General features: G+C 40.9%; 1 protein-coding gene and 1 long non-coding RNA gene across 2 annotated transcripts; both read right to left on the reverse strand.

The window, feature by feature from the left end:
• Positions 1-5,380: 5,380 nt before the first annotated feature.
• On the reverse strand, positions 5,381-6,173 carry LOC129763144 (uncharacterized). Its single transcript, XR_008740807.1, has 2 exons — positions 5,840-6,173; positions 5,381-5,783 (listed from the first exon to the last, which is right to left on the reverse strand). It is a non-coding gene; the product is annotated as an uncharacterized LOC129763144 (long non-coding RNA).
• Positions 6,174-36,886: 30,713 nt separating this feature from the next.
• LOC129761489 (uncharacterized) lies at positions 36,887-37,969 on the reverse strand. Its single transcript, XM_055759211.1, has one exon. The coding sequence runs from the start codon at positions 37,967-37,969 to the stop codon at positions 36,887-36,889; it is 1,083 nt and encodes a 360-aa protein (XP_055615186.1).
• Between the last annotated feature and the right edge of the window lie 34,120 nt (positions 37,970-72,089).

Below are 72,089 nucleotides of genomic sequence, written 5' to 3' on the forward strand. Positions count from 1 at the left end.
TACTCCATTCCGCGTGACTAGCTTTCTCCATCTAAAACACAAGTGACAAATATACCCGTTTTTCTCCGTGACGTGACAGTATCGTGGTATTCATAATAACACCGAGTTTATCAAAGTTGTCAAAGAGGCCTGACGTTTGTGATCAGGCCTCTTATATCAGTTTCGCTCTGTAGTATCCATTTACTCAATTGCCGCCATTCTATTGTGGAACTAATGACTGACTGAATGTGCTCAGTAATCCCTTCCATGACACCAACCGCCACACATTCGATCCTGACGCTTCCAATTCGAACATCACCATTGTTGCATGAAAGGAAACCCTTCAAATTAGTAGGATTTCATCTTAGGCTGATATCAGGCATTGCTTGATTCAATTTATGCCTCCGAGTTAGCAATACAAAGAGTCCATAGTGAGTCACGGAGACAAATCGCACTCGATACATCTTTAATGCGGCAATCAGGGGAAAGCGTGACGTTTGTGTGAATGAAAGAAAGTCAATTATCGATTAGAACACCACCCCCTTCAAAAAAGGAGGACGAAAATTGGTATGAATACTACACTGCCATAAATTACGCGAAGAGCACGAATTGACTGGGCGAGCAAAAATAGAAACGGGAATGTTCCGAACCGAGAGCAGAATGAATTTATGCTAAATGGGGCGCACAGATCATGACGATTGTCTCTTCAAGCGACAGCCCAATCAAATCAAGGACAATTGAATTGTTCAATTTCAGTATTCTATTCTGTCCAAATTCCGGTACCCTCGTTCATGATGGTATTGCTCGAACTCCAACCAAGGATTTTTTGTTGTTGTTCAAAGCCGTGATTTCCAACGCGTAGTTGTGCCGGCACGAACGTGTAAATTACCAGCGGACTCGTCCAGGCTGGTAAACAGCAATGATCCATGTTTACCTTATATTTCATGTCTCCATTGCAACCAGACACTTAACCTGTTTGTTTACAAGCCAAGCGCAAGGACAAAAAATACTCACCACAATCATCGAACACATGTTCCGAACGGCTTCATCGTGTAGCAGATCCGGGGCCAATAATGATAACAACGTATGTAACCATTTTTTGCGCAACCGTTGATGCCGCCGCCGCCACCGCTTCACTCATTGCTCGATCCGAATAATTAATGGGTGGTTTGTGTGCGGGGGCGAGCAGCAATGCTTATTGTTCACCGCTGCTGCGTATACGTGTCATAATACATCATCAAAAGCGTTTCCAATCTGTTCTCGTCATCGGAAGGAGGATATCCTGCGCGCTTCAGCGTTCCGACAGCAAACTAAGCTGAACAGATGGACGAACGGACAGAGACAGGACTGCTGCTTTTCCACGGATTGGCATACAGCGGGAAATATAGCTTAATACCGCGCTCATGAAAATTCATCAGTTATTTCGCTCGATGTTGATTGCCCAAGGCATTCATTCAATCATCATAACTCGCACTCGTTGTGCGATCGGACGAGAAAGACAGAGGAAATAAAAAGATAGTACATGTAGCCCCCGGAGGGCCAGGGCTTCATTTACACCAGACCCCGACGCGGATTATGTATCCACGCAGAAAGATTGGGTATTATTTTTACCCAACGTTGTTCAAGATTTTCCTACGGTCCGGAAAGGCTACGGCGCTGACGATAACTGTCAAGATTGTTTACTCCGACGGCTGGTGAACGGAAGTTATTATCCTGTTTCTGTGTTATTTATAGTTATGGGGGGCCACGTGCGTCATTTGTTTATCCAGCTGGACAGAGATTGTTTCCGTGCAGTTAACAGCAGCCGTTACTAGGGCATATCAAAGTATATTTTCCTACTTTCCACTTGCCAACCTTGAATTACTTAAAGTGACTGTATCTTACACGACGCGTGTTCGGAGCTCTAAACCCTCTTGAACATTCGCCCCTCCACGTGCCCCATATGTTCGCTCGTTGAGTACTTGAGTTTCGTAATTCACTCCCAATCAGCAAAACTCATAACTTTCATCGACTTCGAGCAGACGCCCGATGGGGAATGAATCGCAATGAGATGCCATGTCACACCGCCGGGAGAGTCACTGGCAAAGGAGAAAATCAATCCATCACCCGGCATTACTTGCAGAGTGCCTGGCTGGCAGGAACATTCTGTAACAGACAACAGCAATAAATGGAGGCCAAATGCTGATCCCAGCGGGTCTGGCAGGCGGTGTTGCCAGTTTTTAGAATGGCAGTAACACTTAAAATATATAAAATGGTTCTAAATGCAATGTAACACAGTCATTTTGAGTAAACCTTTATCATATTCTAATAAGACTAGTTGAAAAATTTACGACCGTATAGTTGACGTAGGATTACATTAGGCTATTTGTTGCAGGTTGATTTCGGATACTTTTGGAAAAGATACATCGCAGCCGACCACATGCAGTAGCGGCCCTGCTGTCTAATAATATTGTCGTCCCTATTCTGCACAATTTTCAACTGAAAAAAAAATGATAAGGGAATGTTGGCCTCCGGTTCCGACCGGTGAACCTGAAACTACCGCCCCTTGGATATCGGGAATGACACTACCAACCCAACATTTAGTAGTGTCAAATGAAAGGTATTACAATGCTGACAAATTGGTTGTATGGCGACCTTTTTCCTGCTCCCTTTATTTCAGTGTTTTTGCGTTGTTTTTTTGTTTTCAACGCTTAAAAAAGGAAAAGATAGATTTTTTATCTGAACAGAAAATGAGTTAAATGTTCTTGTAGATGTCGAAAAATTAAATAATAGAAAAAAGTCAGGGTGGTCCTAAACCGACCCTTTGTTTTTGCTCCGTATGTGGGCGTTTGTGTGTTGACCGTTGATCGTTGAGCGTTGAGCGTTGACGTTGCATTTGTTCTCGTTTCCGTTTGTGCATGGGTCCTTTTTCTACCACCATTTTGCTCTAACGCGTTCTTTTCTCTTTCTTTGTTTCATTTTAACTCTTTTTTTTTGTGCCAAAAAACGAGAATTCTATGTGATCAATGGCCGTTGCAATTTAGGAGTCGGATCAGGGCCACCTTCCCCTATCCTCTGGACTGACAACGGCGATTATTCTGCATCAACGTCAATTTAGTCCCCCTTACACACCGGAACAACCACTCAAAGTTACACAATACTTGTAGTTAAACATTTCAGGTGGGCGATGGTGCCTCTTTTCGATTATCCTGGTACATAATACCAGGGTGTAAGCGTTCATGTTCGATTACAATATCAAATGTACTGAATCAGGTTAGCCTCTTTGAGGAAATCCAGAGTGTCTCTTTCGTTCCGTGTGTCGTTTTGCAAAACGAAATCTAGGCCACCTGTTGAGCCGTATCTCCTACGAAGGTCCGCAGTTCGCATGCATTCTGTTAGAATATGCCCCACTGTCAGGCGGATGCTGTAAATGTTTGGGGTTCTTTTTTTTGCTAGGAAGTTATGAGTCAACCATGTATGCCCGATACGAAGACGTGAAAATCCTCGTTCCCCGGTGTGACCCGGAATCCAACATTGGATCGCACTACTATCTCTCACCTGATTCACCTATCTCAGCTTAAAAGGACTACTGTCAAACGCACCCGTGATTAGGCGAATTCCGCTGTTATATGCTGATTCCAGCATCAAATATTTATCTGCTTTACTTGCGAGTACGATACCATACACCAGTCGGGGGATTATCCAACTTTTGAAAATATATGAGCGTTCAGATGATCCGCGATATTTTTCTTGACCAGTTTTGCATTGAGGTTGAAATTCAAGTTTCTATCAATCATGACTCCGAGGAGTGTAGAGCTGTATCCCTCGGGGATAGCTTCGCCATTAAATAAAATAGGAGCTCCTTGCGCACCCTTGGTCCGTCGTCTCATTGCTAAAATACTTGATTTCTCACTAGAAATGGTGAAACCCAACTTCGTCTGCTCACATCGATACACTCTTGACTGCACTTTGTTATCAATTCCTGGATTTCTCACTGGAGAGGCAATCCCCAACTGCTACTTTGAATGTTCTGTCGGTTAGAAAGCTAGCAAGGTATGCCATTCCCGCAAAACCTCAGTTCGCAAGCGTTGCCAGAATATGGCGCCGCCATACCTGGTCGTAAGCCTTAGTGATGTCTAAGAGAGGTAGCTTTCGACTCCTAAACCAGAGCGGAATCCAAACTGCCGTTCGTCCAAGAGCTTCTCTCTTTCCAGCACCTCGGGTAGTCTTCTGTTAACCATCTTTTCCATCACTTTCCCCACGCAGCTGAGTAGCGTTATGGATCTATAGCCACTGACACTAGATGTTTTCTCTTTGGACTTGGGTAAAGGTATTACGACTTCAGTCTTCCACACACTAGGGATGGTGCCACGCACCCATATATCGTTATATACTTGCAGTAGCAAGCATTTCGCCGCGAGGTGCTTTAGCATGGGGTAGCCTATATAGTCCACACCGCATGCCTGCCCTTTCACTCTGCTGAATGCCCCATCAAGGTCGGATAGGTTATAGACCTCGTTATACTTGTCCGAGTTGTGTGTTGGGAAGTCGAGAGGAAGCCTTTCACATTCCTCCTTTAGCTCTTTGAATTGCGTAGGATAAACGTTCGAAGCCGACATTTCCGCAAATTAATCGGCAAGAATTTCACTAGTGCAAGCGGGATCATCGGTAGTACTACTACCGTTTATCAGCCTGATGGACTCTTGGAAAGTCCTCCCACTAAGTGAATTGATTCTCTGTCATAACTTTTTAGCTGGAAGTTCTGAATTTATTTTACTTATGAACTTCACCCAGCTATCCTTCTCAGATTTCCATACACGCTTTCTAGCAACTCGCTGAGCTGTAAGGAAGGAAATATAAGCTTCCCTCTTTCTGGAATCGTCGTCACTCAACCTCTCAAGTGCTTTAAGTGTTTTCCGTCTAAGACGTAGTGCTTCTTTAACTTCTACGTTCCATCAAGGGACCCTCTTTCTACCGGGCATCCTACTAGTGCGAGGAATGTGCTTTGTAGCAGCATTCAACGTAAGCTCAGTCAATTGGTCAAGATCGAGATGCGCGGAATCACGTACTGAACAATCTATATCGTCCCGATACCCCACCCATTCAGCTCCATCGAATTTCCACCATTTACGGTATCTGATCGATGGTTTGTTCCTAGCAAGGGTGATAATAATAGGAAAACGGTCACTGCTGAAAGTGTTATCAAAAGTAGCCCACATTCCGTTTTGCCTGCCAAGATCGGGTCGATGAAATGTCAACAATCGACCTCAAATGCTGCCACCTTGCAATCGAGTTATCGACCTTTCATATGCATTCATCGAACAACTTGACGCCACTTTTTCGCCAACATGTGCAAGGCGTCGACCTGCTTGCTGCTTGTTTGTATTGGTTTGTTATTGGAAATGAAAAGGAAATACATTGATCGATTTTAATCATTTTATTGAAAAAAAATAATAAAAATCCATGTATAATAAAAATAAGGTATATAATGGAATCGGTGCATCCGGGTTGTCTGGATTGACGATTCAAATCCGACTGAGTACATTGATGAATACCTCCTTGCCCTTGATGACACAGATATGTGGCTGAGGAGGATTCTTCAATGTGCGTGAAGCACGGGATCTCCGATGGGGAAAATTGCTCGAAATACTATCGATGGCCAGGTCCTGCTGCTGTTCCCCGGAATAGCACCCTGGACTTAAAGGATACTGCTGCGGGAAAGCTGATGCTGTTGGCTGGTGTGACAGAAGTGGAAATAAGCAATGTGGTGATGAGGGAAATCATCTTTCTCATTCGCCGATTGATTGAGTCGGATGTATTCATAGCTGAAACAAAATAAAATGATTAGTAAGTGAAAAGCAGAAATGAATTACCTACTCACCAGTTGTATGATCCGGATAAAAATGCGAACATTAAAATATCATGCGATTACGTTCGTTCACCTCGCCTATTTTCATTCTACTATACAACGGAATCAGTGCATTCGGGTTCCTCCGGGTGGTAATTCAGCTGAGCAAGTTGATAAATACCTCCTTGTCGTTGAGTTTTCGTGTCTGAAGAGGATTTTTGAATGTGCGCGAAGCACGGAACCTCTAATGGGGAAAGTTCTTCGCAATACCATACCATGGTCAAATTCTGCTGCTGCTGCTGTTAATGCTGTCCCCCGGCATTGCCAACAGGGGTTGGAGGTTACTGCTGCAGGAAAACGGATGTTGTTGGCCCTTGGAGGCGAATGAACTGCAAAGTTTAAAGCCTCTTAAAAACAAAGAAACATGAAACATGTTGTTGGCTGCTGTGATAGAAGTGGAAATCCGCACTGTGGTGATGGGAGAAATCATCTTTCTCACTTACCGATTGATGGAAGCAAACGAGTCGAATGTATTCATAGCTGATAAGACAAGATAAAATAATTAATAATTAAAAAGCCGAAATATATTTCATACTCACCAGTTGTATGATCCATTTGTTTTTGTTTGAGATGACAGTTTAGCGGAGTGGAAAAAAGAACCACCAGTGATGCCATTTGGTTTGTTTAATTATTCAGTATTTTCGACTAACTATCCGCGTTGGCGATATTGGGGAATAGGCATGACAGTATGGATTTGCAGAAGGAATGAATACACTTTTAAAATGAAAATTATGACTGAACATGATTTTTCCTTAATCAAATTAGTACTCTATGTAAGTGAAAATCACCATTGCCTGCAAGTGGTGAAAAAACGTCATAAAAAAATATGTTTTGAGATAATTGTATATTATAATGACAAGTTTTTTTTGAGAATATCTGAACGTCTATAGAAAATAATTCAAATTAGGGTCATGACAACGTACTTTAAGTAGAAAAAATTATGCCAAGAAAAACATTTCATACAAATTTTAGCAAATATAAACTGATTCGGGCCGACTAATATGATAGAGAATAGTTTGCCTCATACAAACTAATGCCGTATCCAGATGTCGATACCTAATCGTCGTCATCGACGTTACGGTGTTACGGTCGTTGTTAGGTCGATGTTTTTTCGTCGATTGGATTGTGGGAGACCATTGAAGCTTACTGGTTAATGTGGGGGAGATCATAGTCAAGTCAATCGCAGTGGTTTGACCTGACATATGGTCTTTTCTGGTGTGAGCCCCATCATTTGAGAAGATTATTGGCCAGGTCGATCACCGCCAAACCTCTACGGTTTGATTTGCTTGATCCCCAGAGAGGATCGTGCGCGTTCAAATCCCCTCTTAATAGGAGGGGAGCGTTAAAATTTAAAAGAACTTGCCCGATCTCTTGCACCACCGCACTACGATTGAGAAATCTAGGGGGTATGTACAGGTTAAAGTCGATGACATGTACGGGGTACATGATTTTCCGCTATCACCTAAGATCGGCAGGCTCGATGTTGTTGAACATTCTTTGAAAGTGATATCCTTGCGGATACCAATGGCAATACCATCTTTACCGGACAAAGGTAACCCTTGCGGACAAAGGTACAGCAGCAGCACTGGAGCTACGCTTAGGCGCAACGTTGGGCCTACCCTCCCTAGGGGAGGATGAGGAGCTTGGTTTGAACTTACCCGTGCTGGATAAGGAACCAGACCCAGACTTAGAGACGGCGCTAGGACCCCCAACCTTAACGGCGGGAGCCGCAGTTGATATGGGTTTCCCAGCTGCCGAGCTCGTGGTAGCCCCCTTCTTTGCAGAAGATACTTTGGGAGGAGTGGGCTTTCGAAATTTGAGGTGAGACCTGCTCCAGGCCTCAGACAAATTGCTGATTAGCTCGTTTATGATCTTTTCCAGCTCTGGGATTCTCTTTTCAAGTTCTCTGATAGGAGCCTTATCGGGAGAAGGACGCTATATATAGTGCGCTATTTGTGCTAATTTTCTCAGGAGTAGCACTTGGTGCAGGATCGATTAACCTCAAGGATTTTAAGACGCGTTCAATTTAGTCCTATAATGTTTTGTTCCTTCAGAAAAACAGGGCAACTTCTGCTGTTTAACACGTTCATCGCCCAAAGCGGCTTTTCTAAGTTTCTTGCGGAGCCCAACTTGCGGATTAATTATTGAATGAAGATCAAACTTAGTTTGTAGACAACTTTTACAACTTTTAATATTTAATTTAATTTGAAGATGAATTGACAACAATAACACATGCCAAAGTCATATTATATCGGTTTTGCAAAAAGCTGCTATACAAACCATCCGCACTATAAATTAATAAAAAGTATAGTATAAATATTATAATAATATGGTTATAATTTTATTATTTTTCTACATATCCTATAGTTACACCTTGGTGCCTATTCTATCAAATTTCTTTTAAAAATCCTATTCAATTTGAACGAGGAAAGTTTCACCCATATCTGGGTGACGGGGCGTCGAAAATGGTAAGCAGTGACCGTTGCTTCTGCAACTCCTGCAAAACAAATCATTCCTGCACTTTTCGACTGCTGGGTGCTCTTGCGAACATTTCCAGTACACCGCCTCTTGTCAGATATGTGTCCGAATTGGTAACACTTGTAATATTGTATTGGTTTGGGGATGTGTTTCCTGGTCTTAATGATCAGAAAACCCAAACGAACACTCTCTGGTAAAATTGACGTGTTGAACGTCAGGATAAGTAGAGGAGTGTTAACAACAATTCCGTCTACTTTTTTGGTAACTCGTTTAACTTTTACGACTTGTTGAGGTTCAATTCTCTCTCCAAGCCGCGCTCCGACATAGCCGACGTATTAAGGGTGGGGTGGAATGAATACTTGACCCCTGTATTGTCGATAAGTTTACCAACTTTCGCAAGCTTTTCAGCTTGGCTCCTGTTGGAAACCTCGACAATATATTTCCGCCAGCGATCACTGGTCCTAGCACCAACGATATACTCGCTGAAGTGGGCCAATGACTTACTGATAGTAAAGGGGTTCCAAGGAATCTCATATCTCATATCATATTTTTTTTATTTTTAACACCTGTTATCACAGGATAACATGAGAAGTTCACCAACATTTTCTCTGGATATCGACAATTGATATGTTTCTCTGTAATTTCAACACGTAACGACGAAGGATATGCTGAAAGAGATTTGGTTCCAGAAACCACCATTAGGAGCGCTAGAGTAAAATAAATACCTCTCCAGGTTTTGAGCGAGTCGAACTTCATTAACATAACACAGCATCCAACGTTATAGCATTCCATACTCGATTGTCTAGGGCCAAAGGCGAAATCTGACAGCACTTGATTGACAGCGAAACTCTCCACCCGACGACAGCGTCCTGAGAGTGTCTACATCCAAAGACGAGCGTCATTCCGGGCGGAAAATCGATTGATATCCTGAGCCTGCTGGGACTCGAACGAGTTCACCTAATGCATTTTTTTTCTCGCACCGTCGCGCTGGCCACCCACATCCGCACCCCACCCGCCACACTTATGTTCCACTAAAAGGTAGATCCTGTTCGGATAAACACGTTGACTTTGCTTAGCTTTGGGCGGGTGAGCCGACAAGCACAACAAAACTCCGAAACCGAGCAGAAGGAAGAAAAATCCTCACAGAGGAAACTTTTCCCATGTATCGATGCTGTCAAATGAACCTATCAGGATGTGTCCTTAGATGACGAGCGGGGGGCGGAGAAAGGGCTGGGGTGGTGATTGGAACAGCGATGAAACACAGATTCCTGGAGTGATGGAAACGAGAGGTGAAATGTGTTGATTCCATCATCATTATACGTTTTTGGAGCATGTAGTACAATATTCCATTACACGGGATGGGTGGGTGCGATTTCCCGATGCCTCCGACGGTTCGGACTCCGGCTTGTTGATGATGAAGCGTTTGTTGATACGGGATAACAAAATCATTTTCATTATTCGCAACCGATATCTTGCTCTGCCGTGTCGATAGAAAATACGCATCGATGCAGTGGGAGATGACCTGATTGGAATAATGAGTTCCTGCCAGGGCGTTGAGCAGCAGCCGAGTGGAAATAATTGCATTTACGGTTCGTATAAATACATTCTGAAACAGGCATAACTTTTGTTGAATATTTAATCGATAGCCACACGATCTGGTTTCGCGTTTCAAGTTACGCATCACTCATCCGACCGGGCGAATGGCGAGTGGCAGTAAAATTATCCAAATTACTGCGCATTTAATTAGAATTAATTTCCCGGTGTGATTCTTATAAATGAATATTAATTTACCTGCGAAAATCCGTGACGCGCTCGGTCCCACGTTCACACGCAAATAGCGAAGATGAAAAGTGGGAAAATCGGGAGGAGAGAAAAAAACTCCACGAACGGCTACCCCACCACCAAAGGACCGGACGATGTAAAAAGGTTTCACAAGAATTGAGGCGAACTCGGATAAGTGGCAAGGAGTGCTTTAAAATTTGTTTTTAGCTCCGTCGGTAACAGACTGGAATTAGCGCACGATGGTGGACGGAATTTGCACGCATGATGGATTATTTGCTGCAGAGCTGGAAAAAAACGGATTAAGGTTGAAAACAAAAAAAAAATATTTGCATTTATATTTTTCTATCGTCGCTGAGTTTATCTGTTTTTTTCTCTCTTGGGAATAATAAAAACTCGCATTGAAATATTGATACCGTTGTATATAAATTATAAAACTCCCTCATGACAGATTAAAGAACACACTTCCGTACTCGATCTGTCTCCTATTTTTGTACCCTAGAACAGCTTGACAGAAAGCGTAATTTTATTAAACACTGCCGGACTTAAATGGACACCAATCTTCTCCTTCTCCTTCTCCTTCTCCTTCTCCTTCTCCTTCTCCTTCTCCTTCTCCTTCTCCTTCTCCTTCTCCTTCTCCTTCTCCTTCTCCTTCTCCTTCTCCTTCTCCTTCTCCTTCTCCTTCTCCTTCTCCTTCTCCTTCTCCTTCTCCTTCTCCTTCTCCTTCTCCTTCTCCTTCTCCTTCTCCTTCTCCTTCTCCTTCTCCTTCTCCTTCTCCTTCTCCTTCTCCTTCTCCTTCTCCTTCTCCTTCTCCTTCTCCTTCTCCTTCTCCTTCTCCTTCTCCTTCTCCTTCTCCTTCTCCTTCTCCTTCTCCTTCTCCTTCTCCTTCTCCTTCTCCTTCTCCTTCTCCTTCTCCTTCTCCTTCTCCTTCTCCTTCTCCTTCTCCTTCTCCTTCTCCTTCTCCTTCTCCTTCTCCTTCTCCTTCTCCTTCTCCTTCTCCTTCTCCTTCTCCTTCTCCTTCTCCTTCTCCTTCTCCTTCTCCTTCTCCTTCTCCTTCTCCTTCTCCTTCTCCTTCTCCTTCTCCTTCTCCTTCTCCTTCTCCTTCTCCTTCTCCTTCTCCTTCTCCTTCTCCTTCTCCTTCTCCTTCTCCTTCTCCTTCTCCTTCTCCTTCTCCTTATCCTTCTCCTTCTCCTTCTCCTTCTCCTTCTCCTTCTCCTTCTCCTTCTCCTTCTCCTTCTCCTTCTCCTTCTCCTTCTCCTTCTCCTTCTCCTTCTCCTTCTCCTTCTCCTTCTCCTTCTCCTTCTCCTTCTCCTTCTCCTTCTCCTTCTCCTTCTCCTTCTCCTTCTCCTTCTCCTTCTCCTTCTCCTTCTCCTTCTCCTTCTCCTTCTCCTTCTCCTTCTCCTTCTCCTTCTCCTTCTCCTTCTCCTTCTCCTTCTCCTTCTCCTTCTCCTTCTCCTTCTCCTTCTCCTTCTCCTTCTCCTTCTCCTTCTCCTTCTCCTTCTCCTTCTCCTTCTCCTTCTCCTTCTCCTTCTCCTTCTCCTTCTCCTTCTCCTTCTCCTTCTCCTTCTCCTTCTCCTTCTCCTTCTCCTTCTCCTTCTCCTTCTCCTTCTCCTTCTCCTTCTCCTTCTCCTTCTCCTTCTCCTTCTCCTTCTCCTTCTCCTTCTCCTTCTCCTTCTCCTTCTCCTTCTCCTTCTCCTTCTCCTTCTCCTTCTCCTTCTCCTTCTCCTTCTCCTTCTCCTTCTCCTTCTCCTTCTCCTTCTCCTTCTCCTTCTCCTTCTCCTTCTCCTTCTCCTTCTCCTTCTCCTTCTCCTTCTCCTTCTCCTTCTCCTTCTCCTTCTCCTTCTCCTTCTCCTTCTCCACTCTTAGCTTGCTTCAGTGATTTTTCTTAAAAACCCAAAAATATCCTAATGCCAGAGTTCTTTAGATTACTTTCTATTCTATGTGTTAAGAAGAACTGGAGGCCAACATTCCTGGTGTTTGAGTGGTAATTGACCGGTTAATTCGAAGAAGATAATATACAATTTTTGGGAGAACTTTGAACTCGAAACCATGTTTTGCAAACTGGTGAGAGTTTTACCTCCGGAACGGTCTATCCGATTCTGATGAAATAGTTTTTCCCAGATTCTCCACTAAATTCCCTGTCATCGTACGTAGGTTTTTTGGATATTTTTTTTATTCAAAATATATATTTTTATTAAGGCTCATATGGCGTCAGCCTGACGGGGCCGGGAGTTCAATATTTCCCGGCAATTTTACAACTGTGTTAGTAATATGTAACCGATTACTCGCGGTTGGCTCGAGGTTAGTATTACAAGCTGACCATTAATCAGCAACGCCCCCCAGGTCTGTACCCCGTATCTAGCGTGGTGCGTCTTCTCGACTCCAGGAATCCAGGATACAATGGTCACTAGCCGGCACAATCATCAGCTCGTGTAGAGTTGTCATGAGCGGTACAATCTTTGGCTCTTGTTGAATGATCAGTAGACTGCACAACCTTCGGCCCGTGTATTTGTAAAGATTATGTGTATGTATTGCCGCGACTAAGTAAAAGTTTATAGATCGGATAGGACGGATATGAAACAGGGACACAACGAAGGAAACATCATTAAACGTTGACATCGGCGTTTCTGAGGAACAGGTATAGATGAAGCAGAAGATCAGGATCACGGCTACCTAAGATATCTCGGACGGGGATATTCGATTGTCTGCCTTGTGCTCTCAGTGCTCTCGAGAGCTGAGAGCGAGCAGCATGGAACCGAAAACACGACCAGACAATATGATCGATGTCGTGGTAGCCATCGCCACAATCGCAAAGATTCTTTGCTGCGAGCCGAATGCGATAAAGATGCGCCTTTAGGTTGTAGTGATTGGACATAAGGTGTGGATTCTGAAGCACCTTAGCTAGCGAGTCCGCTTTCTCATTTCCCGGAATCGAGCAATGAGAGGGAACCCATGCTAAGGTAATCTTGAATAATTTTTATCAATCACTAATGGATTCATGATCTTGCAACGTATGAGAATTCTGTAGGATAATTCTGTGAACCGAAGAGTAAGCGGGGTAAGATTCATCGTATGGATCGAATGCAAACACCTCATGGCTATACGCAAGCAACGATATTGTATTCTCTCCAGCTTGAGACTATGAATCCTGGCAGCTGATCGGAAGCAAAAACTGCCATATTCTAACACTGATAATATCGTTGTTTTGTACAACTGAATGAGGTCTCCTGCAAATTGTTCGTTTCGACCCACTTGTCCAAACGAAGTAGAATCATTTTCTTTAACAATTTACGAATACAGGATAACATTGCAATCGGCCTATACGAGTTGTGGTCGCAAGCCAGCTTGTTGAGTTTTCGTATGGCTATCACACTCACTTGTCTCTAGTCATGCGGGACAATATTCAGCTCCATAAACTTGTTGAACAAGTTCAGCAAACGCTGTTTTTCCAAGTCGGGAAGAATCTTCAACAAGTTGAATTTAATCTTGTCCGACCCCGGAGCTGAATTGTTACATATGGGAATGGAGCAATTGAAAATTCCACCATCGAAAAAATTTCATAATCGCTTTGAAGCGGTATACCGCGTACAATGTGTTGTGCAGGAACGCGCTTTCGAAAATCAAACCCGTTATAAAGTTATGCTCTTCGAGTGGAGGAAGTTCGTGCATTGAAACAATTGTTTCAGATATTATTTCTGCAAATTTTCTCCAGTCAATATTTTTCGTGAGGTCATACGTAATATCGGCTGACTCACGAGAACCTGATTCATTGGCGATCGATAAAATTATTGGCAGGTGATCACTACCGTGGGGATCTTGGATTACCTTCCACATGCAATCCAGGGATAACGGAGAAGAACACAGAGATATGTCTAGCATGCTTGCCCGTGCAGGAGGGTTGGCTATTCTAGTTGCTAGCCCAGTATTCAAAACTGTCAATTTGAAGTTGTCGCATAGATCATAAATCAAAGTGGGACGGTTGTCATTGTAGAGTGATCCTCATGCTGTTCCATGGGAGTTGAAGTCACCTTAGATTAGCCGCGGCTCCGGCAATGCCTTGATGATATCAAAAAAACTGATGGCGGCCTACCATCGTTCGGGGAGGAATATATATCGAGGCAATGCAGAGGTCTTTGCCATTGGTTTGTGTCTGGTAAGCGACAACTTCAATGCCTGTCATCGATGGGAGAGTGACTCTATAGAAGCAGTGACATTTTTTAATCCCCTATGTTGAATGTTGAAATCGTGGAAATTCAGCTCGTCGGCTGAAGAAAGCCATGTTTCACAGAGAGAAAATACATCACAGTTAGAACTATGTATTAAAATTTTAAATTGATCTAGATCAGGGATGGTGCTTCTGCAATTCCATCGTATTACAGTGGTCAAATCCTTGACCTCTTGCACTGAATCAGACATCGAGGGAAATGAACGCTGCTAAAAACCCACATTTTTCTTTCAAAAATGTTCTCACAATCGGAAGCAAACATAATACTATGCTTTTAAGAGGGTCATTTATATTTAACACTTTCGACGCCCCGTCACCCAGATATGGGTGACACTTTCCTTGCTCGAATTGAGTAGGATTTTTAGAAGGTATTTGATAGAATGGGCACCTAAATGTAACCATAGGATATGAAGAAAAATAATAAAATCATAACCATAATATTATACTGTTTATACTATACTGTTTATTAATTTATAGTACGGATGGTTCATACTGCAGTTTTTTGCAAAACCCCTATACTATGATTTTGGCATGTGTTATTGTCATCAATTCGTCTTCAATTCAAAACCAACATTGCTAGATCATGTAAAAGTTATATATATAAACTAAGTTTGATCTTCATTTCATGATTTAATCGCAAGTTGGGCTCTGCAAGAAACTCAAAAACGTCGCGTTGGGCGTCGAACGTGTTAAAGCAATTAAAATGTTGTCCACCAGGTCAGAAAGCGCAAGCAAACCAGATTGTGGCTGTTTCCTCGACCGCGAAAATGGAACAGACGGGTGGGGTGCTGCTCCGGGAAGTGCTAAGGACCTCTGGTGCGTAGAAGAACCGCGTAAACCAGGAGGTACTTGCTTCGGTCTATTCTCAGCACGTTCGATTTGAGGTTTCATTTCAACTTGGGAAGTATCGGTCTTCTTTCTGGGGAGTGATGGAAAAGACGTAATTTTTCTTTTCCTGATACCCTGATACCCTGAGCACCCTGCGATGTATCGGAACTTCCTGCATTGAGAGCGTCAGCAACAGGCTCGTCGTTCTGCAGAATGGAGCAGGGATTGTCCTGAGACCTTGGAACGGAACTTATAAGCATTTCTGCATAAATCCGCTTGGAACGTTCCTTTAAGGAACGCTCGATTTTTTCCCCTCGTCGTTTGTACACCGGGCATTGGATAAGATCATAAGGAGTCCCGCCGCAATGGAGACACTTGCGCTCATTCGCGCAAGGATTCTCATCATGGCTTTCTCCACAATATGCGCAACGTTTTTTATTGCAACAATAGGCGACCGTGTGACCGAGTTGCATACATTTGTTGCATTCCATTACCCGGGGTACAAACAACCGAACAGGTAAACGAAGTGCCCCTATTGCAACGTAGTTTGGAAGTGTGGAACCCTCAAAAGTCACACGAAAGAAGTTTGTTCGATTGAGAACTCTTTTGTCATTTTCATGTGACACAGATTTCAGTCGATCACATGCAAGAATCTTGACAGTTTTGAGTGAGCAGTTCTTGAAGAGACCGACACCATCGAGTATCTCTTTTCGGGTCAAACCCTTTTCATGTATAACACCGTCTATTTTAACGTCGCACCAGGGTACCTAAACGCGATACTCAATCGCAAAGAGATCACAGCGCGTTATTTTATTCGCTTGGGTCTTGCTGGAGACGACAACACGTATTTTGTCTGGCCCCATCTGAGTAATCTCGGCAACATCGGAAAAATTCTGTGTTAATTCTTTTGAGATACGAATGATGTTAAGAGGTTTGGATTTTCGTCTGAAGTATACAATGAATGGGCCTTTGGAGCCCTCAGGGTATTCTTTTAAACGAAAATCCTGTTTTTCGACAGTTTCCTCATCTGCAGAGCTTTCTATATCGTATACAGAATTTTCCTCCTCAACTACTGTTTCATCCTGCTGCTCTTCAGGAGGAGGTTCATTATCAGATATATTCTTCGTCGTGGATGGGGGATCCTCCCCGCCCTCTGCCGTATTAATAAAATAGTAACAAGTAGACAACTGTTCGATATGAGCAAAAAATTATAATTTGATAAAAAAAAATTAGTAAAAAATATTATATTTATATATATATTAGTCAAGTTAATTAAATAAATTATATTTATTTAAATTTTTTTTATTGTATAAAATTTTAAAATGAAAAAAATTATAGGAGGTTGTGTCCAAGATACGACCGCATTGTTGACGTAGAACAACGCTGTTATTTTATATAAGTCGCTTATCTATACCTTCGGATATTATTCTATAATGCTATGAAATTTTAGAAACAACTGTTGCGTTGTTGTTGAAAGTTGCATTACTTTTTCATTCTCGAGAGAAGCGCAGCTGTCACCATTCGTGGAGGAAGTTTTGCTACTGGCAAGCGAAACCTAATCACATACAAAATTCCAGAACGCCATTTACTTTCTTGGTGACTATACAAGCGAAATAAACTCTTTTTGTTAATAACCTCGAAAACAGTAGCAATGCTTCATTATGATCAATATTAGTGCAAATGCAATCCTAGTTGAAGGCAGTTTTGCGACTGGTACGCGATCCTAAATAATTTATAACATTCCAATAAGACATTCAAGATGCTTGGTATTCTCTAAATATTTTTTGGCACACAACCTCAACGCCTGCTTCGCCATAACGTCAGTTTAATGCATTGATGCATTCTCAAATGCACCAACGAAGCCCTTATGATGACGGAGAACGAACAATGTTAACTGCTTGGAAAAAGACTGAATTATGTCACACAGCTTGTACTCTGCCCATGGATGATGAGTTTGTCAAGAGCGGCCGCCTTCACCACCAGCGGGAGGAGCTTGATTTTGGTTGCTGCCTGGGTAACGGCGTTTACATTTTCGACCGACGCGCCGAAATCGCCTACTTCGCTGTTGTGCGATGCGGTGTCACACTCGCGAAGGCTCGGTTCAGTGCGAGCGCTTTTCACTGCACCAACATCGCGTGCATCATTAGATGACGCTTGCCTCGAAATTTTATTGCCCCTGGCAATGCGTTCATTTTTTGCAGGGCTCGAGCCTGCCTTCCTCTTCTTCGTGCTCATCACACACTACACGAAGCGTCCAATTTATGACGCGGAAAGAAAAACACAATACGAATAACGCGAAAAACTAACAGAAAACGACGATATCCAAGTTGGATTACCACTGGTGGGGTCCAATCTTAGATCGAAGCGCAGCGAAAGCAAAGTGAACTGGATTGCTAAACAGTCCGATGCCGAATGAAAGTTTTCCTCAGCGAGATCCACTGTTTATACTCTAGGCAAGTATTCCCCTTCATTCTTCTACTTTTCCTTCGTTCACGAAGACTTGCAATCCTACGATTTCCCCTCCGTTAGTCGTCGATAAGTTGCTCGTTATTGACATCTCTATTCGGGAATGCACACAAATGGACAGAACAAATGTATGGGAAAATGGAAACGCTTAAAGTTTTCATGAATTTTAACCATTTACAAACCAGGGGATTCCAATGTATAGCATATTGAACAAATCTTACGGAATATTTGATTAGTTTAGTGTGTAAATCGTCAAAATCCGTTCGCGGCAAAAATTGTTATTAACGTTAACTTTATTTCATAAAAACGTGACCTGTTTTCTGATTTGGCACCCTTAATGAAAGACGTAGTTCTACGTCAAAATTTTCCAATAATAGTTCAACGGTAATGAAAGAAAAATGAACAGCCCTATTGCCAACGCTTGCCGATTTGGTAAATACAAAGTTGAACAATGGTGCAAATCGTGCACAGAAGCTGGATGGAATGGTGGAAGAAACAAAGGAGAATATACTTCTACTTGCCGCTGCTGCGTAGCGTTTGTGATGAGTGTGACTTCTGCTGGATTATCTCGATCGCGCACCACTCTTCCGAAAGCTTTACTTCGCTCGCAGCGCACCAGATGAAAAAATACACAATAGAACTCGATGTAAAAAACACCTGTATCGGATCAACTGTAAGTTTGTCCGACCTGCTTGTGAGTTGCAATGATATTTTGAAAAATAAAATTTTAGTGAGTTTTTTTGTTTCGATTTTCGAGGCAAAAACGCATTTTTTTCACAAAAAATGTTGCCATTTCGTCAAAAATCAATATTTTGAAAAAAATTTACGTACGATGACAGGAAATATATCCAAGATTACGTAGAAAAAATCAATCTATTGAGATCGTGTCTTGGATTTCTTCAAAAATTTCAGTTATTTTAAAATCAACTGAATTTTTACATGGATTTGCAACCTTTGTTTACAAAAAAGTTGGACTGGCGTTACTATGAAAATCAACACCATCTACACCCAAACTAGTGTTGCCAGAAAGCATTTCATTTTCGGCAAAATCCATGCCTTTTCGTGTCTTGAAGCGGTAAATAGGCAAAGGAAATCTCGCGTAACTTTTGAAAAGGTCCTATGTAACAAATGTAAACAAATCGAGTTGATGGATGCACGTTATTAGTCTTCAATCATTGAATGCATTACAAAAACAATCGTTCACGTATCTATTTTCTTCATCTTTTTATCGCCGATACAAAAAATATCCAATGTACATATTCGGATTTTAAGCACCCGGCTGTTACTTCGGACGCCACTTTCCTCCGACGTCGTTTTGAGTTTTTGTTTCTTACAGTAGTTGTTATCGATTTCAGTTCAATTCAACGGGTGATAACAATAATAATCTGTCTATAGAACGAAATGCTGATTTTTGGATTGTTGTTTAGTAGTTTCAAATTCTTATCGTGCAACGTAATATGTCCAATGTGCAAACGCGGGCAGTCAAAACGTCCAAAGTAACATTTTTCGCTCCTTGGCTTCAACTTTAAACTCAAATCACGGAACAACAGCTACGATTGGTTTTGGAGAGCTATTCTTGATCGCTAGTGGCGAGAGGAGCGATAAAGATCGATAACTTTTAAGACAATTCGCGGAATAATGTTCGGGTCTTCAACTTCGTTTTTCTCGAGTTGACGAAAATGTTACATTGGGCCTTTTCAAAAGTTACGCGAGAAATCATCTGTCCCCCAACGCTTTAAAATGTTTGTATGTATGGAAGCAGACATCTTTTTCTTTTTTCTTTCTTCAATTCATTTGGAATTGTGCAAAAAGAAAGTCTAAACGAAGTCAACGGGGGATCGAACCAAGACCGGCTGGAATGCAAGCCAGTTTTACACATAGCGTGGTTGTGTAAAACTGGCCACATACACTGGAGAAATAGTTTAGTAGAAGCAGCTAGCATCAGTAGCCAAAACATTGGTAAAATATACAATTTTTTTGTAAATATTACCAAAAATCTGTAAAATTAATGTCAGATGAAATACGCCTCTCTACCCAAGATTCGTAAACTTTACTTCATAGTATTAGTAACTCTGTGTGTTTTTATAGTTAGCAAACGTGAGGTGCACATTTCACAGTCGCCATTCCTCTTGTGAAAGCGAATCGATTCGGAGATAAGAATTCTGTTTTGTTTCTGTTCATATTCATATAAATATCTCAAGAATTCGTTTTCACCGGGGAGAAGAAAAAGGTGATGTATGATGGAATGATGCATCGAATTTTCAGTACATCGCATCTGATAGAAACAAACTTCAACATAACCTTATTTCTTTTCTCTTTCCTTTTCAGTTTCGAAATTTGGAAGGTTGTAAGCAGCAGTTTGCACATACGCAATTTCTGTGGTAAGCATTTTGTTATTTATTCAACAATGTAGATGCTCCTCAGGCGAAAACTGGATCCATATTTCCATCGGGGAGTAAAAAAGTTTGATTTTATTCATATTTCAACATAGTTACCCCCTTTTTTTCTTTTTCAGATTGACCTTGAAAATTAATAAACTGCATCGTTCCACATGTAATTCGGAATTCGGAGGAAATTTTTTTTATTCCTATTGTCTGACTATTGCATAAGACCTAATGTGTCGATATCAGCGAGATGTCTTTCGTCCGGTTCTCATATACCAGGCGTTGTTAATTTTAATTTTCTCGATGATTCCTGGGAAATCCCGGGAGATGCGTTCACAACAGAAATTGTAAGAGCCAACAGGAACTATTAACGAGGAAGCAGTTATAATATTGATTTTACAAAGGTAGGATGGTACTTAACTTTGTACCTCTTCGGTTGAAAACTATTTCCGAACTTACGCCTGAGAGCTGATAAGCTGCCTCTTCCCAAAAGAGCAATTTTCGCCTCATCCATCTGTAATGGTTGGTTACAGTGGTAACGGGAGCGGTTATCCCCCGTATATGTTCCCATGGATACCAATCGCTTCCGATTAAAAATCCCGCTAATGTAGTTATGCTTATCACATATAGCTATTCGTTTTTTAGTTGAATCTAAAATGTTTTATATGTTGTTATAGAATCGTTTGTCGTGTCAAGACATTTGAACCATCATTCAGGAGCACATAAAGCCTTTGTTAGTTAACGCAGTGGAGGATAGGTGGAAGAGACCATTCAAGAGTAGGTTAACCAATGCCAGGCAAACTGCGCACGAGTTAACGAGTGACAAGCGAAAATAAACGATATCTTGAAGGGATTGGTTTGTGATGAACATGAATTGACGAAAACATTGTTTGCAGGAAAAGAAACAGAAACTTGATAGAGTAATCGAGAGATTCGAGCGTTGAGAATTTTGTTAAATAATTTCTTTATAATGTATTGTTATTACTATTAATGTTTATAAAGGGTGTGTCACATCAAATTGCATCACGGAAAAAACGCTGTAGAAATTTAATTTTTAGGAATAATATCTTCTGCTTTCGCTTATAATCAGATAAGAGTGTATAGATCACGTTGGCCATGCTTCACTGTCAATTTTTCGTAAATTTGGAAAAATGACGTCGAACGAAAAAGAGCGTCGTGAATTAATCCTGTGCACTCATTTCGAGAATCCGGAGTTGTCACATCGGGACATCGGTAAGATGCTGGGAATCGTCCAATCCACGGTCAGCAGAGTACTAAAACGATACTTCGAGAACCTAACCATCGACCGGAAGGTGAAGAACGGCAAAAATGGATGCTCCGTCAGTGAAAAAGATCACAAGCGCGTAGTTAAGCAGTTTAGACGTGATGCGAGAAGTTCGGTCCGGGATGTCGCCAAAAAGCTGAATTTGTCAAGTTCATTCGTCCAGCGGACCAAGCAGCGGTAGGGCCTGCGTACACACAAGGTTCAGAAGGCTCCTAACCGCGACGAAAGGCAAAACATGGTGGGGAAGACGCGAGCCCGGAAGCTGTACACCGAAATGCTGACGAAGCCGCATTGCCTGGTAATGGACGACGAAACCTACGTCAAAGCGGACTTTCGTCAGCTGCCGGGCCTGTTGTTCTTCTCCGCAGAGGACAAATTCAGCGTTCCGGAGGAGATTCGCAAGCAGAAACTATCCAAGTTTGCCAAAAAGTACATGGTGTGGCAAGCGATCTGCTCTTGCGGAAAGCGGAGCGCCCCCTTCGTGATGACCGGCACGGTAAACGGGCATGTTTACCTTAAGGAGTGCCTACAGAAGCGCTTACTACCACTATTGAAGCAGCACGAGGGCCCGACCATCTTCTGGCCGGATCTCGCTTCGTGCCACTATTCAAAGGACGTGTTGGAGTGGTACGAAGCCAACGGGGTCACCTTCGTGCCAAAGGAAATGAACCCGCCCAACGCGCCGGAGCTTCGCCCAATAGAGAAATATTGGGCGATTATGAAGCAGGCCCTCCGGAAGAACCCAAAAGTTGTCAAATCGGAGGCGGGCTTCAAGAGAAAATGGATTTCTGTTCAAAAAAAACTACAACCTGACGTTGTACAGAACCTTATGGACGGGGTAAAGAGGAAGGTGCGAGCATACGGGCTTGGGCTCGAAGTATGAATAAAAAGAAAATGCCAAAAGTTGTTTAATAGTTTTTATTTTACTGTCTAAAATTTTCAAAAGGATCGGTCTACTGGGCGAATTTCTACAGCGTTTTTTCCGTGATGCAATTTGATGTGACACACCCTTTAGAATGATTTGTAATTATACACAGCATTTAAATTAATAATAAATTATTAAACAAAAATAAAAAATATCGTCTTCATCCCTGATGTTTATCCCAAAAAAAATTTCTCTGATATTGTGCCAACAAAACAGCCATTATCGAAGTGACGAAACGCTTTCGTTGAGTCGATTTTGAACCAATATTGTTCCACAAACCGCAATTTTGCTTTACATGTGTGTTTACCATTTTTCTCTACGGTAGAAAATGACTAGTGAATTGGTAATATTTACCAAAAAATTTGTCATATTTACTAATTATTCCTCTCAGTGTAGCTATCGAGACTATTGAGTGAATGCGGGATAGTATTGCACCTGATTATAAAATGAAGTTGGAAAGTGAGTATGAAAGAAAGCTGTATCTATCTCGGTCTGAACCGTGTATATGGCAAAGTAAGCGGAAAGCTTTTGCGTCTCTTGTTCCGCTCGCTCGTATTAATTTTATATTGCTGTACCATATATATTATACAACTGCTTACCAGCATTTGAGAGTCATGGCATTTTCTGTTATTTTCAGGCTCATTTATCGTAATAAATCGGGATGACAAAACATGAGCTAAAAATCAATTTTGGGTGTAGTGACAAATGACCGCGGATACTTTATGAATGACCCAATATGTAAATGAAATTGATTTCCGAAATACGAATTCCTGAAGTACTTCGGATGATGAGAATGAGGAGGCTGCCAGAAACTTTTTTTTTCTGAGAAAGACTGCTTCGCCGCAGCCAAATTTAATATGGTAGATTAAATATATGTTCGTGTAGATTAAACAATTTTCGTGTTCTCCAAAAACAGGAAGTGGGTTATATCTATGGTATAACCGCAAGGGTGACGTAGGACTATCGTTGATTTAGAGATCATTTGTTTGAAGTTGAATCTAAATCCATCCTGAATGAATGAATAAATAAATATTTGGGTGACTTCAAAAACGAGAGCGTTACGTTGGAGACTCAAGGTTTTATGCATCCAATATTGGATACAAAAAACCTTGTTCTGAAGAATAATCTTCAGAAGCTTTCCTGCTAACTGCACTTGATTGACAAATCACAAAACCAAATGTATCAACGTGGTCTCAGTATTATATGGATAGAAAACAGCTAAACTCGCTTGAATGTAATTTTCAATTCCAATGGGAACTGGCAGATTATTTTTCAGCAACGATCATTTCTTTCCAGGTTTCTTCTCGATAACCAGCAAACGAAAAGAGTTGCGCGCGTGTATGTATGTGTGTGTGGCGGCTGCTTCGATGTCTTCCCGAGGAACCGTATTTCGATGTTGATATTCTCTTGGTCACCTTCTCTTCTCCTTCTGATCGATCGGCTTTTCTGCGCTCCCTCACAGTTAAAATAAACTGATTGCATTTCAGGTCAGGTCAGGCCAGGTAATGAATCCCTCGATCCCTCGCCGTTCAGCTCGTTCAGTAACAATGTTGTCTTGTCGATGTCCTCAGGCGTCGTGCACAAATTACGTAACGCTAAAAATCCGGAATTTGAACATTGATAGAAAACATTCAATTAAACTCTTTCACATGAATATATTTTGAAAATTCCCAAAGGAACTGGCAGATTATTTTCAGTAACGATTAGATATTTCCACATTTTCCTCGATACTGGAAGCCCACCAGTGGTTAATGCCAACTCGATAACCACCTGTTAATAGCACTTGATTGAAACATATTTGGTCACAGTGTTACATGGATAGAAAACATTCAATTAAACTCTTTCACATGAATATATTTTGAAAATTCCCAAAGGAACTGGCAGATTATTTTCAGTAACGATTAGATATTTCCACATTTTCCTCGATACTGGAAGCCCACCAGTGGTTAATGCCAACTCGATAACCACCTGTTAATAGCACTTGATTGAAACATATTTGGTCACAGTGTTACATGGATAGAAAAAATTCAATTAAACTCTTTCACATGAATATATTTTGAAAATTCCCAAAGGAACTGGCAGATTATTTTCAGTAACGATTAGATATTTCCACATTTTCCTCGATACTGGAAGCCCACCAGTGGTTAATGCCAACTCGATAACCACCTGTTAATAGCACTTGATTGAAACATATTTGGTCACAGTGTTACATGGATAGAAAACATTCAATTAAACTCTTTCACATGAATATATTTTGAAAATTCCCAAAGGAACTGGCAGATTATTTTCAGTAACGATTAGATATTTCCACATTTTCCTCGATACTGGAAGCCCACCAGTGGTTAATGCCAACTCGATAACCACCTGTTAATAGCCGCGCGTGTATGTGTGTGTAGCGATGTCTTCCCAGGGAACCGTTTGTGGCATCACTCTCCTCCTGATAGATTCCCTTCTGGCCTAGGGTGCACAAACAGGCTCTTGGTGACACCGTTCATCCGCGCTTTCATGATAAATAAAGAGCTTCACCGCAGCAGCGACAACATGCTCCAATAGCTGTTCAATTAGAACTGAGTGGATTTCCGAGCGCCGCTCGCTTATATACCGATTGGTGATTTCAATAGCCTGTTTTGAAAGCAATTTTAAGACTATTGAAACAAGTTTTTGGATCAAAAAGTATATAACGCGTAGACATTTTATCTTTCGAATGAAGTATTTATCATACCATTTCGTTCAGTTGTTTAGGAGCTATTAACGCTCAAAATCTCGGTCTCCGGCGTAACGCTTTCGTTTTCGAAACTTTGATTTTACACCCCGGTATAGAAATGAAAGACGTAGTCCTACGTCAAAAAATATATATTCCTCTCGAAGGCCAACCAAGTTATAACTTGAAAATCTGGATCCCGGTGAATTTCAGATCTCGTCCGTTATGACGTATTCCTGGAATCAGTATCGAATGTATAAAATGTTATTCTTCCTCAATCTTCGCGTATCAAAACATAAGTTTTGCGAACACAGTGTTTTCCTGCGATTTTCTGCGTAAGATGTAAACGCGTTGCAAGCAAATAATCGTTAGTTTTCATTCCAAATGTCCTTCCAGGCAGACTCGCCCTCGCAGCTGCCTATTCTCATCTCGGATTAATTCATGCGAATAGAATGAGCGAACTGGGGAATATAAATTACGGCAAAGGTGAGAATCTGCACCTTCTCAACGGTCCACGCGAAGAAATGCTGCTGCTGCTGCTGCTCCGTGGGGTGTGGTGAAAATGTTCTCGCAAACGGAATTTCTGTTGTATTTTTCCGTCGGTCACTCCATCCCCACATCCAACGCTGGAACCGGAGCTAGTCTGGAAATTTGAGAATGTGCACGCTCGTGATTAGCGAAACGATTATGAAAAATAATCCTCTCCAACGGCGGGGGATATTAGCTTTCAGCGTGACGTAAAGTGGCTCTTTATGGGACGATTAAGTTTAATTAAAAATTTTCGGTGCTCCGGCGGGGGTTTAGTGAGAAGTGTGTTTTCAGAATTTTATTCCGCGCCACTTACTCCCAGTAATGAAATGCTATGAAGTAAATTGTGGAAAGCTACTGCAGGACTAGCCAGCTAGCAAGTTAGCGTGTGTTACGAGGGTTAATCTAAGTGGAACTCTAAGGCGACGATAACAATTGTAAGCTGTTTGGTAAAAAATGTCCCTCGTCTGGCGATTTCATAGGGTAGTAATAATCGTAAATGATTACTTTCCCGGGAGCAACGTAACATTTCAATTCGTACACGAAACAACGGTTGATTGTGTTTGCGACAATTTAAATAAATTTCAAGACTGTAATATCAGATGAATGCACATTTTATGGCAATATTGTTGAACTTTACAATTCTTTGCTCAACCTTTATAACGAAGCGGATTCTCTGCACCACAGAACCGGTCAGGTGCCTGTGAAATCGGCTTAATCGACTGAAGTGAAACCCATATTCTGTCATGTTGCATTATTTCGATTTCTTCGATTTTGAAAGGATTCTGACATAACGCGGGCCACCGCTGCAACGAAATGAAATCATAAAACTGTACACTGGTCTACAGATGTAAGTAGGGAAGGCTAGGTAAAAACGGACTCTGCCGGAAAGATGGATGCCATCCTACCTACTAATCGCGCGGGATCGTCCGTAACAGTTACAGCAAAAAAAAAAAACAAATCCAGGTTTCGTCTCAGGATCTTGACCTCGTGATGTCCATCTTTCCTTACTTTCCCCTACATGTGTTCGTCATTGAGGTTATGCCTGACCATTTGTTCTTCCACCTGTCCGAGACCGATCTTGCTTCCTGTCATATTTCTCCCAACATATGCAAATGTTACTGAAGTATCATTTCTAAGGCATCCACACATTCACCCCATCCACGACCGATGCGGCAAAATGGTAAATAAAATGCTGGAGAATCAATTTCCTACAACTTCCATAATGTCGGTACCTCGCTTCCACAACAGGATGTCACCGACGACTGTAGGCAAATAAAAAGATGTGTTCTCCGTCGTGCGAAGGCAGCCATCGCAATTCACTTTTCTTTTGAATTTTAATCCGGCCTTCTTTATTTACCGAAAGCTTTATGGATTACAGCGCGGGAGTGGCAGAAGCAACATTAAAAATTTGAAATTGTTGCGCGCGTTTCGTTTATTTTCAGCGGGGATTCTACTCCCCCCCCTCCCCCTCGCACACAGCAGGGCGGGAAGACGAACTGTTTACGTAAATATTTACGTTTCAAAAATGAGCTAATTTCGTCGTTCCACGGGCATTCTAACTCATCCGTTTTCCGAAGCAGAGGACTTGCGTTGAGTGGCGGTGGTTCAGTGTTTCTGTTTCGAGAGTCCTTTGCAAGGAACCCAGTCTCGTAGCCGTCGAACCCTATACCTTCGGTTGAATGATTCAACCAACAGTACTCTCCTGTCTAGAGCAACACGACAGCGTGAGCCTCCGAGCGGGAAGAATAATATTTTCCTTACATGAATGCTATTTGATGATATTACTTGTTTACATCTTGATGAAAAGATGTGATTCTATGGAAAAGCTCATTCAGAGGAATGGCTGTTCTCTTTCTCGTCGAACACGAGTGAATCCGTTTACTGAGCGCTCGTAAAAGAATTCGTTCTGTTTGTTCGAAAATAAAGAATAGTTCTTCTGCCCAAAATAAAGATGCAAATAAGTTTTGGTTCACAAGAGCGTAAATTCACAATTTTACAAAGTGTTTACAACAATTGTTCCAAAAATGAAATGAGGTATTTCGACACATCGACTATAGTAACAACAGTGTTACTATAGTTTCATTTTTCGGATATGGATTACCAGTGGTTTAAACGTCTTGAAAGTCCATCGTCATCGGACACACCAGAGACCATGGATGAAATTCAATCATTATTGTTCGAGAACAGGCAAAAAAAAATAATAGGAAAGACATGTCATCAGCAACTCATTTGGATTCGAGGCATTTTGCGTGAGGATTTATATGAGCATTAGATCACATGTAAAACTAGCATAGTTCTGCAGATCTGACCTGCAGACCTTGATGAAATCATTGTTTTGTCTATTTCAGAGCATGCCTCTTTCTGCCCTTCCAACACAGTTGAAAGTAACCTTCTTAAATTTGAACCACTTTAACACTAAACCTACCACGAGGGGTCAAATGACCCATTTTAAACTTTGAGTTAAAATTTTCTTGCAAATTACATTGTCACAACATCATTTGCCTACACTACTTTTCCTAAAACATACATCGAATGTATTTTTCAGTGTTCACTCCTCTCTTGTTATTTGTGAATGAGTAGTGAATGATCAAAATTCATTGTATTGCTGACTATCCAAGCGAGCTAACAGTAACCATTCCAAACTATAGTGCTCTTCTGCGTGTCAAAAATTATAATTTCAATATTTTGCTAATAATTGTTATCCCAAAAATTTCAAAATATGCAAGAGAAATATGGTATGCCACGTTCCTCAACAAAATTATATAAATCGAGTAATTGTTCACTAACTATTTATAAAGGGTCACTTGGGGGGTCTCCGTAGCCACATTGGTTGCGCGTTCGCTTAGTAAGCGATCGATCGTGAGTTCAAAACTCAGGGCCCCCATTGACCATCTTTGTATTGTTACAGAATAACTACGTCCACGCAACAATCATCAGCGATGGAGATCGATCAACGGTCGAAATAGGATCGATTCATCCATACAACTGCTCTGCTCTGCAGAAATATCGGGCTGCTGTTCTATAAATAACTCAACAATGGATCAACGACTGTCTCCGCTGTCCAGTCTTAACTGTGGATAATGGAAGAACTGATAGAAAACTCTTTCGCCTAAATGGCTACTGTGTAAATATGTACGCAAATGGTACAGAAGGTATAGAATGGTATAGAAGGGAATATTCTAACGCCGAAAAATGGCAACTGTGTAATGTGCTAATTATAGATATGATAAATATGTGACATGTACACGATTAAAATTCGGCTCTGTTACAGCTAAAATGCTAATGAGCCTTAAATAAACAAAAAGGGATAAAAAAAAGGGTCACTTGACCCGCTGTGGTAGGAATAGGTATACATGAAACATCGGTAGGTTTAGTGTTAATATCACTGTCTGCGTATATCTATCAGCAATCGGCTCAATGCATGACATGAGTCTCGAGGTTCGATGACGGTGTCTTGTTTGATAGGCGTATTTCATATGATCAATGAATGTATACAGATCAGACTCTCGTCCAACTGTTATTCACTAGATGTGCATCTCTACAGAATAAATCTCGTGGACAGCATGTCAGTGTGGTAACGGTTACGATGGCATCCAAGACGCAGTTTGGAAATATACAGATGATTACACTGCCAAAGAGCACATTTTATTGTTTCTTGTTTATTGTTTTACAATTCATCCATCGGACTTCAAGGTCTACATGAATACTACACTTAAACTACATTTAAAATTCGATCAAGGAAAACTTTACAGCTCACATTGAAATAAAACAAATAATAAAATGAATTAAAAAGAACACACATAGATGAAACTGGTTCGTGCTGAGCATAATCTGTTCGGTGTGGTGGAAGTCGAAGGAAACTCCGCTGTCTGAGTGGTCGTGGTACAACGTTAATATTGATTCGAGCGAGAATCCATGGGGCATCGATCTCGCCAAGAAGAAGTTTTCCGACGAATGTGGCTTTAATTATGTTCCGTCTCTTCACCAGTGTATCCATTCCCAGCAGACGGCATTGGCTTTCATACGATGGGAGCTCATTTGGGTTTTGCCAAGGCAGAAATCTCAATGCGTACCTCAGAAACTTCGATTCTATTCTCCCAATCCTTTCGATCCATACCGTGCGAAAGGGACTCCATACTACAACCGCTGTTTCTAATGTGGACCGGACTAAACTGAAATACAGAGATCTTAAGCAGTATGGGTCACGGAATTCGGCGTATATCCGGAAGATGAACCGTAAGTTTCGGTTGGCTTTGTTGATGACATAGTCATAATGTTCACGGAAGTTTAGCTCTGAGTCCAGCATTACACCGAGGTCCTTCACAACGCGTGTCCTTTCCAATTGTTCATTCCCTATGCGGTAGGTCCAGATAATAGGGGTTTTCTTCCTAGTGAATGAGATGACTGTGCACTTCTTCACGCTTATGATCAGATAGTTTCGCCTGCACCAACTCGCAAAAATGTCTATGATCGTTTGCAACATCCTGCAGTCATCGACAGACTTCACGTGCCAATATATTTTGAAGTCATCGGCATATATGATTCGACATCCCTGGGGCACGGCATAGCAGACATCATTGAAGAACAAGGAGAACAATAATGGTCCAAGATTGCTACCTTGTGGGACACCGGAGGGGTTAGTAAACGGTTCAGATTCGGTAGTCCCTAACTTAACGTTAAGCTGACGATCTGTCAAGTATGATTACATCCATTTTACGAGATTCGTCGCCACTCCCAGGCGGTCTAGCTTGGACAGAAGGATTTTGTGGTTCACTCTGTCAAACGCAGATTTTAGATCCGTGTACACCGCATCGACTTGCCCTCCCTGTTCCATGGATTTCAAGCACAACGAGGTAAATTGTACTAAGTTCGTAGCTGTAGACCTCCCGGAAAGAAACCATGTTGATCTTGGGAAATATATGATTTTGCAATTCGAAACATTTCATTGCTTATCAGAATTTCAAATAATTTGGATTCGCACATAGTGACGTCACGCCGCGGTAATTCATTACATCATTCTTGTGGCCCTTCTTAAACGCTGGGAACATAATTATTATTATTATTATTATGAGTTATGGCACTTCTCAGCATTGAGCTGGAATATTCACCTACCCCCGGGCTTCTTAAATGCCAAAGGGGGATTAGGCTCTGTGGTATTTTTTTTTCTTTTTCTTTTTTTCTCTTTGTAATAGTGTCTGCACAATCATCGTGTTCTAATTATGGTGATTCAGGAACCGTCGCACTATGTTACACGTTCCAAGAATCACCGCTTTCTGCATAACCGCAAGCTGCTCTGTTACTTGCAGCTCCTCCAATGACTGCGTGAGAGAGTGTGGAACTAAACCAGTAGCAGAGATCACTACTGGTATAATACGGATGCCTTTCAAATGCCACATTTGTTTTAGTTCTTCTGCCAAGTCGTGATACTTGGTTATCTTGGCAGCAAACGTAGATTGTAGATTGTGGTCTAACGGTATTGCAATGTCTATTATCAGCACTTCTTTCTTATTTTTATCGTAGACCACAATATCAGGGCGATTGGCTGGTATTCGGACATCCGTAATAATCTCGCGATCCCAGTACAACTTGTAGCAGCTATTTTCCAAAACCGGATCCGGAATATACTTGTAGTAGGGTACCAACTGATTTACCAAGTTGCGTTTTGATGCTAGCTGTTGATGAACAATCTTGGCAACCGAGTTGTGACGTTTGAGATAAGCTGATTCGGCTAGCGCTCCACAGCCGGCTATGACGTGTTCAATCGTCTCTCCTACTTTATTGCACTTTCTGCAACAGTCAACAACGTTTTCGTGCAAGATGTACTTCCGGTAGTTTTTAGTCGCTATTATCCGGTCCTGGATGGCTACCATAAACCCTTCTGTTTCAGAAAAGAGTTCACCTCGCACCAGCCACGTGTTCGATAATACTTTGTCGATATGCGCTTGCTCTAAACGATGGGGGTGTGTCCCATGAAGTTCCTTTTGCTTCCATGATGTTATTTTTTCTTCTATGGTCTGCAAATTGCAGCTAAGTTCGTACTGCTCCTGCGCCAGATGCAGGGCACTGAATCCACGGTCCGTTTCACAGACAGCGCGATAGATATCGTGACGGGTCTGACTTTCCACGAAGTAACTCCGCAACTGCTGGATCTGGGAACTGCAAAGCGCTCTAATGTCAGTGACACCTCTTCCTCCTTCAACACGTGGCAAGGTGAATCTTTCTATGGACGACTTTGGATGGTGCATACGGTGCTTTGTGAACGTCACTCTCATTGCTCTTTCTATTGTTTCTAAATCGGTTTTCGTCCACTTCAGCACCCCGAAACTGTACGCGAGTAAAGGAACGGAAAACGTATTGACGGCTTTGATTTTTTTGCCGCCGCAGAGGTTTGTTTTCAAAACCTGGTTGATTCTGATCAAGAATTGTTCCTGGAGTTCCTTCTTGATTTTTGTGTGACAAATCCCTTTCAATTGCAGAAATCCCAGGTACTTATAGGATTCGCCTTCCACCAAATCTTGAATCACTTCATTCTCGTTAATGCGGAATCCTTCAGTCTCCACCAATCGTCCACGGTGGAGCTGTACTGCCTTACACTTTTCGATTCCGAGTTCCATCCGCACATCGGAACTAAAGTCGCTAACACACTGTAGAAGACTATGTAGCGCTTCTGTTGATTCCGCAAACAGTTTCAAGTCGTCCATATAGAAGGTATGGTTTATTGTCGTTGTTCTGTTGATATGGTAGCCATGGCTGCTTCGGTTGAGTGCTCTGCTCAAGGGGTTCATCGCAAGGCAAAACCACAAAGGACTGAATGTGTCACCTTGGAATATTCCCCTGCGAATATTGAGAGTTCTGGATCTCAACATAGTTGTTCCGTCGGTGATACTAAGCGAGGTGCTCCAGTTTACCATTGCGTGTTCCATAAACCTGATGACGCCATCATGTATCTTGTACATTTTTAGTACGTTTATCAGGTACGTATGCGGTACTGAGTCGTATGCTTTTTTATAGTCAATGTACGCCATACTCAGGTTCCTTCTGTTTCGGCTTGCTTGTCCGACGATGACTGCATCGATAACGACTTGATCTTTGCAGCCCCGCGTGTTCTGTTTACAGCCTTTCTGTTCTTCTGTTAATATTTCGTTAACATCGGAATGGTTTTGTATCTTTTTATTAATCACCGACGTAAGTAGCTTGTACAGGCTCGTTAGACATGTTATTGGCCTGTACTTCGCCGCATTCGCTGTGTCTTGATCCTTTGGCATCAGATGAGTAATTCCCCTGGTCACGAACTCCGGTGTTGTTTGGGGATTTTCTAATACCTTATTGAAGCACTCTGCCATTCGCCCATGAGTTGAAGAAAACTTTTTGTACCAGAAATTGTGCACGAAATCTGGTCCTGGCGCAGCCCAATTCCTGGAATATCGGATGGCTTCGTTGATATCATGGGCGGTTACCATAACGGCAGGCATTGCTTCAAGTCCGTTTCCATATTCCTCTTCTTCTGCCAGCCACATCCTGTTACTTCGGTGTTGAATAGGGTTCTCCCATAAGCCTGACCAAAACTGGGTAACTTCGTCAATCTCAGGAAGACCACCATCGTAATTATTGCGTTTCTTTTTGATGCGGCTGTAGAACTCCCTTTCGTTCATACTGAACATACGATTATCCGCATGCCTTTTCGTACATTCCGTATAACGTCTTAACCTTTTTGATAGAGCACTCAACCGTTGTACATGGGTGTCGAGGATCTCAATGATGCGGTTTTCATTAAGATCAGAGAGCTCTGCCGGCTTCACAATTTCAGCAACTCCACGAATCAGCTTTCGCGATCGACTTCCCCTCTTGTACTGCGTTAGTCGACCGATTTTTACTCGGAGCGTTTGGATACGACCTTCCAGGCGTCTCATCCAAGCAGGTTTCGGTTTTTTGGAGAGTACGCGGTTCTGTCTATCGTCTTGGTGAAAGGTGCGCATTCCTAACGTCCGTACAACAGCTACAGTTCCACAATAAACGATAAATTGCAGCTCCTCTAGATTCTCTACCACTTCCAGGTACACAGGTAGAACTTCCTGGTCGAGTACTTGGACGGCACTCGTTAGTCGGTGGGAATACTGCAACTTCGGAATCTTGTGTCGGGTTAAGGGGTCCGTTCCGTAAAACTGGGTCACTGCTGCATCCATGTGGAAAGCCAATTCGTTCTTTAATTGACCTCGTTGTTGATCCTCTGCCGGCTCTTGTCCTCTAGGCTCATCCACTGGATCCGATGGTGGTGCAATAGATTCGCGCCTTTCACTAGCGAACGATGCACTCAGCCTAGCAGAGCTCCTTCTCGACATATCGCTCGATCTTCCACTCTCTCTACGCAGTTCTCGTTGCACTTCCAACTTGATGGCCTCTATTTCAGCCGGGGACAGCATGTTGTGTGACAAAATCGCTCGTCTCCGTGTGTAGAGCTTATTCCGATCTAGTTGGTCGGCAAATCGTGGGAACTGCTCGTTGAACATTTCCAGCATTCTTGGTCTGCCGGACATGTCCGTCTCCAATCTTGTGCAGACATAATAGCAACGAATCACGAATTCATTCATCTCTCTCGTCCACATGATTCGTTGCCGTTGGCGGCCTGTCAATGTGAGCGACTGACGTCGTCCAATCGCAGCATCATTTGCAGGTGCAGCATTGCCATTGTGATTTCTTGTGCTGCGGGTTCTGTTTAGCGTTCGGTTTACGGGCTGAGCCCGATGACTAGGCTCTTGCACCAATTCCTCTAGCCGCTGGCCGCTCGCATGTACGCCCGTTCCAGGACCAGCTCCAGTCCGGGGGCCCTCCTCAGGCGATCGCATTACTATAATTCTCCGATTTCTCAATTGCATTATTGGTAGTTTTCCTTTTCCCGGGAAAACACGGGTTGGCACAGGTTGCTTCTTAGAGTCCTCAACCTGCCTGAAGGACGGTATCTCAGCCGTTCCTAACCTGGAATACAGACGCTGTTGTGGGCCGCTCCTAACATGGAGAACAGACGCTACACTAGTCCCCCTTCCCTGTTTGCATACGACCCAAGGTCCCACCGGGGTTGGTTACCCGATCTTTCCAAGGGTTGCTCGCATCTCAGCTAGTACCTCGTGAAGGTAGGGATCGGAGTTCCTGGGCAGAGGCTGAAGGTCGCCTCTAATATAATAATAATAATAATAATTATTATTATTATTATTATTATTATTATTATTATTATTTATTTCTTTGTTCATCTGACAAATGTCTTAATGAATATAAACATAAAACACAAATTTTAAAATACAAACATTAAAAACAAAACAAAACATTAAAAAACACAAATGCGTCCAATCCTTTGACGAAATCTGGTAGATGACTCTCCAAACTCGAACAGATCTTCTACTATCGAGAAAGCACGAATCATTCCCGTTACGGGTTCATTATGATCAAAACTAGAACGGTGTGTCGCGGGCTGTAAAAGGCTTGTTGAGCGAAGAACTCTGGATGGCGCACGCATATTGATGAGGGAAATGGATTTTTTCCAGCATTGTGGAAACACTGCTTGCGAAAGCGACTTGTTGTAGATGGATCTTAACGGCCCACAGATCGACCGAGCACATTTAATAAGAACAATAGAAGGAATCCCATCCGGTCCGGGTATGGTAGACGACTTCATTTTCCTTATGGCATCGAGAACATCTTCCTCATCATACTCACTAATACTCAAACTCATCGCTCCTGGAGGCACGTCCCCTACAGCACTGTCAATTTGATCCTAAGTAATTACCGTATCATCAAATGTACTGGTAAAATGTTTGGCAAATAGGTTGCATATTCCTTCAGTTGTAGTAGACGTTTCACTCCCTAAAAACATGCTCATCGGCAACCCGGTCTTCTTTCGCTTCTCAGTAACAAATGCCCAAAAACTTTTGGGATTATTTTTCAGGTTTCTTTGTTTCCGTTCTACATAGCGGACATAGAGCACTCGATTGTAATGCTTGTATTTGGAGCTAGCAGTGTTGAACGCTATTTTGGTGGTTAAGTTTCGCTCTCTGGAAAATTTCCTGAGAGCCCTGGCACGCTCTCGTTTGAGAGTTCGAAGAAAGTGGTTAGACCAGGGCGGTTTTTGGCGCGGACGAGAAGGAGGTACAAATTCAAGGAACAGTCGCGTGAGGGTGGTGGTGAAAAACTCAACTGCCTCGTTGACACCGGATGCATTGCATAAAGGCGACCAGTCGATAGAGAGAAGAGATTCGTTCAGATGTTCAAAATCGGCTCTCGAGAAATCTCGATGTTTTTCCATGACGTGTTCAGCGAAAACGATGCGGACCGGGCATCGCAGAGTTGCAAGGATAGGAGGGTGCAGCGAATCAATCGGTATCAGTGGTTCGTGTGGTTCAACGAGATTGCACATCGCTAGGGTATCACAAACACTAAGTCAAGGGTACGATTCATGCAGTTCCTCGCTACATTCAGTTGTTCCATGTTCAACAAGGATAAACCATCGACGAACGCAATACTGGGCGAAACTGATTCAGAAGGGTCAGGACGAACATAGCCCTCCGGTGTAGTGTGCCAACATAAGTCAGGCAAATTAAAATCCCCAAACAGGAGATGTACGGCGCGCATATCATGCGATGACACCACCGCAGAAATAGAACTGATATGACTCTCGATAGTGGAATTACTTCTTGCCTGATCAGGGGGGATGTACACGACGCCAAGGCAAACATTTTGGGCATTGCAGTCAATGTTTACCCACAAATGTTCGAGACCAGTTTCAACAGAAGCAGTGCACAGAGAAGAGTTGAATATATTCCTTACAGCTATGAGCACACCACCCCCTCGAGTTTTTCCGGAAATATCTGGATCTCGGTCTTTGCGGTACACACTATAATCATGACCGAATAGTTGAGCAGACATGATGACATCATGCAACCACGTTTCGGTTAAAACGATGACTTCATACTCATTGTCCAATGCCGCGATGAAGAATTCGTCAATCTTCGTCCGTAATCCTCGCACGTTCTGATAATATATGTGGAGGGGTGTGTCTGGTACTGGAGCATCACGTGGGTGGTCACCAGCAAGCGAGTCCTTCGATAGTAGCTGAAATGGTTGAGTTTCTCTGAGGGCTGGTGCAGTATCTATCGAAGACTCGGCTGAACATATACTGGTCGAATTTTTACCTGGACCAGCCGAGTCATCAAGCTGTAAGATTACATCAATCGGTGAAAGCGGGTCAATTGAGTTAACCGGTAGAAGCTGGAATGGTTGAATTCCTCCGAGAACAGGTGCAGAATCTTTTTTCGCTTCGGATGGACATATACTGGTCAAGAATTTACCTGGACCAGCTGAGTCTTCAAGCTGGTGATTCATATCCACCGATGACGATGAACCCTCGCCGGTTGTTTCATTCATGGATTGCTAGCTTGAAAAGTCGATTCTTTGTCTCGCTTTGTTCAGACGTTTTCGGTTAAGTGGACATTCGTTACTCCAGGCAGCATGGGCAATATTAAGTAATTCGCCTGTGGCTCGTTTGGTATTTTCCAGATGGCAATTAATGCACTTTACAAAGTCTGCTTTGCACTCTTCTGCCATGTGATGGCCGGCACATTTCGGGCAGCACGCTGGTTTTCTGCAATCCACTGCCTTGTGCCGGAATTCTGAGCAATTAAAACAACGGAGAGCATTGGTTGTGTCGATTACTCTACACCTTTCCCATCCCAGATTTACGCGTTGAAGTTTCATCAGAATATCATAACCACGGGCATCTGTTTCAATAGTGGCTGACATCTGGTTTCGTTTCTCGTTTTTCGTCATTCGAACAACTTTCAATTCGCACTGATCATCTAAGCTGTTCCGTTTTTTCAGGTTTATTACTACAGCTTCCTCACTCATATCCTCGGAGAAGCCGATGATTTTGATTCTAGGCTTGAGCAGTTTTTGTATTTCCACGTTGTATTTTCCCGAGAACGCAGCAACAGCTGCTTTGACGAGATTCAGTGCAAAGTCACTTGTTCCGCACCTCACGGCGACTTCACCATTCTCCTTGAGCCAAATATCCTTCACGGCGAAAGCTACTGGATCGGATTCTGCACATATGTCACTTTTCGTTTCCTCAGCGGGCTGGTCTTTCTTTGGCTTGAGAAGAACAGTTTGCTCGACTTTGGAAATCGTAGCCCAGCAGGGTACTGCTGGGCTGGACGGTTGGGGAACATCTAAAGTACGGTTAGGTGCAGTGATGATTGGGCATGGGAGTGCTAATCGGCGCTTTCCAGAACGCAACAGACCACCTTGTTCTACATGGCTTCGAGCAATATCTTGCGAATCTGAGATAGACGGTACACGTTCAGTGACAGTGTTCGTTGCCTTACTTGAAGCAATGACAGTTGAACTGCGCGTAACATTAGCATAAGAAGCATTATTCGTCCGCATTTGTCCAGAGATTGTGGCCTCATCATCAGCAGTATTAACAGCTTTCGAATTATTGCCAAGTGCATTATTCATCGCAGAGAGGATACGTGGCAGAAGGATGGATTCAATTTTTTCTTGAATTGAATCCATTGAATGTTCTTGAGCTCCATGGAAGACAACGTTATGTTCCTATCTGGAACGCTCTGGAAATCCGCGATGTTTCCCATGCGTCTCCATAATGGCAGTTCCGATTGTATCAATGGAGACGCATGGTTTTGTTTTTAAATGAAACAACATTTTGCCGTCCGTACGTCTCGTTAAAATTAATTCACCTGGCGCTGGCAGTGCTAATTCTGACTACCGTTTTGTCTCATATTCCGAACAGTCTCAAATTCCGAACACTACATTTTTAAATGTAAATTTGCTACACTTTGATGTTATAAATAATTGAATAATGAAAGCCCTGATATTCTTTGAGGTATAAGCTACATTTTAACATCATTTACAGGCATTGATATAGCCTATATTTTAAAATATTAAACATTTGAAAAAAATGACAGTCAAAACCTAAGATGAAAAGCATCGTAAATTTTTCAGTTTTTGTAGTTCTTTAAATTTTTTGTTTGCTTTTTTTCATGTTAAGTGCTAGAAAAGGTGAGAATCTACAATGAATGGATGAAAAAAATGTTATTTTATGCAGAAATATTCATTAAAATTAGTATTGAAGTAGTGTTTGGAATTTGAATCGAGTTTCTTTGCATGATTCAAACTCCGCACACTTCATTTTAAATGTAAATTTACTGAACTTTTATGTTATAAATAGTTGAATAATGAGAGCCTTGAAATTCTTTGGGTTTTAGACTACATTTTCACATCATTTACAGGTATCAATACAGCCTATAATTTATAATATTAGGCATTTGGAAAAAAGTGGCAGTCAAAACCAATGATAAAATGTTTGCTTTAGCAAATTCCGTAAAGGATAAGCATCGTTAATTTTCGTTTCATATTTCATATTTCGTTTTCATATTAAGTTTAGAAAAGGTAAGGGTAAGGCTATAATAAATAGATGAAAAAAAAAAAAATGGGTGGGTTATATCTATGATATTACCGCAAGGTTGACGTGGGACTACCTTAACTTAGTAATCATTTGTTTGTATTGACTGAATTTTTGATTAAATGAAACAATTTCCGAATTCAATTGAATTCAATATATTTGAGTTGTGAGAAAAAATTTGAACAAATGCAATGTCTCTAGTGTCTGCACGATCTTACCAGGTACCTAAGTTTAGAAGACCGTGTTAGGGAAACGCATTCTAGTCTGTACAAAGGTAAGCGAGTACAAAAGTACTCGCAGTTTGCATGTGATTTCAATGCCGATTTCCCCAGACACCTTGGTTTAGAAGTCTTTATAGGTAATCAGATTTCAGTCGGAACAAAAATACTCCCGACCTGCATGAATTTGCAATCCCAATTTTCCTAGACACCTTGGTTTTGAAGCCTGTGTTCAGGAAACATATTTTAGTCGGAACAAAAATGCTCTCGACTTGCATGTATTTGCAATGCCAATTTCCCCTCGCTCCATGGATTAGAAGTCTGTGTTAAGGAAACACATTTCAATCGGAACAAAAATACCCCAGACTTGCATGTATTTGCAATGTCAACTTCCCCACGCTCCTTGGATTTGAAGTCTGTGTTAGGGAAACACATTTCGGTGGGAACAAAAGCTCCCCCTACTTTCATGTATTTGCAATGTCGGTTTCTCCAATGTTGCTTGGTTTTAAAGTCTGTGTTAGGGAACACATTTCGGAGAGAACAAAAGTCCCCCTACTTTCATGTATTTGCAATTCCGATTTCCCCAAGGCTGCTTGGTTTTGAAGTCTGTGTTGGGGAAACCGTAAAGCGGGTCAATCAAAACGAGGCAGTAAGGGCGTTTAGATAACGCTTAACATTTTACAGTTATTCAATTATTTACCTAATGGAAAATAACATTTTACTAATTGCGATAGATGCGTAGAAATATTTCCTATCAATTGATGCAAACATCTTTCCGATTCAGTAGAAAATGTTCGAGTAATAAGCATTCGAAATCTTGCATTTTTTCCTGCATGTTCAGTGTTTATGTTTTCATTTTACCCCCCCCCATATATTCCATTGAATGATTTTTTTCTCCTTCTATGAGTTGTCATGGAGTAGCGTATTTTCACTAGGGAAATGGCGAAGTGTCGGTTGTGTGCTTTTCTGAGGAGTTCCGAAGCAATCGTGTTTCATAAATCCGCGTTTTGGCATCGGTTCGAGCTCCTCGTCAATTTTTTCTGGATTTTTGTGATACCAAAGTGTTTTCAATCTTAACCGGTTCGGACAATTTCTTGTTTGTTCAAGTCTCATGTGTCGGAAAAGTGTATGTGTGTGAGTGAGCCTCTGCGCTACATCGAGCCAGTGTATTCGCCTTGACAGCGGAATGGTATCGACATCTGTATACGACATTAGTTTGTATGAGGCCAACTGTTCTCTATCAAGTTTGTCGGCCCTAAGGCAGTTTTAAATTGCTAGAATTTGTATGAATTTTTTTTTACCGTAATTTACCTGCTAAAAGTACGTTGTTCTGATCCTAATTTAAACTATTTTCTATGAATTTTTAGATATTCTCACACTTAACATTATAATAAAAAAATATCTTTAGACACAATTTTTGTATGATATTTTTCACTACTTGCCATTTAAAGTGATTTTCATTTACATAGAGTACAGATTTGATTTGGAAAAAATAATTTTCATTCAAATTTTTCATTTTTAATTTTAATTTTCATTTTGGAAGTGTGTTCATTTCTTCTGCAAGCCCATGTTGTCATGCCTACTCCCCCATTTCGTAATATGAAGCTCAATGGCGTCAACGCGGATTAACAAAATAATGCTAGGCATATTTCATATTTCGGGCGCTCTTTGGAAGTAGCTTGGAGTGCTTGATGCGTTGATGATATAACTGAAGGGTTACTGTAAAGAATCAATTGTGATATTAATTTCATAGTTGTATCATCAGGGCATTGAGCATTTCAGGTTGTTTTTGGGGAGTGTCCGGGGTGTGGGGTGGTCTGAGGTATGATTCAGAACGGTAATTATTTGTGTGCATGTATGTGCTTGCTCGTGATCACACCTTTTACCTAGTGTTTGGTTTGTGTCGGGACAGATGCGTATCGTGCTTGTCTGTGTCTGTTACAGCTGTGCAATGTGTAGGGGACGATGGCCCTGGATCGACCGGTCATCGATCTTTTTGTTTCGTTTTTAATTCACTCATGAATCGCTGCGACCGGTGAAGGGTATAGGGTTTTGATGAATTCAATGCAAGCGGATTTTTTAGATATATTCCAGATGTTGCAATTTGGGGTAGAGGCAATGCTTTTTTTTATTTTTATTGGAAGTTTTTAGTGGAAATTTCTAGATTCTGGATCTGAATTTTTTTTGTATGCGTTTTTAAGTGTGTATGTGTGTTTAATTCATTCCTTATTTACCATTAATTCATTCCTTATTTACCATTAGTTTATTAGTTTGAAATACAAATCCAATTCCAAATTTTCGGTTTCCAAATGTTAGTTTTAGATCTAAAAATTTTGAACTGAATGTTAGATATTTGATTTCAACGTAATGAAGTTGTTTTTCGTAATATTGCACAAAAATCTTTGGGAATTTAAGTTCGTAATTTATTGTAGATATTTGTGTTTAATAAGAGTTCTATACGCGGTCTCTAATTTATCGCCAGTTTATTTTATATACTTTCTTTAACTAGTTTGGATGGTGACCTATTTTTGTTTCAGTTATCTGTTTTTCTGTTCTTTTCGATTAAACGGTTTTGGGCGCATTGTTAGATAATGTAATGTATTTGTCTGTAGTTAACGTTTATATTGATGTAGATGTGTGCTTCTACGACTCTTAAAGAGATCTTAGGTAGCTCTTTAATAAGCATCCAGCGTCGCGCTCTAAATCTATGGGCATGATCACGGGCGTCACTCCACGGCGAGGTTAATTAGGTTAATTGTAAGCAAGATTATATACACTTTGTTCGTTTTCACCGTGGGGTGGCGTTCGTGGTCGGGCCATGTGATATAGTACTACGCGCGAAAACACACATCATATCGCCGATTCGAATTATTGTTGAGGAGATTTTTTTTACCTTCTAAGGTAGCCCCTTCATAACATTTAGGGAATACAATAGAGGAATACTACACGCGAAAGATCTCGTAACATATCGTCGATTCAAACCATCATAGAGTTTTTTCGGTAACCTTCTTAGGTAGTTTAATATTAATAATTTTTAGAGTCGCGATTTGAGAATACATGAGAATATATAAATATCATATAATTAGTCGCCGATTTGAGTCATTGTAGAGTACTTTCGGTTACCTTATCATTTTAAAGGAATTTCTTAGGTGACCAGGTTGAAAAATATATTGTCGATTTGAGTAATGTTGAAGCAGTGTCTTGAAGATCTTCTTAGGTTTAGAAAATAATCTCGGGTGTCGCGATTGAATAATATTTTGAAAGATAGTACAAGTGACGAACATCGAAATACATAGTCAGTTTTAGCGAGTTCAAAAGAATTTCCTCGGTCTTCCTAGCGATCTTCTCAGGTTGCCAAAAATAGCCTTGGTCTCTGCGATTGAATAAAAATATACAGATTGAGAGATTTTAAAGGAGTTTTTTATGACCCTCTCAGGTCAAGAAAAATATATAAGTACTACGCACGATGAATAACGAAATGCATGACCGGTCCGATAAGAATGTATATTTTCTTCAAATCCCATGTCGCCGAATAGTTAGGAGTTCGCGTTTTTAGAATCACATCACTTACCGCAGTGAATCCTGATTTTTCTTAACCACTCCCACTAACAACTATCCCTTTCATGATAATCGCTAGGGAACCACGCTATAGAGGCGACCCTTCTGGCTTTCGGGCGGCGAATATCATACTAACATTCCTTTCCCTCCCCTGGTGACTGTAAGGAAGTGGCCGGCGTCGTTATTGACCATTTAAAGCTCGAATCACCGAGAATTGCACAACGAGAATGATTTGCTAGTACCAAGCGCCATTCTGTGTGTTCTTTGTGCAATTTGGTTGGTTCAGGTCAATCACGGAGAGCAACTACGAATTGTACAGTCTACCCAAGCTCAAGCTCAAGCTCATTTTACCCCCCATATATTCCGGTTAGACGTAGTCCCACGTCAAAAAATATTTTGCCAGGAATATTCATTAAAATTAGTATTGAAGTAGTGCTCGGAATTTGAATCATACATAGAAACTTGATTCAAATTCCGAACACTTAATTTTAAATGTAAATTTACTAAACTTTAATGTTAGAAATAATTGCATAATAAAAACCCCAACATTCTTTGGTTTATAGGCTTCGTTTTAAAACTAATTTACAGATATCGATACTGCCTATACTTTATAATATTAAACATTTACAAAAAAGTGACTATCGAAAACCAGTGATAAAATATTTGCATTAGTAAATTCCGTAGAAAACAAGCATCGTGAATTTTTAAATTTTTGTAGTTAAAACTATTTTGTTTTGTTTGGTCGTGCGAGGTGTATCTGGTCGCCAGATCGAATTTAGAAAACTCCCTTCGGGCCCGAGGAAGACAGCCCAATGTGCCGGTGAGAGATGTGTTGGCTCGGTTAGACCTTGATTACATGTCCCATATATATGTTTTCCTTAAAGCTATAGATCTTCGTGTGTGATTGCCCCTAAATCCTTATACCCTCCTTTCCTTCCTTTGCGGGTAATTCGTCCCCTTGCTATAAATAGTAGAATAAGTTGAAATGTAAATACACTATAGATATACGAATAGATTTATAAATTGAGTGTTCATCAACATTGTTATAATTTCCTTATATCCCATCCTTCTCCTAAAAATATGTCACCCTCCTAAACTCGAGTACACCGCGAGTAATTGGTTTTCCACCTTACTAACCATAGATGTAAGAAAATTGTTTATATATATAGTTTTAAAATTATATTTAAGAATTCGGCTCCTTTAAACTTAAGTAACTGAGCCTGTAAAAATAAACGAATTAAAAAAAAAAAAAAAATTTCACATCATCGCAGAAGAGCAGAAAGGATGCAGGAAAAATACGCATGGCTGCAAAGACCAGGCAATCATCGACGCAGCCATAGTCGGCCAGGCGGTATATAACCAGCGGAATCTAAGTATGGCCTACATCGATTACAGGAAGGCTTATGACTCCATACCTCACTCGTTTCTCGTCCGGGTATTGGAGCTCTACAAAATTGATCCCGTCGTCGTTAGGTTCCTGCAGCATGCGATGAGGCAGTGGAGTACTTCTCTGCACCTCAGTGATGGGGAAAATGTGTTGCAGTCTAGAACGCTGCAGATAAAGAGGGGGATATTCCAAGGCGACTCTTTCAGCCCGCTTTGGTTTTGTCTGGCACTGAACCCCCTCAGTAGGACGCTCAATAGAAACGGTCATGGCTATAAAATAAGGTATGGCGACGGCGCCCACGAAGAAGTGACCCATACCTTCTACATGGATGATCTCAAGGTCTACGCTGATTCACGTCAGCGTCTAGGTGTAGCTATCCGGGTTGTCGAAGACATAAGCAGGGACATCTGCATGGAGTTCGGCCTTGACAAGTGCCGCTGTGTCCATCTGCTGAAAGGGCAGCTTACCGAATCCGGAGGTTACGAGGTCTATGACGGCGAGTTCATAAGAGACATGGTTCGTGGCGAATCCTATAAATATCTTAGATTCCGACAGCTCACCGGGATTCGCCACTCCGACATCAAGACGGAGCTGCGAGACAAGTTCTTGAGTCGAGTGAACTGTGTCCTGAGGACTTTCCTCAACGCGGGGAACAAGGTACGCGCGATCAACACATTCGCGGTTCCCCTGCTGACCTTCAGTTTTGGTGTAGTCAAATGGAGCAAAACTGACCTAGAGGACCTTGAGAGGAGGATGAGGAAAGCATTCAAAGAGGCCGGAATGCACCATCCTCAATCGGCACTGGAGAGAGTTTCACTAGCACGCAAAAAACGGGGAATTAGAATCGTCGACATTTCTGCACTGTGTGTTGCCCAGGTACGACAACTGCGCGAGTACTTCGCAGAACGCGCCAACCAAAACGCGCTATACCGGGCTGTCTGCGCCGCTGACAGAGGATACAGCGCTCTGCACTTGGCGCAAGCGGAATACCAACTAAACTGCAATCTGCAGACAGTGGAGGAGAAGATTGCAGCTTGGAAGCAGAAGGCAGTGCATGGTGCCCACCCCCATCAACTGGACCGGCCACACGTCGACAAGGCCGCATCTAATCTGTGGCTAACGCGTGGTGAACTCTCTTCAGTAGTAGAAGCCGACATGATAGCCATCCAGGACAGGATTATCCGACGAGAAACTGCAGGCGGTACGTCTGGCATCAAGACGTTGATGACATTTGCCGGATGTGCCATCAACCAGGTGAAAACATAGAGCACATTATGGGAGGCTGTCCCGTTTTGGCCAACGCAGCCTACACCGAGCGCCACAACAACGTGGCCCGTATTGTTCATCGACAACTGGCGCTCCAATGTGCTCTACTGGAAGACAACGTACCAAACTACCGGTACCTGCCTGCACCTGTCCTGGAAAATGACCGTTTCAAGCTGTACTGGGATCGCACTGTTCTGACCGACCTCTCGATCCACCACAACCGTCCAGATATAATGGTTTACGACAAGAGCGACCGCAAAGTCACCATCATCGATGTCGCTATTCCACTGAACCAGAATCTGGAGGAGACCCACGGTCGCAAAATCTGCAAGTACCGACCATTGGCCGTGGAGCTCAAGGAACTGTGGGGGCTAAGGGAGGTCCCAAGAATTGTTCCAGTCGTTCTCTCTGGAACTGGAATTGTCCCGAAGACACTTCTGGAAGCGCTAAAGGTGTTGAACATGGAGAAGGAATTGGCCGGCATCCAAAAGTCGGTCATCCTTAGCACCTGCGCGATTGTCCGACAATTTCTCGGTCAGGACTGAAACAGCACGAGCATGCAGATACGTGCATTCCGCAGAGCCTAGTCCCCCTTTGGCATTCAGAAGCCCGGGGCAGGTGAAAATTCTGGCTAGGTTCGCCTAGTTAAGAAGTGAGATAAGTCTGCCAAAAAAAAAACTATTTTGTTTGCTGTTTATATATTCGTTCGGTAAGAATCTCGTTACGAATCTGCTATAAATTGTTAAAAAAATCTTTTATGCTGAAATCTGTAAGTATGCACGTGTTTGGAGCACTTCTCCCTCAGTAATGTCGATCGCTTCCAGCCGACGTATTCTGGCGGAAATTCAGTTAGATGATGAAGCTATTCACGTGGAGGTGACCGAAAAGATGCAACTGTCCGTGTACTACCAAAACGTCAGAGGTCTGCGTACAAAAATCGCTCAACTGCGCTTGCTGTTATCCAGCTGCGATTATGACGTACTTGTTTTCACGGAAACATGGCTCAAGACCGACATCGATAGCAGTGGAATCTCATCCGATTACGCTTTCTTCCGCTGTGATCGTAATGATCTTACCAGTCGTCACTCGGGTTCTAATTGCTGTCAAGAACTATCTAGTGTGTGAGCCTGTTTCGATGACCAACAGTGAAGTACTTGAACAAATCGCAGTTCGGATAAAATCTCAGCTTCGTTTTCTCTACGTCGTTGCCATCTATCTCCCACCAAATTCTAGCAGCGAGTTATATACTGCTCACGCAAGTGCGGTGCAAACAGTAGCTGATCGTCTCTCGGAATCAGACTTAATCCTGTCGATCGGTGATTTCAATCTACCTAATCTACGATGGCATCTCGACGAGGACATCAATGGTTACATTCCCTCAAACACGTCGACTGAAACAGAGATAAATTTTATTGAAGCAATGTTTGCGAATGGATTAAGGCAGATTAATCGTTTTATCAACACAAATGCCAGACTTCTTGACTTAGTATTCACCAACCTTCCCGAGTATCTTGACGCGATCACACCGCCAGCTCCATTGTTGCCTCCCGATGACCACCACGCACCTTTCATATTACTACTTGACGAGAATGACGCACAAACATTAATGGACGATCAGGATAGATGTACCAAACTTGACTATTCGATATGTGACTTTCACTTTTTGAATTCCGTTCATACCGGTGTCGAGTGGAATAGACTCCCGAATTGCGATACAGTAGACCAGATGTTAACAGCTTTCTACGAATTACTTTATGACGTTATCAATCGTCACGTACCTCGAAAGAAACGAGCTTCTGCATCTGTTTTCAACAAATCTTGGTGGACTCCCGAGCTGCGGAAACATCGCAACCATCTCCGAAAAGCACGCAACCGATATTTCCATACAAAAAATGTAGCAGACAAAGCAACACTTCGCGAGATTGAATTGGAATATAAAGTCATTCTTTCTGCGACCCATGAAAACTATTTGCATAGAATTCAGACTACCGTCAAACAGGATCCTTCTCGCTTCTGGGATTACATCAAGCACCTGAAAGCTGGCAAGAGCATCCCTGGCTATGTAAACTTGGATGGAATGACATCTCGCTCAAATTCGGAAGCAGCCAATCTTTTCGCTACTTTCTTTGAGAGCGTGTTCAGTAAGGCGTCACCCGTTCAACGACAAAACTGCTTTGAGTATGTTACTCCGCACAACATTCATCTTCCACGCATCCAGTTTTCTCAAGACGATGTTCGAAAAGCTCTCGAAGACATCGATTCGAAGAAAGGTCCCGGAACAGATAATCTGTCTCCTGTGCTGTTGAAGAACTGTGCCGCTTCACTCTCGATGCCTATCGCTGCAATTTTTAACCACTCACTTCAGGACAAAGTATTTCCACTGGCATGGAAAATGGCATCCATAGTACCGATTCATAAATCCGGAAGTTACAGTTGTGTCACCAATTACCGTGGTGTTTCAATACTATGCAGCCTAAGTAAAGTGTTCGAAAAACTGATTCACGCAGTTTTGTACAGAGTTGTTTCACCGATGATCTCTAACAGCCAACACGGTTTCATGAAACGACGTTCTACAACAACAAATCTTATGTGCTATGTGTCAGCAATATCACGGCTGTTAGAATCTAAGCAGCAAGTGGACTCGGTATGTGTAGATTTCGCGAAAGCTTTCGATACAGTGCCGCATAACCTCATCATTGAAAAATTGAATCACTTAGGATTTCCGAATTGGATTACTGAATGGCTGCATTCTTATTTATCAGCCCGCAAGGCTTTCGTCGTGGTGAATTCCGTGCGCTCTAGGACATTCAACATTCCATCTGGTGTGCCTCAAGGGAGTGTCCTGGGCCCATTGATATTCATCATATATATCCACGACCTGTATAAGTTGCTTTCGTCATCCAAACTTGGTTTCGCCGATGATTTAAAAATTTTCCGCGTGATTACATCCATCAGCGATTGTGCCACAATACAAGAGGATATAAATCGTCTACTGATCTGGTGCGGTGACAACGGTATGCGCGTAAACAGTAAGAAATGTAAAACAATATCATACACTCGCTGCAAAAACTTTATTAGTCATCATTATTATATGGGATTGGATTCTCCGGAACGTGTGAATTCGATTTGTGATCTGGGAGTAACGATCGACTCTAAATTGAAGTTTAACGAGCACATAAGTATCGCAACCGCTAAAGCATACACTGTACTTGGTTTTATTCGTCGTCATGCCTCAGGTTTCACCGATGTGTATTGCCTCAAAACGCTGTACTGCTCACTGGTTCGCAGTATTTTGGAATATGCTTCTCCGGTTTGGTCCATTCCAAACCGGAGAAGCATATTCCAAGTTACGCAAATGCTTGCAATAGAGCGGATTCAGAGAAGTTTCATGCGGTTTGCCTTGCGTCAGCTCCCATGGAATGACCCAGTCAACCTTCCCAGCTATCCTGACCGCTGCAAGCAGATCAATTTGGAAACCCTATCTGACAGGCGTAAGAAACTACAGCGACTTTTCATCTTCGACCTCATAACAGACAACGTGGATTGCCCCGAACTGCTACAGCAGGTTCCGTGGAATATTCCTCCTCGCCGATTTCGGAATTCTCCATTGTTTCTAATACCTTTTCACAGAACGATCTATGGTTTTCATAATTGTTTTTGTTTGTGTTTGCGATCGTTTAATGATGTTTGTGAGGAGTTTGTTTTTACTTTGACCAAAAATGTATTTAGTGTTAGAATAAGAAATTTAAATTGATTTATTATATAAGTAAACAGTCTGTACGACGTTGTCGAAGATGGTGAATAATAAAATAAAAAAAAATAGCGTTAAAGTAGTGTTCGTAATTTATATCAAGTTTCGACGCATGAATCGAATTCCGAAAGAAAATATTTGAATACACTATTTTCCGCCAAATATAGCGAGAGTTCACAAATTGGGGTACAAGGACAATCCAATTCTGGAGCAACTATATAAAAAGATATATATATATGTATATATATATATCTTTTCTATATATATATATATATATATATATATATATATATATATATATATATATATATATATATATATATATATATATATATATATATATATATATATATATATATATATATATATATATATATATATATATATATATATATATAGAAAAGATATATAAAGATAGATATCGCATTTGCTCGCAAAGAACAAATGGCTTCCGTTTTCCTCGATATCAAAGGGGCATTTGATTCAGTTTCCATGGAAATTCTCTCAGAGAAACTTCATAACCGTGGACCTTCACCAATTCTGAATAATTTCCTGTACAATTTACTGTCAGAAAAGCACATGTTTTTCAATCATGGCAGCTTGAAATCTTCTCGATACAGTTTTATGGGCCTACCGCAAGGCTCCTGCCTAAGGCCCCTCTTGTACAGTTTTTACGTCAATGATACAGATGATTGTCTAACTAGAGATTGCACGTTGAGACAACTTGCAGACGATGGAGTTATTTCCATCACGCGTACTAATCCCGCCGTTCTGCAAAAATCCTTGCAAGATACCCTGAACAACCTGTTCACGTGGGCTCTCAAGCTGGGTATCGAATTCTCTACGGAGAAAACCGAAATGGTCGTTTTTTCTAGGAAGCACGAACCCGCCCAATTCCAGCTTCACCTATCCGGCAAAACGATCAGGCACTCGATGTTTTTCAAATACCTTGGAGTATATTATGACTCTAAATGTACCTGGGGAATACACATTGCGTATTTGAAACAGAAATGCCAGCAAAGAATCAATTTTCTCCAAACAATAACCGGAACATGGTGGGGTGCCCATCCAGGAGACCTCATTCAGTTATACAAAACAACGATATTATCAGTGTTAGAATATGGCAGTTTTTGCTTTCGATCAGCTGCCAGGATTCATATTCTCAAGCTGGAGAGAATACAATATCGTTGCTTGCGTATAGCAATGGGGTGTTTGCATTCGACACATACGATGAGTCTCGAAGTTTTGGCAGGAGTACCCCCACTTACTCTTCGGTTCACAGAATTATCCTACAGATTTCTCATCCGTTGCAAGATCATGCAATCCATTGGTGATTGATAACTTCGAAAATCTACTCCAGCTGACTCCTCAGTCAAGTTTTATGTCTTTATACCATGAGTACCTTACCCACGACGTGCACCCTTCACAAGGCATCTCCAACCAAGTTTGCTTCCCATACTTTTGCAGTTCCTCTGTCATTTTTGATCTGTCCATGCGACAAAAAATCCATGGAATACCAGATCATCTACGCTCAGATTCTATTCCGCCGATATTTTCGGCAGAATATGGGGGTAAAGTTAGATCTGATAAAATGTTCTTTACTGACGGTTAATTCATAAACGGGTCCACTGGCTTCGGCATCTTTAATGAAAATTCCAGTGCCTCTTTCAAACTCAAAGATCCTTGTTCCGTGTATGTCGCTGAAATGGGTGCGATATACTATGCTCTAGTTGATAAACGCTCATCTTATTTCCTAACAAGAATAAGACAACTATTGAGTGTTTTGGTCGAAAAATTATTCAAGATTACCTTAGCATGGGTTCCCTCTCATTGCTCGATTCCGGGGAATGAGAAGGCGGACTCGCTAGCTAAGGTGGGTGCTTCAGAAGGCACACTTTTTGAAAGGCAAATTGCTTATAACGAATTTTTTCACATTCCTCGTCAGCACACGCTCGTAAGTTGGCAGCGCATGTGGAGTGAAGATGAGTTCGGTCGTTGGTTACATACGATTATCCCTAAGGTCTCGACGAGTGCATGGTTCAAGGGATTGAATGTAGGTCGTGATTTCATTCGCGTGATATCTCGGCTCATGTCCAATCACTACAACCTAAACGCGCATCTCTATCGCATTGGGCTCGCAGCAAACAATCTTTGTGATTGTGGCGATGGCTACCACGACATCGAGCATGTTGTCTGGTCGAGTATCCGGTTCCATGCTGCTCGCTCTCAGCTCTCTAGAGCACTGAGAGCAAAAGGCAGACAATCGGATATCCCCGTCCGGGATATCTTAGGTAGCCGGGATCCTGATCTTCTGCTTCATCTATACCTGTTCCTCAGAAACGCCGATGTCAACGTTTAATGATGTTTCCTTCGTTGTGTCCCCGTATCATATCCCTCCTATCCGATCGATAAACTTTTACTTAGTCGCGGCAATACATTCACACACTCTTTACAGATGCACGGGCCGAAGGTTGTGCAGTCCACTGATCATTCAACCAGAGCCAAAGGTTGTACCGCTCATGACAACTCTACACGAACTGATGATTGCGCCGGCTAGTGACCATTCTATCCTGGATTCCTCGAGTCGAGAAAGACGCACCACGCTAGATATTAGGTACAGACTAGGGGGTCGTTGCTGATTAATGGTCAGCTGCATCCCAATAGGAAGTATCCCGTGTCGGGCACACGTACAGAGCATTGGAGACAGCAACATCCCAATTACGAAAACACTTGTAATACTAATCTCGAGCCAACCGCGAGTAATCGGTTACATATTACTAACATAGATAATAAGAAAAATTGTCAAAGTATTGGACTCCCGGCCCCGTGAGGCTAACGCCATATGAGCCTTGATATATAAAAAGACCATTTGTTTGCGAGTTCTTTCCTTGCAAAACTTAGGTCGCAGGTGCAAACCAACGAGAGTAAAATTGATTTTCTTAGCCAGGTTTTCAACTAAAACCACAATAACATAACCGGGGTCCTGAAGAGACAGGTGGAGCTCGATTATATACTGATTCGATTATACAGCCATTCCATGCGAACCCGATATAGTGGTTTTCCGATTTCCGTGAAAAGTGGTAGTTTTGTTCTTCATCGCAAAATATCAGACCCGTATTTTTTTTGTTAGGGTGACCATTTCCATGTTAGGGTAGTCCATAAAATTAATTTTTCTCATTTTCTTCCAAAAATGACTTTTTTCAAAAAACCATAACTTTTGTACTACTGGACCGATTCAGATGATCGACATATCAAATTCAACCAGTTAGCTGGTCTTTTTTGAGAAAATAGTACATCTACAAATTTGAAAACATTGAATTTTATTTTTGTAATACGTATTTGTTTTTTATAGGTTTCATGGTCTCGGGACCAAGGGGGCTACATTTTTTTATATTTTTCTTGAAAACTGAAAGCTTTTTTCTTGTTTACATAACATGTCCAAAAATCAGAAATATCTCTTTTTTAATTTTGAATCATAATTTTGCAAAGTTAATCGATGGTCTAAAAATCATGCTTCCCTTTTTTTCAAAAATTCATAACTTTTGAACTAACTAACAGATTTGGATAATCGACACATTAAATTGAAGTCAATGAGCAAGTCTTCTTTGAGAAAATAGTTAATTTGCAAAAAAGGAATCCTATTCTCAACGATCTAGTCGCATAGGAATATCGAACGAAGACTAAATCATGTTAAAACGATAACAAAACATACCTCTGTCAGTCAGAGTTAATGTTATGTAAAAATACTAAGCTTTTAAGAAAAAAATATAAAAATGTATAGCGCCCCTATGGTCCCGAAACCATGTAAACTAGAAAAAACGAACACAATCGATAATTACGAAAACAAAATCCAATTTTCTTGCGAGTAAAATATTTTTCGACGTTTTAGCTTATTCGCTGTAATTTGATATATCGATCATCTAAATCGGTCCAATAGTTCAAAAGTTATGATTTTTTTAACTATGGGATTTTAATGTATAGTATATATGTATAGTATATCAATCAAATGGTCGATAAAATGTCCTACCTTTCGGTTTGTTTTATTTTCAGTAAGGTACTCTGAAAAATTGATGAACAGAATATTGAATTGCAAGAAAGTGCATCTAAGTTTGGAGAAACATGAGTTTGAGATATAATTGTAGCTCAGAATTTTTCTGTTTTAATAGTGCCCTACTCCTCATAAGTATAAAAAAAGATTCCTATCTCTGTGAAGAAACGTGGAACAACGTGTTTTATTATTATTATTGGATTATAGGCTGTAAGCCCGTTACCCTTCTTAAAATTAACATGAAAACATAAAATTTAAAACACATTTACATTAAGTTGGTTTCTGAAAAATAATCTTAATTTCCTTCGAATCTCATCCGTTGTCATACTCACGGAAACCACATCTTGTAGCACGTTAAACTCACGCATGAATCTAGTTGTCGGTTCATGCTGTGTGTAGTTCCTGTGTCTTAGGGGTGGATTAAACACCCTCCGGCGACGAAGTGCAATGGGGCTGCTATTAAAGCAGATCCGGTCGTAGAGACACGGACTTCTGATCCGTCCGCTCAGTACATTGCAAAAGAATGTTATATCCGCGATCTTATGTCTGCTGCTGACAGTATCCAGGTCTACCAAACAGCAGAGATCTTCATATGCTGGCAGGTGTTCTCCTCTCCATCCTAGATTTCTCAGCGCAAACTTCAGGAACCTTTTCTGGACATTCTCAAGTCTTTGGATGTGCAAATCATATTGCGGTCGCCACACCACACTCGCAAAGTCGAGTTTGGACCGTACAAGAGTGGTGTAAATTTTAAGAATAGCATACGGATCGGAGAATTCTTGCCCGAAGCGACGAGTGAGTGCAAATAATTTTAGTGCTTCTTTTACTATTCATTCTATGTGACAGTTAAAAGAAAGGGATCGATCCATCGTCACACCTAAATCGCGAACATTCTCTACATGTTGTAGGTTCGAACATCCTAGCCTATAGTTGAATGTTATCGGCTGAACTCTCCTTGTGTAGATCATGACGGAGCATTTGTTGGGGTTCACACTCACTCCGTTGCTCTCGACGAACCTTCCAAAATTGTGCAAATCCTGCTGAAGCAGATGGCAGTCATAGATGTCTTTCACGGGAAGAAATATTTTCACGTCATCAGCGTATATGAGGACATTTGCGTTAGTCAAGAAAGATGGTAATTCATCCATAACCATGACGAATAGAATAGGCCCCAAATGACTACCTTGCGGAACTCCGGAATGGACACCAAAGGACCTAGATGCGTTGTTATGCACTTTTACGTATTGTGTTCTACTCTCTAGGTACGTTTTGATCCATTCGAACATTTTTCCATGAATGCCGAAATCAGCAACCGCGCGCATTACACTGCTTATTCCTACCACGTCAAAAGCCTTACTCATGTCTGTATAAATACAGTCCACTTGACACCCTTTTGATATATAATCAGTGACGGTAGAGGAAAATTCACAAAGGTTCGTCACAACAGACTTTCCTTTTAAGAAACCATGCTGTGTTTCTGAAACTCGGTCAATAATGCGCTCGTAAATGTGGAAGTAAACAAGTCGCTCGAACAGTTTCGGTATCGCAGATTGAATTGCGACGCCCCGGTAGTTTTCAGCATCTGAACGAGAGCCCTTTTTATGGATTGGAATAACATGTGAGATTTTCCACAGTTGCGGAAAGTAGCCGGACGAAAGCGAAGCATTGAATAGCATAGTCAGCGGTTCGACAAGTTCATCCTTAAATTCTTTCAATGATTTTGTGGGGAGTCTATCTGGTCCTGCTGACTTACCCGAGTCTAGATCCAGTAGACCTTGTTCCACTTCACGATACGATAACTCCAGCAAGTCAGCGGTTCTGTAGATTGAAGAGTCGACGGTATTCGGATGGTCGTTCTGATAAACGCTCATAAAATACTCTGCAAAGAGCTCGGCGGTCTCCTGTCCACAAGTCGAAGATCGGTTACCATAGGTTATTATCTCCGGAATTCCACTGTTCTTTCGTCTACTATTCACAAATTTCCAAAAGGATTTCGGATTTTCCTTTATCTCATTCTGGATCCCAGTGATGTACACTTGATACGCTTCTCTGTGTAACGCTTTAAACAATCGCAGTAGTTGTTTGTAAGAGACAACGTTTTCCGGAGTACGATTCTTTTGCATTTTTTTCAGCGCTTTGCGTTTTTCTTTGAGAGTATGGATGAGAGCCGTTGAAAACCATTCCGGATACGATTTTTTCGATCTCGAGCGGTTCCTGTTGGTAGGGGTAAACCTTGCGAAAACAGTGAAAACCACGAAATACAACGACATAACGTTGAAGTCTGTACTGTTGCATACAGTAGTAGAAGAATCTAGTCCGCATTGAAAAACATCCAGTGAATTAAGAAATTCGAACATTGATGCGGCATGTTGCTTATGTGCTTCCTCATCACGTTCGAAGTCATCTGAAGATATGAATATATCGTTCACCAACGCCACGTCCATTAAGTTAAGATTTAAGTGCCTTCTGGATCGCCCAATTTCTATTTCGCGCAGTGTAGCAACTGCAATCGTCATTTGCATAGCAAAGTGGTGAATTTCATGTTTAATGATCGGTTTGATCGGTGTTTGATCATTTGTTTATCATTATTAGTGCACAGTTCAATCTGATAAGATGGGGAGAAAGCAAGTTTTCGTTGGAAAAATACACCGACAAGCCGATAGAGTTCCGGAAACAGGTTATCTGGAGCGATGAAAGTAAATCTCTTTGGCCACAACCAACGAGCGCGAGTTTGGACGGAACCTGGCGAAAAACTTGCCGACAAAAATATCCAAAAGACGGTCAAGCACGGAGGCGGCAGACTATTACATCAGCATTTTGAGAAGAAATCTTAAGGGGATATTCTGAAAAAAAAAGGAACAAAGAATGTTTTTGCCATCCATTATTTTATTATTTTTATTTATCTTTCAACAATATAACAAATAACTAAACGGGAAAAAAATATTTGAAATTAGAATAGTTACATGCTGTTGAGGTCAGTGGGTTAAGAAAAATGTGCCATGGTGTACACGATTCCAGCTCTTCTGGTTATTATAAACAAAAAAATCGAACAGAATCTGAATCAGTGAAGATGCCGCTATCGCATGTACTTCGGACAAGTTTTTACTGACGAAAGGGCGGCGGTTTGAAATTTAACTTTTTTTAAATAGTGAAATTAAAAAATTGTAATTTTTTCGGTTCATGTGATAGAGAGATGTTTATAACTTTATTCACATCAAATTTGGAATTAATCCGTACAATAGTACTTGAAATATCCTGCACGCCAGTTAGAAAAAAAAAATTGTTTCGAGAAAAACGCATTTGAAGTTTTATGTCAAGGCCGTATTTGATTAGATACCGCATCACCAAAATGTGTATAACTCGGTAAAAAAAAATGTGAATATAATAGAAAGTCCTTACTCGGGTATATTCTTAAATGTCTAAACTTCTGAAAAATGAAGAAAAAAAATGTTTTTCAAATTTCTTGACGAGAATACCACCTTAAAAAGTCGTCGCGAAAAGTTGCTGAGAGAAGAAGTTTATTTTTCAACAAGACAACGACCCTAAGCACACCGCCCACAAAACCACTGCGTATTACTTAAACTTAATCTTAACTTAAATCTAATAGAAAATTTATGGTCCATTTTGAATCAAAATGATGACAAGGGAGATGTCACCAACCGCGACAAACTGTTTGAAGCTTTGGAAAAAACCTGGATGAATATCAACTCTCATCATATCAGAAGCCTCGTTGAAAGTATGCCTCGTATGATATGATAATCACTTCATTTAAAAGATAAAATGTCTAAGAGTAATAGGCTTTTTAATTATTGAGGTGAAAACTTGTTTAAATAGCTTAAAAATTTCTTTGAAAAAAGGCTATTAAAATCACACAAACCTGGTGCCCGGTCGGAAATTCATTTAGCTGTAATTGCGGAGTGACTGGAGAATGGTTTCGCTCGCTCGCCAAAAAACTATGCTCTTCTTTCTCAATCCCGTTTCTTTGCTACCGCCGGACTGAACGGAACCTTCAACTAAAAATGAAGTATCGATGATAATTCGATACAGATTGCTTATAAAAATATGCTATGGATTCAATGGCGGTGATTCGATTCATCGTTTTACTTGTGAGAATATTACATGAAATTTGTGTCCTTATTTATATCTCTTCACGTACTCACGTACTGCCACCACAGATGGTTTTAAATATTTTCTCCCTCCACCATTATATCAGGTTGGGGAAAAAGCTATCTATTATTTTCTCGGTAGCTGGTTTTAGTGATCAATATCTCACATAATATCAATCATACAATGTCAAGTTTAGGCTCGTTGAAAGGTTCACACTAAAAAAAGTCACAGAAGGGTTGTGTCCGAGACACGACCGCATAGTTGACGTAGGATTCCGTTAGGCTACCTGTTGATTTTGGATATGTTTGAAGAATTACTTCGTTAAACTCTTTGATAATGATTTGGTGGCCCTGAAAAATGTCGTTTTGTTTGGTTGTTGGAACAACCCACTACCAGTGTTTACCGAGTGATGACCATCCTTAACATCATTCGTAAACAGTCGTTGGATGGTGCGTATCAGATAAAAGATACCGAAGTGGAACGAGATATGATGAAAACCGCCCTCTGTGATCCTAGACGAGATGCCTCCTGAGATATGTATGAATAAAATAAAGAAAAAAATACACCAGTACCGAATACAATTATCAATTTTTCTCATCAGTAAAAACATGTTACTTTAATATAGAGAAAACATATTTGAATGGAAAAAGCAATTTTGTTTTATAATTTTTACTTTCTGAGTGTTTATTCAACCCAATGCGAATTTTAATTGGACTATCAACGTCTGATATAGAGTATATGTGAAAGCACTTTTTCTAATATTTCTTCACTTTTCCAATTTTTCTCGCCGTATGAACTTTCTTTGGGTGAAAATGAACATAACAAAACAGACAGCTTAAACCAAACGACCCGTTCTCGAGCGGGAACACACCTTGGTTTTTGTTTATGAAAATTTAAATAAATCGTTTCATAAGGCAAGTAATTTTCAACACAACTGCTACCATATACAATTTTACACATACACTAATTAAATTTAAATAAATTAATAAATTTTTCACAATACACGATCGGTCATTGATATGATTATCCACGAAGTAACATTCCGGTGGGAGCAAAAGCTTCCCCTACTTTCATGTATTTGCAATGTCGATTTCCCCCAGGCAGCATGGTTTTGATATCTCTGTTAGGCATAGAAGTTCCCCCTACTATCATGTATTTTCAATGTCGAATTCCCCTAGGCAGCTTGGTTTTGATGTCTCTGTTAGGGAACACATTTCGTTAGAAACAAAAGTTCCCCCTACTTTCATGTATTTGCAATGCCGATTTCCCCAGGGAGTTTGGTTTTGATGTCTCTGCTAGGGATCCGACGCATGTGTCGTCGATTTCGACCAATCAGAAGTGGGTAAAAAAATTGGGGTTGAAATTTTTCAATTGTTCGATAGTTAGTTTCCTGACATATGTTATTTTATTCAATATAAAAAATTGTTATGGAGTGCCGAAATCGATTGACGCAAAATTTTCATCAATCCATCATGAAATGACTGAGCAATAAGCGTTTAAAATTGGACAATTTTCACGATATGCTCGATTTTCGATTTTCAATTTGTACCCCAATATGTTCCCGAAAGACGTAATCCTTTCATAAAAGCGAAAACGCAAGTCAGGCAGCTTTGAATTATGAATGGTGTGTATGGTGCAGATATTGAAACAGTAAAATACGTGCAATTCAATTTGTTTAAAAAAAAATTGTTTTTCTTATTTTTTTTAGATGCAATACACTAAATTCAGATCTCTACAGTCAACAAATGGACCGTTTAAAGCTATCTATTTACCATTTACGTCCAGCATTGACCAAAAGCAGAGGTTTTGTGTTCCATCAGAACAACGCTAGGCCACACAATTCCGAGAGCTTGATTGGGATGTTTTAATGCATCTATCATATGTTAGTCCGGACCTGGAACCAAGCGATTATCACCTTTTTCTGGCATTGAAGAAATTCCAGAGTTATAAGAAATTAGGATCAAGAGAAGATTATAATAGTTTATTGCTAAAGTTTTTCGCCAATAAGGACCAATACTTCTGTGATAGGGACATGATGAAGCTACCTGTAGCATACTCAATCTCTACATCTGGAAAAGATAAAAACCTTCTTCATTCAGTACAAGCTAAAGGGACAAAATCATCCCATTCCCGAAAACGCTTTATCTTCGTAACCGGACACTGGTGACTTTTTGTCAAGCCACTCAAGTACATCCATCCCATAGAAATTCATTGTATTGCTTAATTTACATTTTTTTGCTTTCACATGTTTCCACACCGCTCGAAGCGCAAGTGTGAAATACAATAGCTCGGATTGCAACCCGCTGCGTTGCGCGCGGTTCAATATTCCTTTGACCCATATTCTATGTTATGATTGTTCAGCAGCAATCATACATTAACCACATCGATAGCGATTGGTTATTCGAAATTACCGAAGTAACTCCAGGCATCTCCCATTCAAATAAGTATGTGTAATTTTGTGTAGAGATTAAGTAACATTTTAAGTTGACGTAAAAAAAAGCCAGTCGAGTCTTAAGTGTGAAATAAGAAAGGAGCGTTTCATTTACCGCGACTTTCACATCATACCTTTAGAAAGGCAATACACTTTACAACAAAACGGTGCATATTTGACCCAAATCGGACTATCCGAAGCATATTAAAAATAGTTTTGAGTTTCACCGAAAATTATGGATTACTTTTTTCCCAACCTAATATATCTTTCACAACGTTAAAATGAACAACGCTATAAATCCTTCTGCTTAGAAGGTTCGGTAGTGGTAAAACAAAAAGGTTCCGCTCAGACCGGTAGCAAAATAGAAACGGGATTGCTCTGGGATAGTACAGTGTGTCTACTGAAAGCGAGAATTTCCTCCACCCACTACACAATCACAACCAAGTGGATCTCCGAGCGCGCACTCGTTTATATACAGGGTTTTCCAACTTTAAATTCCGAAAGTAAATTGAAATAAAACACACTTAGAATTCGATGCCATTGGTTTATGCTGTGAAATACAACATCATTCAAATGTCCACCTAGGGCTTCCTCGCACACCTTGATCCGGAACAGGTAATTTTCGATGACTTTTCGGCACATATGGGGCGGTATCTCGGTCATAACTTCACGAATGTTGTCTTTCAAATGTTCAAGAGTTTGCGGAGAGTTGGCATAGACACGGTCTTTCGCATAACCCCACAAAAAAAGTCTAGCGGGTTCAAATCGTATGATCTGGACAGCCAATTGGCATCACCAAAACGCGAAATTATGCGTCCCTCAAATTTCGTTCGCAATATGGCCATGTTCGGTCGTGTTGTATGGCACGTGGCGCCGTCCTGCTGAAACCACATGTCATCCGTATCCATATCTTCAATTTGTGGCAAAAAAATCGGTTAACATGCGGACATAGCGCTCACCATTCACAGTTACCGTCTCGCCGTCCTCATTTTCAAAAAAAATACGGCCCGATGACTCCACCAGACCATAATGCGCACCAAACAGTGACTTTTGACGGATACAATGGCCTCTCAACAATCACGTGTGGATTTTCTGAGTCCCATATACGGAAATTTTGGGTGTTCACATAGCCACCGAGCTCGAAATGTGCCTCATCTCCGAAGAAAATTTAATGCGAAAATTCAGCATTTTGCTGCTGTTGTTCGTTCACCCATTCGACGTATGTCCGACGCATTCCATGGTCACCACGCTCTAATTTTTGTACCAGTTGGACTTTATATGGATGTAGGTGCAAGTCCAAATGCAAAATTCGCCACAATGATGTGTTTGACAAGCCCAATTGCTGAGCACGCCGTGGAATCGAAACATTCGGGTCATCCTCCACACTGGCAGCAACAGCAGCAATATTTTCGGCCGAACGCACATTACGATGATGCACAGGTCTCACAATATCCGCTACGGATCCAGTTTGTTCGAATTTACGCACTACATTAGCGATTGTGTGCTCTGTAGGCCGTCCATGACGACCAAAATCCGTCCGTAATGCTCGAAAAACATTTGCCGGTTTTTCATCATTTTTATAGTATAATTTAACAAAATTAACACGTTGTGCGATGCTAAAACGATCCATATTGTAAAATGGCAGACATTCAACTAACGATATGACGCTTTGGTTGACAGCTATGTCAAACGGTTCTCAGCGCAGAGCTGTATACTTTCGGAAGCCCGAAATGGAAAACCCTGTACATTTTTAGTGATTTCAATAGCTTGTTCTCAAAGCAATGTTTAAGCTATTGAAAAAAGTTGTCTGTTCAATAGATAACACGCACATAACTCTTAGACCTTTTATCTTTCGAATGAAGTGATTATCATACCACTTCGTTCAGTTGGCAAAGAAATATGAACGCTCAAAACATTGCACCTCCAATGCAATTCTCTGGTTTTCGAAGATTTTACCTTACACCACAATACAGAAGTGAAAGAATACATCAATACTACTGCGAAAACAAACATATCCATTCACCGTGCATATCATTCCATCCGAGGAGAATATGAAAACATGAAAAAGAGAACAACGAAGCCAACACTCGCACGAGCTCGTGAACTGTTGTTTGCCTTCCTTTACTCTCTTAAGGCTGCTGGCATATACAATAGAGGTCTGCGGAGAAGCAGATTTTGCGTCGCAAGCCGCACCTCTGCACCTCTGTATTTCACGTTTCCGATCCGAACCGATAATTCATTTTCTAACCGTGAACCGAGAAGCAGTAGCATAGCTGCAGCACTAATATCGGCAGCAGGTAGCAGTAGCTAAAAGCTCCTATTTCCTGCAAAATCTGAGCTGTCTGCTTCGCTTTTTCTAAAACACATCCTCACGATTTTGGCAGTCATTTAGCTAGCAACTAGATGACGGCGGCATCGTGGGTGTTCAAATTTTTCTTCAAGACCGTGGGTTTCGAATAAATTTTCTAGATTTGATCCATTCCATGAAAAACTTGTCGCTTCTCAGGGCCACCGATACTTTCACTAATCAGTTATTTCAATACACTTCAATGCAACGATTCATTCCGAATTAATAACAAAACAACAAAATTATTTTTTATAATTTGTTTGCCCGGTGAGCTTATGTGAATCCAGGAGTGTTTTTGGGCTGGGAGCTAGGCGTCAAAGTACAACACATAGCAAGTCGGATGGGAATAAGAAATTTTGTGTTCTTCGGTTGAAAACTGAAGGTGAAAATTCGTTTTTTTACGATCGCTGCAGGCGAATTTCATCCCAACTCGACTGTCCATTGGCAGCACTATCTCAGATAGGAGTGAAACATTGTCGGTGTGAAGACATTGGTCATTTGAGCTACTTTGCATACTTGAAATCTTCAAAAAATAATTACTACTTTTTGAAACAGGCCAATTTGTTTTTCTTAATTATTTACAAAAATGTATAAGTCAAACACTATAATGCGTACAAAATTCTAGTCAAAATGCAGGAAATTGTTTGAGTTTTTATAAATAAATGCCTTTTTTTTCTAAATCATTGAGAATATATTTCAAAAATTGAAATTATTTTTTGTGAAAAAAGTTTTTTTTAAATTCTCGAAAAAAATATTTGAATAGCCTTTGCAATTTTCAACAAGTCATCCACACATTTGAAGATGGGCACTGTTTTAGGAACACTTTTTTTTCATGTTTTCTTTGAAAAAGTTACAACTAATCTTAACTTTGTTTAAAGTTTAAAGTTTAAAGGTAGCGACATATCGTATTCGGCAAAGTTTTAGATCTTATTAAAATATGAACTTCCGTCGAATGTGTCAGTTATATTTTTTAAACAAAATTTCAGGGGGTTATGCTAAAGGGTCTTCGTAGCCTAATAGGTTGCGTGTCCGCTACTAAGCGAACGATCATGAACTCATAACTCAGGGCCTCTCAACTGACCATCTTTGTGTGTTATTCTAGCAGCTATGTCCACGCAACAATTATCATGTGACGGTAATCCCAGCCCCTTACCGCTCACATTTTCGGTCTGCTGCATTGGTAATTGGTACTATTAATAACACAACAATGGAAGCCTCATATCAACAGTCCCGCTGTGAACAGTCCAACTGTGAACATTCGAACAATAGGAATATTCTTACGCCGAAAAGAAGGCGACATGTGCTGTGCATCGATAGAATATGAATAACTTTACGCCTGAACGGCTACTGTGTAATAGATAAAACAAATGTTTATCGATGGATAGGAATACTCTTAAGCCTAAAAATAGTAACAGTGTAATATACAATAACAGTTATCTTAAGATAAAAATATATGCGAATGAATTCGGCTCTGTTACAGCTGAATTGCTCAATGAGCCTAATAAAATAAACTGATGGGAAAAAAATATATCATTGAAAGAAAAATATTTTGAAAATTCAAATTTATTTGTTTAATTCTCAACATTTTTATGTAATGTTATAGAAACATGTCAAGAACATGTCGAACGCGAGAGTTTGCACACAAAAATGTTACGAGTAAAACATTACTTTTTTCAGGAGTCCTCATACAAAAATTCCATGTATTCCAGAAACTATAAAAGAGAGAAAGTTGATGTCTTCGACAAAAGTTTATATTTTTATAAGATCTAAAACTTTGTGGAATACGCTTTATCGCTATCTTGACTTTGAAAGAACTTAGTATTAGTAGTAATTTTTTCAAAGAGAACGTGAAAAAGTTATGTTAAAAAAAACTTTTTCCCTATTAAAAATGCCCATCTTCCGATATATGGGTAACTATATTTCGATCAATAATGGAATTTTCTCTAGGGTACATTCTGAAATGCCTAAGCTTCAGAAATATGAAGAATTTTTTTTTTCATATTTTCAGACTAGAATACTGTCTTAACTGTTTTACTGGATCGAGATAAAAACTGGAACATTGGCAACGGAACGCACACATAATCGCTTCCTAACTATCGTGAATCATCGCCGCACAGACGAGTGCAGAGCGATGAATGGTACACAAAGAATTAGAAAATTATTCTTCTCTTGCGAACGGAGAATGAAGAAAAAACTGAAAAGACTATTCATTAATTCAATTTAATTATATAATCTGACTACCATTTCCTCAGTATCTAGCTAGATGTTCGTTCACTGCAACTATGGGTCAGGTTCAGTAGTGGTAATCGAGTACGAGCCATTCACATCGTGTAGTCCATAGCATTCTGCTGCTTCAAGATGCATGAAGGGGTTCGATATGTAGTGAATGAGAGGCAAAGAAGAATATAAACTTTCAACTCCGAAAGCGATCATGACGTTTTGGTTCGCATATTTGTGCATCATGAAAAGGTAAACGAAGCGAAACACTTTCACATAGCATGGATTATTTTTTGACGCAGGATTACGTCTTTCAGTAAGGGTTCCAAATCAGAAAACGATTTTATGAAATAAAGTTCCCGATAATGATCGTTTTCGCTACGTTTTTATGCGTTGCCAAATGTAGATTGAAGAGATTAAGAAATGTGTAATAACAGGGATGGGAGGGCGAATATAGATTTCTAATGATCCTAAAACTGAAGATGAAAGTTTTTTCCGTATCGGTTGCTGTCGAAAAGGGTTAGTACATGAATCAATCGTTTTCAGCCTGTTGGAATTTAATGTTCGAAAATGAAGACCGCGCAATCGAGCTTTGATTCCAGTCTCCGTTCCTTCACCCCTCTACCCTCCAATGTATACCTCCCTAAACTGTTCAATTCGTGTCCAAACAATAGTTTAACAATGCTTTTTCACACGCTTGCTGAACGCAAAGCCCCCGAGCAAATATTTTCTTTAGAATCATCCCGCGACAGCCGCGTCCTGCCGCCATACAAAAGAATGCCGCTAATGTCAAAAGCCCAACCGTTTATCCTTCCGAGCCCCAGAGAGACCAGGATGCCTTGTGGAAACGTGGTACGTGGCAGAGATAGTCTGAGTGACAATCGACAGAAGCGCGCGCCTTGCGTTACACCAGTTGGATGTTTGACAAAAAAAAAACATATGACAGGACACAAAAACCGGAAACTTACAGCCTTTGTTCGGCTCGGCAAAGCATCAAACGTTGGCTGGGCTCGATGGTGCTCCACACTTTACTCATTTCCTCCCGAACCCACCAGCAACTGGTTCTGAGCCAGTAGTTGTGTCATTGTTTGTAATGCTCGAAAGCGGATTGAAACGAGGCGTGAGACAGTTTTTGGATAATGAACGAATCTCGAATGCCTTGTGGTTTCGCCAGGATATCCAAGGGGGGGTTAGCGCAGTAATTCGATCTTCAGGAAGGGGCGAGTAGGGTCTTTTGCTGGTGCTGGCGAGGTTCATGGCACCGAACGTCATCTGTGCTCTCGAAATAAGTTCAAAAAGAAAAGCAATATATTAACTGAAAAGAATGTTCCCGTCCGAAAGATAGAGGATGGGCTTGGGTGGGACCAAGTTTGTTAAAGCCATTGTGTTGCTTTGGGAGGGATGATCCGCCACGTTAAGTCGGGAATGTAATCGCGGTGTTTTCAGCGTGTCGCAAGATTAATTGCACCCATCACCGTTTGACAGCTTGTTGATGCTGGCCGTTTGAAAGATTATAAAACTCGCTGCGGAGCAATGTTGTGTCCGACGAATTTATGATACGTAATAAAATAGGGAATATTGTGTCCACGGGCAGATGATAAATCAATGTGGGATCCAAGATTTATGTACATTTGGCGGACGAAGAATGGCGAAGCATTTTTGACGTAGGACTACGTCTTTCATTTCTATACCGGGGTGTAAAATCAAAGTTTCGAAAACGAAAGCGTTACGCCGGAGACCGAGATTTTGAGCGTTAATAGCTCCTAAACAACTGAACGAAATGGTATGATAAACACTTCATTCGAAAGATAAAATGTCTACGCGTTATATACTTGTTACTTTTTGATCCAAAAACTTGTTTCAATAGTCTTAAAATTGCTTTCAAAACAGGCTATTGAAATCACCAATCGGTATATAAGCGAGCGGCGCTCGGAAATCCACTCAGTTCTAATTGAACAGCGATTGGAGCATGTTGTCGCTGTTGCGGTGAAGCTCTTTATTTATCATGAAAGCGCGGATGAACGGTGTCACCAAGAGCCTGTTTGTGCACCCTAGGCCAGAAGGGAATCTATCAGGAGGAGAGTGATGCCACAAACGGTTCCCTGGGAAGACATCGCTACACACACATACACGCGCGGCTATTAACAGGTGGTTATCGAGTTGACATTAACCACTGGTGGGCTTCCAGTATCGAGGAAAATGTGGAAATATCTAATCGTTACTGAAAATAATCTGCCAGTTCCTTTGGGAATTTTCAAAATATATTCATGTGAAAGAGTTTAATTGAATGTTTTCTATCCATGTTACACTGTGACCAAATATGTTTCAATCAAGTGCTATTAACAGGTGGTTATCGAGTTGGCATTAACCACTGGTGGGCTTCCAGTATCGAGGAAAATGTGGAAATATCTAATCGTTACTGAAAATAATCTGCCAGTTCCTTTGGGAATTTTCAAAATATATTCATGTGAAAGAGTTTAATTGAATGTTTTCTATCCATGTAACACTGTGACCAAATACATTTGGTTTTGTGGTTTTTCAATCAATCGCAATTAACAGGATAGCTTCAGAAGATTATTCTTCCCCATCAGTAGGATATTTCCGTATCCAATATTGTATGCGCCCGCAATCGATTATTGCTCAGTCGCCGAAAGTTCCGAGCTCAGAGAGTTCATTCCCCTCTAGTTTGCCTTCCAAATTGCCATCGTAAACCACACCTTCTCTCGATTCAATCACACACAAAAAGCATACTTAAGCGATATTCTGGTGGTGAGACACATTCATTTTTCGTGAGGACATCGACAAGACAACATCGTTGCCTAACGTGCTGGAGGAGGTGGACGGTGAAGGATCGCCACATACACGCGCAGAACTCTTTCCGTTAGGATGCCATTCAGCATCGGGAAAGTTCCGGAAAGATCTAATCATTGCTGGAAAATAATCTGCCAGTTCCTCTGGGAATTTTCAAAATATATTCATGTGAAAGAGTTTAATTGAATGTTTTCTATCCATGTTACACTGTGACCAAATATGTTTCAATCAAGTGCTATTAACAGGTGGTTATCGAGTTGGCATTAACCACTGGTGGGCTTCCAGTATCGAGGAAAATGTGGAAATATCTAATCGTTACTGAAAATAATCTGCCAGTTCCTTTGGGAATTTTCAAAATATATTCATGTGAAAGAGTTTAATTGAATGTTTTCTATCCATGTAACACTGTGACCAAATACATTTGGTTTTGTGGTTTTTCAATCAATCGCAATTAACAGGATAGCTTCAGAAGATTATTCTTCCCCATCAGTAGGATATTTCCGTATCCAATATTGTATGCGCCCGCAATCGATTATTGCTCAGTCGCCGAAAGTTCCGAGCTCAGAGAGTTCATTGCCCTCTAGTTTGCCTTCCAAATTGCCATCGTAAACCACACCTTCTCTCGATTCAATCACACACAAAAAGCATACTTAAGCGATATTCTGGTGGTGAGACACATTCATTTTTCGTGAGGACATCGACAAGACAACATCGTTGCCTAACGTGCTGGAGGAGGTGGACGGTGAAGGATCGACACATACACGCGCAGAACTCTTTCCGTTAGGATGCCATTCAGCATCGGGAAAGTTCCGGAAAGATCTAATCATTGCTGGAAAATAATCTGCCAGTTCCTCTGGGAATTTTCAAAATATATTCATGTGAAAGAGTTTAATTGAATGTTTTCTATCCATGTTACACTGTGACCAAATATGTTTCAATCAAGTGCTATTAACAGGTGGTTATCGAGTTGGCATTAACTACTGGTGGGCTTCCAGTATCGAGGAAAATGTGGAAATATCTAATCGTTACTGAAAATAATCTGCCAGTTCCTTTGGGAATTTTCAAAATATATTCATGTGAAAGAGTTTAATTGAATGTTTTCTATCCATGTAACACTGTGACCAAATACATTTGGTTTTGTGGTTTTTCAATCAATCGCAATTAACAGGATAGCTTCAGAAGATTATTCTTCTCCAACAGTAGGATATTTCCGTATCCAATATTGTATGCGCCCGCAATCGATTATTGCTCAGTCGCCGAAAGTTCCGAGCTCAGAGAGTTCATTCCCCTCTAGTTTGCCTTCCAAATTGCCATCGTAAACCACGCCTTCTCTCTATTCAATCACACACAAAAAGCATACTTAAGCGATATGCTGGTGGTGAGACACATTCATTTTTCGTGAGGACATCGACAAGACAACATCGTTGCCTAACGTGCTGGAGGAGGTGGACGGCGAAGCATCGACACATACACGCGCAGAACTCTTTCCGTTAGGATGCCATTCAGCATCGGGAAAGTTCCGGAAATAACTAATCGTTACTGAAAATAATCTGCCAGTTCCTCTGGGAATTTTCAAAATATATTCATGTGAAAGAGTTTAATTGAATGTTTTCTATCCATGTAACACTGTGACCAAATATGTTTCAATCAAGTGCTATTAACAGATGGTTATCGAGTTAGCATTAACCACTGGTGGGCTTCCAGTATCGAGGAAAATGTGGAAATATCTAATCGTTACTGAAAATAATCTGCCAGTTCCTCTGGGAATTTAAAATTACATTCATGTGAAAGAGTTTATTTTAATGTTTTCTATCCATGAAACACTGTGACCAAATACATTTGGTTTTGTGATTTTTCAATCAATCGCAATTAACAGGATAGCTTCTGAAGATTATTCTTCCCCATCAGTAGGATATTTCCGTATCCAATATTGGATGCATAAAACCTTGTGGCTCCAACGTAACGCTCTCGTTTTCGAAGTTCTCCAAATATTCATTCATTCAGAATGAATTCAGATTCAACTTCAAACAAATGATCTCTAAATCAACGATAGTCCTACGTCACCCTTGCGGTTATACCATAGATATAACCCACTTCCTGTTTTTTTTCACGCATGTATGAGTCTAAAATTAATAAATCATTGCGATTTCGTAAATCAGTACTTTCAATTGAGTTGATGGAACAAACAACCCATTCGAACAAACAACAGTCTGTCGTTGTCTGTGGTAATGGAATGTAACTATTATTATAGCTCTGCCGCAAATACCCTCAAAGCTTGAGAAAACCCGCTGTTGAACCCGTTACAAGTGTAGTCGTTGATTGTGTACTCTATAGCCATACGGAAGGTAGTGAAGTACAGTACCAAAAAGGGTTTGCTTTATTGCTAAGAAGCAAAAAGTTTTTTCAACGTTGAGCGTTCCAACACAGCATTTCTGCTTTGTTCCGTTGAGTTCCCGCTAGCTAAGATGAGTAGCTCAAGGAAGGACGGTGTATCGACTAGAAGCACTAAATTTGGATCACAGGCCTCCCACTGTGAATGATGAGATGTCCATCTCACAGCTTGCGAACTTACTCTCAGCAAAGCTGGAGAGCACGAAATCGGAGATTTTGCGGAAGATAGACAATGAGATTACAACAGTGAAAGCAGAGATCAAATCCGAGCTAAGAAGTGTACGTGTGGAGCTTTTAAAAATCAATTGATGAGCTAAGTGCATCTGTTGATCACAACAAGGTGGCTATCAAATCAACCCATCATGCTATAGCTCGCTCTCGGAATATAAATGATCTGATTGTTTCTGATGTACCGTATATGCAAAAGGAAAATTTACTGGCTTACTTCAACAAATGGTGCCATGTTTTGGGATACGTTGATAGTTCCAACCCATTGGTGGATCCTCGTCGACTTTCTAAATTGTCTTTGACACCTGGGAAGAGTTACCCTATTTTTCTGCAATTCACCAACCATCGTAATGATTTTTATACCAAATACTTGCGGGTGAGACCACTTACATTAGAGCAAATCGGTTTCAAATCTTGTAACAGAATTTACGTCAACGAGAATTTAACGACAGCAAACAGAGCTTTAAAGGCAAAAGCTTTGTTTATGAAGAAAGAAGGGAAGTTTGAATCCGTGTTTACGAGAGACGGGATCGTATGTGTGAGAAGAATTGCTGATGCTGATCGTTATGAAGTAACTTCGAAGGATCAGCTGATGGAGCTTATACGAACTAATTGAACCCTTTTCAATAAAACGCTCTCTTTCCTGCCTCTCCATCCTCATATTCATCCATGAATCCTCTCCTAAAAGCAATTACCGTCTCAGTAAGTGAACCTCTCCAAAAAGTGCTCTCTGTCCTTCCTCTCCGTTCCTTAGTTTTTTCTCTGAATCCCCTCCTAAAAGCTAAACATCAACAAATCGAACTTCATGATCATGATACTGAGTTCTGCTGCTGCTACCATTGCTGAGAACGCTGCGTCTTTTGGATAGTTGTCATACCGACAATTGCTGGGTGCTGGATGGTTACCTATATTAAACATGGCTTGAGCAATTTGGAGGATATGTCAGATTCAATGATTCTAGAATAATCTTTTACACTGTGCTCTTTACGTTGAGCTTTTTAAGGGTAGTTTGCGTCTTTGTTATTATTTGAATATTTTATATTTTCAATGAATTCATGTTTATTTTTGCTTAAAGTGCAGCATTGCTTCTTAAGTGTACATCATTGAGATTATGGCTGAAATACATTCTTCAAACACCCCTACAAATATAAATATTCCGGGAATAGTCATGAAGTCAGCCTCAATACCCAAGAAATTGTCAGTTTGTAGTTTGAATATGCAGAGCATATGTGTAAAAAAATATGGTTAAAATGGATGAGCTACGTCAAATAATGAGCATTGCTAGTGTGGATATAGTCTGTGTATGCAAAACCTGGCTGAATGACAGCAAGCCTTCAAGTTTAATTGAGATTGTCGGTTATAATACTGTAAGAAATGACAGGATTGGAAACGTTGGAGGTGGTTTATTAATATATATATAAAAAATGTTACAATTTCAAATTATTGAATCTTCTTTCATTGAACAACACAATCACCCAACTGAGTTTATCTTCGTTCAAATTAGGGTAAATTCGGAAAAGATATTAGTTGGACTAATCTTCAATCACCCATCGCTTGATTGTTCAGAGCTTATTTTCGAGAAAGTTACGGAGTATGGAACGCGGTATAATAATGTTTTGCTTCTAGGTGATTTCAATACAAATGTTCTTCGTACGAATTCTAAATCTGAGCGTTTCATTGATGTTCTTAATTCACTGTCATTGAGCATAGTTGGCAAAGAACCGTCTTTTTTCCATTCCTATGGATCTTCGCAGCATGATTCGAGCATAACCAACGAGCCAAGCAAAATATTAAGATTTGGACAAATAGATGTTCCAAATATATCACAACATGACCTCATTTTCGCTTTTCTGAATTTCGATAAAAGTATAGTCAACAAGGAGGTCTATTACCGTGACTACAAACATGTTAATTCTGATTTGATGTTATCACATCAAATCAGAATTAACTGGGATGTTTTCTTCTCATCTGATGATCCTGATACATTAGTTGACTTATTCAATTGTTTTGTCAAAACTTTGTATGATAGTTGTGTCCCTATTAGGAAATTTAGAAATAAGAATCGACACAACCCTTGGTTTAATGAACAAATTCAAAAAGCTATGATTGATCGTGATCTTGCGTACAAAAGATGAAAAAATACACATGATTCAAATGACTTCTCATTTTTCAAACACTTCATAAATTTGACCAATCGTTTAGTAAACTAGGCTAAAAGAGATTATTACAATACTCACTTATCTTCTAGTACGTCTACCAATCGGTTTTGGACAAAATTTCGAGAGTTAGGGTTTTCAAAGCGATCGGCTCAGAACGAGATTAATTTCGATGTTAATGAAATAAATAGTAACTTTCATAAAAAAAAACTTAACATCACATTAATCATATATCCAATT

This window comes from Toxorhynchites rutilus, chromosome 1 (assembly GCF_029784135.1).
Source record: "Toxorhynchites rutilus septentrionalis strain SRP chromosome 1, ASM2978413v1, whole genome shotgun sequence".
NCBI lineage: Eukaryota > Metazoa > Arthropoda > Insecta > Diptera > Culicidae > Toxorhynchites > Toxorhynchites rutilus.

Coding starts and splice junctions, on each gene's coding strand:
- LOC129761489 (XM_055759211.1), bottom strand. CDS start 37,969: ATGAATAATGCACTTGGCAATAATTCGAAAGCTGTTAATACTGCTGAT.